This window comes from Rhyacophila brunnea, unplaced genomic scaffold (genome assembly GCF_057557595.1).
Source record: "Rhyacophila brunnea isolate RB1 unplaced genomic scaffold, BYU_Rbru_1.0 scaffold_16, whole genome shotgun sequence".
Classification (NCBI taxonomy): Eukaryota; Metazoa; Arthropoda; class Insecta; order Trichoptera; family Rhyacophilidae; genus Rhyacophila; species Rhyacophila brunnea.
In genome coordinates this window covers 26,588,419-26,660,507 of record NW_028232816.1, presented here as the reverse complement: position 1 = coordinate 26,660,507, position 72,089 = coordinate 26,588,419, and the positions used below count along the sequence as shown (strand labels likewise).

The window sequence follows — 72,089 nt, the reverse complement described above, 5'->3', positions numbered from 1 at the left end:
TGCGCGGATTGTGCAAATGACGCGAGCCGAACGAAATATAATTTGTCATAAAAAATCAACATGCGTCTTTTTATGTTATGTTTATTATTATATTCGTAATAATAATAGTATATTCATTGATATTTTTTCTTTTTCAAGTACATGCGGAACGTTTTTTAGTCATCTTTACACGATTTAAGAGTATATTCCTCCGACGCCATCACAAAACAAATTGACGTGCAAACAGGTCGACGACCGCTCTCCGAATGACAACGCGGCCGAAATTTCATTCCACATACAGTTGAAAATTATTTGCCGTTTCACTTATGTACGCTCTTAATACATATCACTCTCAGTGACTCTTTGACCTATATACTTATAATAGTTTCATTTCTTTTTCAGACGAATAGCACAAAATTCGATAGCAGCTGTTTCTTGTCTTCAATATTTTCAGAATAAAATTGGCCTCAGCTTCGAGACTTAAAGGATACAAGTCTGCATTAAGTTTGATTGATCGATGTTTTTCCTCTGCGCTGAGGACATCTTTAGCTCCGTTTCTGATTGGTTTTATGACTTTAGAGGACGTTTACGGGTTATGAAAGCATAGAAAATGACACCTACCAATACCCACTATGATAAATCATACAATATCATACAGGGATGCATAACATTTATGCACTTAGTATGTGCCGTTGATACTTTTTTTATATTTATTGCAAAAATATGTAACATTAAGAGGGGACATGCTCGGCGTAGGTCAAAATTGAGTTTTTATTGTATTTTCAAACCATGATCCTGGACACTCCTTAAACGTTGTAGATAATCTATTGATATAATTTTGAAGCCTTATTATCCATTATATTTATTTTAAACATTTGATGACTGCATAAAGTATTTTTGTTACATTAAATAGTATTCTTTTAAACCTCTCGCTCTAATGTTTTAGAATATAGTCATATTTCGGTACATGAATGTGCAGTGGTGTTAAGATTTTTTACATTTATTAATTTTTAAACGCATTTATAAAACCATTAGTATAATTTATGACGAGATAATTTTTGTAAAATATTCACGATAAAAAATTATATTGATAATCTCTGTGATCCCAAATTTGACAAGAATTAGGCATTTTATTATTCAAAAAATCGGCAAGATTAACACATTTGAATATAATTCTAAAGATACTAATTATAAGTTATGTCTTTGACCATTCAAGTTTGATAAACATCCTACGAATATTGATTGCTTTATAATAATTATTGACCTAAGAATAAGGAAGTGTTTTTTTGAAATACGCAATTTCTTTTGGCATTCCCCAGGGTTAAGCTACAACATACGGCCGTAGCCATAAATTGACAAACACATTCATGTACCGAAATATGACTATATTCTTAAACATTAGAGCGAGAGGTTTAAAAGAATACTATTTTATGTAACAAAAATACTTTATGCAGTCATCAAATGTTTAAAATAAATATAAAGGATAATAAGGCTTCAAAATTATATCAATAGATTATCTACAACGTTTCTGGACACTCCAGGATCATGGTTTGAAAATACAATAAAAACTCAATTTTGACCTACGCTGAGCATGTGGGCCGTTAAATGATGTTGTTTTAACATATGCATTTAAGTCTACGTGTGTATTGCATGCAATGTGCAGACGATATTCACTTTATGTTTTTTTAACGTTTCATTAATAACTCATTTAGTGCTAACACCGCGACTGGCGCGGTTTGGAGAAGTTGGCCATTCGATATAATTAACGTGTTATTAAACGTGTAATTAAAACTTCAGCAGTGATTGTGTTATTATTAGTCCAGTAGCCCATTCAAAATCCTCTTGACTGTGATATAGTCGTGCAAAATGGCATCTTTCTAAGCCAGTACAAATCGACTCCGCGCGATTTGCATCCGCGCGAAATCCGCCGTGTCTGAACCAAGCTTAAGACTCTTTTATTTATAATATTTTGATTGTCGAACAATTAAACAAAAAAAAACTTTTTCTATGATTTTACCGAGACTTTGACTGCGAATCGCTTAAAGAACTCTATAATTATTTTGCCAAGTTCTTCCGTCTTATCCACCGCCAGGGCACCTTTTAATTCGTTGACATTCTCAAAGATATCCACAATTCGCAACTGTACTCTGTGTCGTTCATAATATTTAAGCCATTGTACTCATATATTATATACAATGTCCTTCAAAACATCACATTCATCACTGAGCTGCGAATCGCTTCTGTCCATGAGGACATCAAATCTTTTACCCATTATGTGCCCTGTTTTTAGCCTACGTATCAACTTAAACTCATTTTTCTTCAAAGGAGACTCCACAAACCAGGGTACTAAACATGGGGATGGTAGAATAGATCTACTCAAAAAATACTTAATATTTACATTATTATTTTCTTATAAAAATCTTTTGATAGAATCAAATATTGATATAAATATTCATAAGATAGTTGTTGTTTTCGTGGTGTTTCGACACTTTATGATTTTTTGTGTCTCATTGAAGATAACATTGTTGACAAAAGCTGCAAACAAAATAAATATGGATGTATAGTTAAATTTAATGAATTATATAGGTGTAATTATTAGTTACATAAAAATTTACAATATATTATTATAATAATTGTGATTTACAAATTACAAAATGACGTAGAGTAGATTCCGCCGCAAATCGGATTATGGTATCGCGCAATAACAATTAAATATTTACGAGAATAATTAATAATAATATTATTGCTTCGGTACAACAATAAAGTTTGATATGGGTATGTCTAGACAGATATTCTGTAAACAAAAACATTTTAATAGTCGGCAATAATTAATGAATTATTGGAGAAAAAATCATACGGTGCAGGATCCCATAGACTTTTCGTATACATAATATGCGGAACGCATTCTGACAATTGGAATAGGTTCTAGGGGTCACAAAGATATATAATGTCGATGTTGCCAGGCGATATTAGTGGTCAATTTTTTTAATTTTTTTTTTTTAAATTCCTTATAACCCACCAAAAAGTGTTCTGAATTCTTTAATAAAACCAAGACCGAATCAGGGATTGATTGAAAATGTAATAATTTTACCATGCCATCGGCATGGTCGTATAACGGTCACAATGATATACATGTCAGAGCCGATTTCTTATAACTACATGATAATGTATGTATGTAATGTATGTACAGTTAGAATTACATTTGCATGGTTTAACTAAATAATTTGTTAGAGGTTCATTCGTCATTTGTCTTGGATACACATTATTTTCTCGTAACTCATAGCCAAGTTGTAGGAAATTAATAGACTCAAAAGTGGATCAGATGAGCTTTTCCATAAATAAACTTGTGCTGAAACCTAGAAAAAAAAGATAAGAGTATTATATTATTTGTTTGTGCTATGCGTGATATTTATAAGTTTTGGTAAATACGGAATATATTTGAACCGATGCTGATCAAATGACAGTCAGAGTGATAACAGAAATATTCGATGTCTTTTCGGTTCCTTACATAAAATGGGCTGGTGGTATACATTAATATGGATGTACAGACATATACTTCGTATCAGCTGGGTGGTCAAAGTTACAAATGTCTAGGTGATATCGACGACGAAAAGGGTCAAAGAAATAATAAAATTAGTAAAAAAACTTATTAGTTATAGTAGGCATAATAAAATCACATTAAATAAAAAATAAAGTTATAAACAATATATTAGAGAGAGATATAAAAATGATTTAAGGAGAAAAACACATAAATACTAATAATGAGAGAATAAAAAATAGAAAAATATTGAAACCAATGTTCGTTTTTGAATCCGTGCATTTGATTCTCGCGTCTGGTAAAAAAAATCTTTCGGAAGACAACTAAAACCTACACTGTAGGTAGAACAAAATAATATATAATTCACACATTGACAGATTCAAGAGATAGTAATAATACTTACTACCTTTCCTAGTTTTTATATACTTAATAAAAGAATCATATTATTTTTAAATGTACAGAAATAATGTTACATTTAGCTACATAACTTTTGTTAACAATCTACCTACGACTATTACTAGGGAATGAAAAATTCCCATCCGGCTTATAATGGATATTGCATCTCTCCGCAGGCGGTTTTTCTGTGCAGGCTAGTTTCCCGGGGAGGCTTTAGCGCCATATGGCCCACCCTGACCACAGTCCTCGAGAGCCTGGCCAGCAAAAACTACCCCCACATCCCGGGCAACTAATCAGATGCAAGCGGGAGGCCGACACATGCAATGGAAACTTTCCCGTATTGGCCTAAACTAAACTAAAAACAGTTGAGGAGAGAGAAGGTACTCACGTCTAATTAGTTTTAGTTGAAACGCTGCTAGGGTATGTCTGGAGAAATGGGCAGGTTGCATTGTGCTAAGGTGAATGAGTTGTAGAAAAGGTTTATTTTATGTAAGGGTTGCAGTTAATTAGGGGTAGTAGTGTCATTACTATGGGAAAATGAAACGTGTGTATTTGAAAACAGGGACACAGAGCTAAAAGACGCATAGTGAATTGTCCAATAGTAACCTACTAAGTATATATTTCTTGTATACTGCTTGTCTTCCAACTCGCAATTTCAAAATAAAATAAAACTGAATCAAGTAAATCTTTGTCCTTACGGACGTACTGATCCTTTCCATGCCACAAACTATTGCTATCATTATCCAGAAAGCGAGTACCCTTATAAAACAATAGTTTATAGGGACTTATTTGTGGGTTCGTTTAGAATTCTTATTACACCAGGCATTTCTATCGCGTTGATCTCAATATAGGCCCATACAAATCGAGTCATGAAAGTTTAGGTGAAGGTTTGCAAAATCCTATTTTTATTTCCATAATCAAGTTTGTAGAGGTTTCGTATAACTCTACAAACTGTCATGTTGTTGTCTGTGGTTATTGATAGACCACAGACAATCCAACGTATATCAAACAGTTGCATTTTGGCCTTTCAACAATGTTATCGATACGCACCGCTTGTCCGTGTATCCTTTTAAATTCAATCTATTTAAATCAACCAATATAAATATAACAGCCATTTACTTTGTACAGTGTTTATAATAAATTTATTCTACTATATGAAACCATGAAAATACCATCTCTGTGTGTTATTCATCATGTCCCGAGACACTCCATGAGACATAACATCGGGGACTAGCAAGTATTCTTCTTCATCCCCCCAAGTTACGTGAATGTAGTTTACAAATTAACCATGATAAAGCTCGCAAAGTGAGAGGAAGAATATAATGTGAATCGCCGTACTGTAAACTCAGGCGTAGTTCTTTTATATTTTTAGCCAATTATAATAGTTTAACGATAAATGCAATGAGTGCCTTATAGCTAAACCAAAACTCTCTCAACTCATTTTCACGATCAATGGGAAGTTGTGTATTTTTATTTCGATGGTGAGGGATAAAAGTGTTATTATTTAATTTGTAAATATTCAGTGTCCATAACCAAATATATTACTTTCGTTAAAATTGAAGGATTACATTTTTTACTTTACTAAGTTGACTTAACTGTATTTTATCACGTTTTTATTAGATCGTATTATTGTTTGTCCGGTACTAATTTTTTCTTGTGTGTTCAGTACATTTTTTTCTTGTTTGTTCAAATTCGTATTGGGCGATTGAAGATGTTTAACTAACTTCCCAACTAGCTAGACATTTGAAAGTTTTAGAATAAATCGGAACACGACGACAATGCATTATTTTAATACTTATAGCCATTTTAAGTAGAATTGAATTCATTTACAGTTAATTCTGTTTGGTATGGAAAGTTATTATTGATGGTTGCTAAGGGGGTCCTAACAACTAAATTATTAATATATACGTGCGTTACTATGGAAATCAATATGAAATGTCAAAATGACATTTCAGTATTCTATATTTATTCAGTATTTCTATCAAGTACAATAAAAAGTTTTTATTAATACATAGAATTGTCAAGTTTATATGATTCAACAGAAAATTTAAAAACGTGGTATATAAAAAGTTCTTTTTATCTTGTAATTATTTTATTTTAAATGTCATGTTATGAACGTCTTTAATTAATAATTTGTAATGTGCTCAATGTGTCTTTTTAAATAAATTAATTAATTAATTAATTATTCGTTTTTACATGTTACGTTTACATTTTCATACTGCGTATTAGGTACTCTATTATTTATGAAAATTGCATATTTTTTTACTTTGATTGTATATTTTAAATCATTGACTTATTTCACTTAATTATATTATAATCAATCACGGGGCACAGATCGATTTAAAACGAGGCAAGTTTTAGTATGCCTTTATCGTTCCTATCATTTCTGTATATAAACACTGCGTCTGTTTATTGATTAGATCTATGATCTTTATACTTCCTGAATAATTAAATGTGATAAAATTAATCAATTATTATGATTCATATTTATGTTATAATAATTAGACTATAATGCAAAGACAATTGAGAGTGGGGATTAAGAGGGTTTAAATGAAATACAATATTATCACATAAACAATTGGTTTCAGGAAAATTATCTAGACACCACTAACTTTGAATTAGATTTATTCAACATGCAGCAACAGTTTTCCTCGATTCTTCAAATACCAACTTTCAAATAGTAGTCATATATCTTGAATATATTTTAGCTCACATTGAATATACAAAATATATGTACGTATTGGCATTTGACCTAATATAATACTACGCAAAGTAATGTTAAAAGTTTTCGCTTTAAAAAATGAAATATATTCTATTTGGACGAAAATTTTTCTAATAATATTCGTATGAAAAACTTTAAAGTAAATTTATTTTAACCAGATAACTATTCTTAAAAAAATCCTAAATCCAAACCAGCATAATATTTTAGTAAAACTTTTTATGTTACGTCTGTTTTTTCAATAACCCAATTTTCTTTTGTTTCCCAAAAGTTTTCTGCTAGAAAATAAAGGCACCACACAGTATTTATGTATTTATAGTTGCCAAGAGATGCTTAGAATTTATATTATAGTGCTATTTAAAAAAGATGAACGATGATATTCATATTAACATAATAATATTATTGTACATAACAAAATGTACAACACAATATTAATTCTTTTATTGTTTTAACTACTGCCAATTCATTGGAAATGCATTGTATTATTAATTAAATAAAACACATTTTTAAATACTAATTCTATTTCTTAATAATATTCTGGACCGGTTTCGTGCGCTTTAGAGTTATACACATTGTAAACTAGTAAAGAATATACAATAATACAGACGTGTATAGGTACTAATCAATATTTTTAAGAAATAAAAGTGAAACCGCGTAACTCTTAAAACGACTCATTATAGTCAGGACTTAACACGAAATTATAAACAATGTACTTAGTGCTAGTTAATTCTCATACTTCGACTGGAATATGGTAAACTATTTGTAGAAAATGTTGATTGTTGCATATTGAATTAAATGATAATAATTTCAACAAAATATTCAATCAATATTCTTCATTTATTGCGTTGTATTGCATTCGAAGATAATAATTATCTAGAACTACCGTCGAAATTTCAAATTCAGTGCCACGGCCTGAATATATCCGGCCTTGCTAAAAACCATTCGTGTATCAACTGAAGTGTGTGTGAAACATACTATGTATTATAAATTCGTATTAATGAAAATAATTGCAATGACATATTACTATGTTCCTATAAACATACCACATAAGCGTGAAGTTCGATAGTTTTGACAGATAATATGACGTAGTTAGAATGACGTCTAGTAAGATAAAACGATTCAATAGGCTTCATGTAAGAGCAGTCGAAAGTAATATGTAGCCATATTAATAGCTAAATATTCCCTATGTAATTTCATGCATGGTACCTAGAAGAAATAATTACAATATGAGCAATTTAAAGGTTATGATGTTCCACTACATATTCATGTTGCTTTCAACAAATGTCCAGCATTTCCTCGAAACAAAAGATGCAATGGTGTTAGTTGTATTAGGCTGCAGACACACTGCATTGCAGTTGGTTGCATTAGTTTTAACAATTAGATTTGTTTTATCCAATTGGTGATTCTAATCAAATGTAATTGGAATCAAATAAGACCCTGTGTTGACGCACGCTGACTGCAATGCAATGTGTCTGCGCCATTAGTTTTGTGATTATACGAACGCTGAAGATGAAAAATGAATTCATTTTTGAATTGGGGCTTTATTTTTGGTTTTTAGAATAATATCAAAAGTTTTTATTTTAAAACTAGCTCACTTATTCTGAAACGAGACGAGCATATTATGAAAAAGCCAGGGACGGCCGAGCCACTGGTTTAACTTTGGGGTTCTTTTGAATATTTTACGACTTTTCCTTCCAAATAAGGGAAAGCCGTATCCAACAACTAATCGCGTTACAGGTTTGGGAACATTATTGTGGGCAAAATACATTAAGAGTTTGCGAGAAGAATGATTGCTATGGCTTTATAGATTTGACGGTGGGGGCCTAAAGGGTCAACATTATTGTGTTTGGACCCAAAATGACCGGGCAAATAAGTAAATTCTTAATTGGATCCAATCGAATTGATGTGCTCACCTGTGATACGGATTAATTCCGGATATTGATAAAATATGCTTATACGTAAATGGATTATTGGAATTATATCCGCTTCAACAGATACGTTCATCACTAATTTAAATAATAAGACTTTCCCACAACAGCACATAATATATTATATTATTATCGTTTTATGTGTATATTCTTATATATATCTCTATATATATATAAAAATCTCGTGTCACGATGTTTGTGGTCGAACTCCTCCGAAATGGCTCGACCGATTTTTATGATTTTTTTTTATGTATATTTGTTAGGTATGAGAATAGGTCAACAAGTATATTTCATACCGCTAGGTGATTAGGGCATCTCTATCCAGAAAATTTTTTCTGTTATTTTTTTGAAAATTTCTTTTTGTATTTTTTTTATTATTTTGCCTCAAAAAATACCTATAACCCCAAATTTTCACCCTCCTACCCCCACCCTCCCATTTTTAAATCGCAATTTTATTATTTTTGTACGATTTATTTAAAATTATTATTTTTATGTGCGTGTATTACAGTGTACAATGCCATCAAGACGCAAGGGGGGCTATTTGGGCCGTTGAACGAATAAAGCAACAAACATGCGAAATAGTAGAGCAGAAAGAACAGACGAACAAATCCAACAAGATAACAAAAACGTGCGTGTAAGCATGTTGCAATTGCGTGCATCCCAATCACAAGAGGCACGAGCTGAACGAAATCAACAACGACAATTGGAACGGAGCCAAGCGCGCCGGTTAGTAGTTAACACACGCAGATCAAATGACCGACAACGCCAACAAGTACATCGAACATTTACATCCGCTTCGTTCCTTCGTCTCGCATTCGAGTACGAGCCAGATATTGAATATTCCGCTCATCCGAAAGTGCTGATTGGTGCTATGGACAGAGAATGTCCCCATTGTCATGCGCTCAAATTCAAACATGAGTCAGCCGGGATGTGTTGCGCATCAGGAAAAGTGCAACTACCAGAAATTGAGATACCACCAGAACCATTGAACGGCTTTCTCATCGGCACGGTTCCAGATTCAAACCTGTTCCTGAAGTCCATTCGCACATTCAATTCATGCTTCCAAAAGACTTCGTTCGGAGCAACAGAAATAGTTCACAATACTGCGGCAAATGGTCAACAATTCCATTCTACGTTCAAAATCAAAGGCCAAGTATACCACAAAGTAGGCTCATTGCTGCCAATGCCAAACGAACCACATAAATTTTTACAAATCTACTTCATGGGCGGTGAGGACATCAATCATGTGGATGCACGTTGCGGCTACAGGGAATGGGACGATTTGGCACCGCGAACTGGCCTCCGGCGATAGGCCTCCAGTAATTGGCCGCCGGTACAATCGGACGCCGGTCCAATTGGACGCCGCACAGTTGAATTAAATGCGCAAAGGAATAGACGTACGTTACAATTTGTTGGAGTAAATAAGCAAGTCAGTTTAAAATGCTTCTATCTTCTCAGTAGTTGTACCTTATACATTTCGCGCTTGACACATTTTTAATATAGATTGAGAATAAATATTATGCCTTATGATGTTTATTAAAAGAAAATAATTCTTCCCTCGCTAAAACTTAAAGATGTGCATAATCAAATAATTTATTGCCTATACATGGGTACCTATTTATATTTACAACAAATATTAAAAATAATGTTAGATGTCAGAATGAAAATAGTAAAATCACAGGTAATTCATTCATTATGAACATCATTACTCATTTTGAATTGAGAAAATGAATGGTTGATGTTTTTTTGTTTTTATCGGCGGTCATCGTCTACAGCGATCTATTCCTCTTTCTGTCATATATCCCATCCCCACACACTTACGCAACCAAAATATTCACTAGAAATAATTTATATGGCAGAACAACGTTTGCCGGGCCAGCTAGTTATATTATATAATCTTATAATATTTTTATAACACACTAGCTTAAGTATCGGGCTCTGCGTTCAAACAACTTGGAGTCGCATGGAGGTCAAGGCTGTATTCTGTGAGGACCAAATGTCGTTTGTTTAACGCATGCGTGCTACCTGTGCTACTGTATGGCTGTGAGACATGGCATCTTACTAAGCTTCAAGAGTCTCGGCTTTTGAGCTTTGAGAATCGATGTTTCCGCCGAATCTTAGGGGTACATTGGTACGACCGCGTTACAAACACCCGAGTTCGTTAGCAGACACAACAGCCTTCGGTGATTGAAGTTATCACGAAGAGACGATTTTCGTGGCTGGGACACGTATTCCGGATGCCGCCAAAGAGTGCGGCACTTCGTACCCTTGTGGCACAGCCTCAAGGGTTTCGTCGCCGTGGCCGGCCCTCCTTCACTCTGCAGCAGTGCTACATAAGCGACCTACGTGCTGCAGGTCTGACATGGCGGGAGGTGCAGGAGTTGGCGATGGACCGAGGGAAGTGGCGCCAACTTGTGCTTGCGCTATACCCCAATGTTGAGACGTGACAAGGTGGAAGAAGAAGAAGAAGCTTAAGTATCTGGATTCACACGAGATCGATCTGTAGATCAATATACATTAATTTAGTAATCAAGAACATTTCCTTAACACTCTCGTTACTTCAATGCCACTTAGGTTACCTATTCCATTAAACTGCAAATATTTCAGTTAAAATGCACTTTGCCGTCTTCATATTTCGACTATTCCTAGAACCATCAATCCATCTAATCAAAATGTTATATTTTTCAAAATCGATAGCATTATCGAGTAAATAAAATAAATAATATAAATGACAGATATCCTTTAGATTTAATTTACCTGTCATAAACTATAAATGCACATTGTAAACAGAGTGCTGCATTCCATTAAAAACAAAAGGTATAGATCTAAAAGAGAGTACGCCAAAAAAGAGAGACAGAATCGATTATGGTGAAAAAGAGATATTAAAGTAAGCAGCGCAATCAAGATAGTATTAGTATTACTTGTAGGCTGTAAGAATGTATTGAAATACTAATATGATTATAATTAGGTATTTATGCATTTTTGATCATTTTATATAGATACAATAATGAGACCTTATTATACTTAATTTATTGATAGGCAGTTTTCTTTTAACTACTGTAATATTGTCGTAAGATGTACGGTAGGAAAGATGACATCATTGGAACAGACGGAATATATTAGCATCGTAAAGCAAAGGTTAAAAATGTCGAGAGAATATTTTGGATTTGGCACTGTGGATTTAACTCTGCGTTGTTTTCCAAAAAGATTTTTATACTTTATATTTATTTTTCCCTACAGAAGTTGTGGAAACAAAAATACTACATTTTTCAGGTGGAAAGCATGTGCGAAATGCATCTGACAATGTTATGGTTTAATTTTGATCCTTCAAGTGGGCTACGCTTTTAGCCCACTCCCCTAAAAAACACTGATAATCAGATTTTTCAATTAAAATAACTATTACGTCTTGGCATATTATTAAATGTCAAAATCAAAATAATTCTAGCAGCAGTAAAAATAAAACAAAAGAACACTATTCGAAATCACAATATATTAATAATTATTGTGTGTGTAGTAATTATTACAATTTTGAAAGAACAAATAAATCAACGACATCCAAACATTTACGTTACTACGAGAAATACCTACATTTTTTTAAATATTTACCATGGCACATTTAATACTTAACTAATAATTGGTTGAATCTAAATACAGTTAATAATCCTGCAAAGTTTTTACAAACAAATCTGGATTGCAATGTTATTTTTTCAGTTTCACTTTCAAAATAATATATTATAGTCATTGTCTAGATTAAGAAGGTTTTCTTCAGCGTATTTGGGTTGTGGAATTGAGGTGACGGTACAGAATTAGTGTGAATGAGCCTTTTGCCACATTAATTTGAAAACCCGCGAACGAATTAATTATCTTTGTTACGGCAGACAGCCAAAGCGCCGTCTCCACTGCAAGACTCCCATCCATTATTATGAGTTATTACGAAAAGCATTCAAGAAACAAACGTCACTGGGCTGTGATTTAATTAATTATGCAGGCAGAACGCGATGCGACAGGATTTCTACTTGTTTGTTATAAGAATTGTTACCTACTGAATTTATTTGAATGCGATAATTCATTTTGTGTTATAGAAAAAGCTACAAAGAAAAATTTTTTCTGGGTGTCCTATCAATACAATTATCCAATACACAAAGAGAAATTTTTCTTTTAAACATTTATCTCTTAATATTTGCAAGTTCATAATACAATCCATCTACATCAGAAAATAATAAAAATTATATTCCCACAAACGTTATCAACGTCGCTAAAAATTTGTCAGCATGGTATTCAGTGTTTACAAACCATCATTGACAAAAATACGCCAGTTAGAATAAGAAACATATTTTCTTATTACATATCTATCAGCAAGAAAATGCTAAAATGAATAAAAAAAATCACTATTTTGTCAGCACACTTTGTCCACTGCAGAGAACTGCAAGTTTATAAATAAAATTACATTCACACTAAAAAAATATAAATAAAGAATAATCAATGACATTAATATGGACGAAGCATCTGAAAAAAAATGACACTCACTTTTTTGTCGGGTCTGCCGAATGGTTCGTGTGAGGCCTCAGTGCCAGCGTTTTGCGCAACTCAAACGTATAACCGTGTGTGAAAATGTTCGTAGACAATGTGTTTTTTTGGTTATACATTTATACGGTTATACGTTTGAGTTGCGCAAAACGCTCAATGCTGCGCCGAACGCTGCCACTCAGGACGTACACTTAGGCTCGAACGGGTTCGTTCAAATGAACATTGACTCTAGAAACACTGTTCTAACACCATTACAATAAAGGTGATATTGCAATAAATTCCCGATGCATGATATCGCATAATGGAAATTACGTGACGTCTACCTATACATCTGCGAATGTTGCTATGCGCGAATTTACTTGCTAGCAACTATACTGAGTGCGTTTTAATAATTTCATTGAGAATAATACAATTTGTTGCTGAATAATGGCAACACCATTCAATTAAGGGTTGTCAACTAATAAATAAGTCAGACAACCACATATTGATGAGATAAAAAACTAACTTATTTATGAGAAATTGTAGACTAAAAGTGTCTAAACATATAAATATGATAAACGTCAACTTGAAAATGATGGTTGTTTTGCATAATGCAGAACATCGTGCGATTTAACTATTGGACACAACCAATAAGGTCAATGTATTTTATTATATTGTTATTTTTTCTACGTATATTACCTACATTGGTTTAGTTTGTGTTGTTACAACCACATAACAAATTAAAAAAATAGATATGCGAAAGCCAATTGCGATAGAGTTTTGGTTTATTACTTAATGAGGAAATACCAACCGCAATAAATATTACCAATTTCGAATATGCGTTTTGTTTGATAGTGCAGACGTAAATATTGATATTAACATATTATTGTTTGAATACCATGTTTGAATTTATCCCATATTTCTCTAAATTTGAGATTTGTATCTTCCTTTAGCTACACCTAAAAGGCAACCATCTAATTTTTGTGTTTTCTGGTTGCAACATTTGCAATAAAACGTAGTTGGGTAGTCAGCACATGCCTAATGTCTGCCAATCACACGGGTTTCGAAAATAGGGTGGGATAACCTCGTAAATGCTGTGGAGCTGGTTCGCGTGCAGAATTAGACGGAAGCAGTTCAAGACCAAGAAGAACGGTTAGATAACTGAGTGAAATCTAAGCTCGTTATTGGATAATTAAAATGACATTAATATATATAACCCATTTCAAATTTACACAATGTTTTTGAACTAATCAGTTGAGATTTAATATTATTAAAATTGAGTTTATTTCACGAACGTTCCTTACATACAAGATTGCTTCCTCGTTTTCAATATTTCATTACATTGAGTAAGTAAGTTAAAGCACGCGAGCTTTTTTGCTTTCTTTAAAGGGCAAGTGGGCACAAAAATCAATAAAAAAAAGTTTAGCGAGTAGATAATCGGTGATTTGAGCTTTTTTTGTAAATAAATGTACAATATATTTTTTATACAGAGAATAATTTGAAAACCTATTTGAGATTATTTCAGCATAATTATATTCTTGATGTTCCAGTACAATAATTGGTATTTCGTAAGGATTAAAGCTCATTCATTGTTTTACTCTATTTTTAGATGCGGGATGATATACAACGATGAGGGATTATCAAAAGTAATTAAATTTTGTATTTCAACATTTAGCCAAACCAAGTTTTCACAATTATTCATATTGTTTTTATTTTTTGATCTGATTAAAAAATAAAAAGTGCAAAAGTACTCATATTTTTCGCAAACTCTATTACTAATGAGGTTAATAAATAATGTAAATTGCCTAGGTATTTGTAGAACAAAAATATTTATAAAATAATAATCTTATTGATAACAATATATTGTAAAAAACACGAATACAATTAAAAGGTAAAATTCTGAGTTGAATTTCTGTGAAATTTCGAAGATTGACTGTGTATAATTAAATAAATATGTCCAGAAGAACGAAATTTTGCCAAAATCTTCTTCCGAAATCAACTTTCGAATCGATTTGGCTGAACATAGTTATTATCCTCCCATTGGCATCACCAATTCTGCACCCTGGGAGAAAAAACAACTGATGCTCCCGATTTCTAAGATAGTTATCAGGCACATACAGACTAATACTACCAAGAATGGCAGAGTTATTATAATATAATATTATTTAATATTCTAACATTTAAACTACAGTTTGTACGCACACCTAAGAGAAACCCAGTTGGATAAAGCCACGGATAGTATCCATAGAACCTCAATATATCGATAATAAATGATTGTATTTGTAATTTACTTACTTACATATTTTATTATGTCTTTCCTTTGTATTCCGATGGTTTTTATTATAGGTGTTTTATTATTTACACATGAGTTCGATTTCAATACTATACGGCTATCTATTTCCGATACAACATCTCACGTTAAACCGTGATAAGGCCAACTGCATACGTACCTACAGATTTCCGGACATGAAGTCTAAGTACCTCCAGTAAGTCTAAGTAAGAAAGAAGAAGAAGACCTGGCTTTACCTGTAAAAACAAATAAATGTTAAACTGTAAAAACACAGTTTAACTGTCTTCATAATAACGATATCCACCAGGTTCGAGGAGAGCACACCAAATGGTAATATTGACAAAACAATTCCCCCCCGCAGCGCTTTAAATAAATAAACAACAATCACCGACTGACTGACTGGTAGCGTTTGTAAATTCTAGAGCTTTTGGAAGGAAATCGACGCATTGAAATATTTATTGAACTGTCGAAAGGATATGTCCACGAATCGTGCGGTAGACGCTGTCTGGCAGAGTGATTCCTGCTCTATACAAAAGCTATACTTAATTAGAACTGCCTTATGCATTTGTAGATTTCTAATATAGACAGACGGGCACACAAAATGGTAGTTGTTGTTCTTCTTCAAGGAGGATTCGATCTCGATAAATTAATTGATTTACTAATGGATTTAAGTTTTATACTATTCCATTTGAGTCGTTTTTTGCGACCTGGGTTTCGTGTTTCGGCATCTTCAGGCACTGTGTACACACACCAAAAGGCAAATAAACAATGACAACCAAGGCCTGAACAAAAACGATGCATAAGTGCGAATGAGAAAGTATTCGGTACCCTTATAATCTCTGCGACACGCGCTAGAGTAAGATAAAAGGTTTACAGATCTGGGAGATGGTTTGCTACGATGTAGCCGGCAAATCTTAGCTTATTGCATAACTAATCGTCGATAACCGTGTTGCTAAAATTGCTATTTTTTGTGTTAAACATAAAGTCAGTGGTAAATATTTTTAGTTAATTAAGTAGAAAAGATGGTTCTGTGTGTTGTATTAAAATATGGTAGCCGTACTGATAAGCAAGAAGATGGTATTACTTTTCATAGGTAAGTTGATGCATGTTCGTGATAATTTATTTGTATATTATTATATATTTTAATATCAGTGACCTAGTGTTTCTTTAAAATAACCTTAATTATGAATATCTTTACCTAATGGTTGCATTTTGACCGCTTAAAAATACTATATAACGTAAAATAAATAGAAAATTATATTTTAATTCTGAGCGTCTAGTGCGAGCACTTTGGGCGAGCACTAGCAAGACGGTCTATGGTCTCGAACATTTGTAGACGAATGCGTTCGCTCGCCCACAAACCAAATGCACGGTACGCGGCTTCATTTAGCAATGCAACGGGTGGCGTCTAGATGTATCTATAGTCTATGCTGACAACGAATACAATTAACTCAAACTTATATAACAAATCAATACAATAAAGTAGATAAAACCTGCATTACCCACCTATCAAGTCAAGGATCACAATAAAAAAAATAACAAACAAATTATGAATAGGCTGTTGAAGTGTTTGTAAAAAACCCCTACCCTATCAATAATAATACCACTCGATAAGCATATAATAAATCGTCAAAACCTCATAATAGATCATTAATAATTATAAAAAATAAAAATACTACACTCAAGAGGTGTAAAATCGTCCATTCTGGGAACAATGGTTACGTATTGGGAAGTAGTGGAGTTAACTAATGAGATATATCCATGATATCAGTCTTTAAAAGTTTTAGTTAAACAATGTCGATATTATATTGTGGAAGTTAATATTACCTATATAAAATCATCGGAATAGTTATATAAAACGACTCTATCGTAGACAGTTTGTATGCATAATACCTGATCACGCGAGAGCTTTGAAGTTTTGATTTAAACCTGTCGAAAAGATCATGGCGGTAGCCGTTGTAGTGTAAATCGTGAATAGGAGCTTTTTTTTTAAACTTATTTTAATCATGTTTGTAGAATGTGTTCAAGCTTTTGTGATTCTGTTCTGTCTGTAGATTACTGAATTGTAGTAGTATTTTTCATTTTTATTGATATTCAATATTGATGTCATTGTGCAGGTTTATATAGGTATATATTATATCGTGTGTTACTACCAAAAGCTGGTAAGTCGATAATTTAGGTATTTAGAGTTAACAACGGATTTTGTGTATATATATAAATATCTATGAGAGAAAAAAAATCAATGTCATCCGATATAGAACATGTATATAAAGTACAAAGAAATTAACATTATGCCTGATTTTAGAGGACTTGTCAAACTTCAAAGTGCAATAATTACTCCATAACATGATTTCGACACTTTTTGACCAACTTTTGGCAGTAACCCCACGAATATACAACTGACATTCATAGACGAGTTTTACTTACTGTGTATTATAAGTTAAGCCGTGTATTTAATAAATTAGCTTAATAAAATATCATGAAAATTGGTTATTCGTAGTTAAGCAATGAATTCAATTCAATGATTTTTAATCAAGTTAAATTTATATTTATATTGATGTCGATAATATTATTTTTTGACACTATAATTTAAAAAATATGAATATTATTAGATTAGGAAATTTATGATTTTTTTTTTATTACTCATCACTAGTGATACCAATTTTATTTTACATTTTAAATCATGGTATGCAACCACCTAATATCAATTTTATTATCTATAATATAATATTCATACTGAGCATTTAATAATAATAACCATACATACTTATACTTCGCCGCAATCAAATACTATAAAAGCTATTTCAAAGAGCTTTCTGATAGCGTAAGTAAAAAGAAAAGTATAATATAATAATCTTTGCAGAACGAGCTTTTAAGGCGTAAAAATGCTTGTTGGTTAATATATAAATTTATCACGTTGGTGAGATATATGTAAACAGCGATAAATTAAGCACCAAGCTAATATCTACAGAGTTCCTTGTGGCTACAGGTTCAAGTCCCGTCGGGATTTTTTTCTAGTAGTTAGGTATATTTTAAAATTATGTATTAAATAAAAAACTTTCAAATAAAATCTAATTCGTAGACGGTTACAAAAATAATTATTATGTACCTACATAAATAATTTTATCAACAAGAACTTACCTGTCATCTTTTGTTTGATCTGTGTATTTATTATCAAAATACGAAAAATAGCAGTAGGTGAACGAGCTTACCTGAAAACAAAAGAAAATAAAAAGTTTTAAAACAAGATTTCTACAAAACTCAGTTGCTTAGTTATTTTTCTTTGTCAGATTTGGTTATATAAAAGACTTTTCCACGGCATGGGTCTATCCCTCTCAGCATTACGCGACACACTGGGTCTGTGTCACTGAATAACTAGTGATTTTTTTTTTAATTTGATCCGTTTATCAGGAATGAGCTCTTCTTCATCGTTTCGAACTTTTGACCTGACCAAATATTACTTGTTGTTTCAGATTATCATCCTCTTTATGGGCTGATTTTAGGTTCCCCATCTCCACCAATATATTATGTACAGCCGTGGATATGCAGGGACGCCTCTCACGTATAACGTGTCTGAAAGAATAGATTTTACATGTTCACTCTGCTATTCCGATATAGGGCTGCACATGACTGATGTAAATACCATGTGAGAAAAGAAAAGGGTTGGATTGGCTCAGTTAGTCTTGGTAACATTAAGCCAGGTCGCACATCACAACTCGCCTCGTATGCCTGACAGCCATAAATCAAAACTTCCGAGACCGGCCGGCCAGTGGTTGCATGACACAAACTCGCACATCTATCTAGCGACAGTCGCGCGTAGCCTTCGAAACGTATTGATATTTGAATGCGGTGATCTGCGAGCCGGTATAGGAATGACCAATTCGTATGTGTTTCTTTGTGACTTCGACCCTCCGACTCGGAACCCGAGAAGGATGCAACATGTCGATTGCAACAGTCAGATGTTTTTTTTCAGACGAAACAGTTGCATTCGATCAATCTGCGGAGCTCCATTTGGCAACATGTGATTTGTTGTTTCGTTAAATAACGATGACGTCATATCGACGTATTCGACACGTATTTAGGCGAGACGAGTTCTGATATGCGAAGTGTCCTCTGTATCCGCATATTGAATATGGCGATCTGAATTTGATGAAAACTCTACGGTGGAATCAACCCGATTAAGCGCTGATGGTGAAAATCTTTCAGATGCTGCTGATGAGTCTGCGTGGCCAATTGGGCTCGTGTATGCAGGGACCCTGGAAAACAACTCCACTCACTCAGAATTTATAAGCGGGTAATTCCAGATAACGTGTTTAACGTCTTAGTTACCATGTCTCCATATGAACAAAGAAAATGGACAAAGCAACCCGTGTAGTAAGAAATAAGATATCACGATAAATTAAATTTAAATACACTACCTATTACAGCCTTTAAAATTTAGAAAACCTAATTCAAAATAAAGCCTTTTACACAATATACCGCTCCGCATTGCAGACTTTATATGGGTGCATAGAATCAGATAGGCAGGTCATGTTGTAAGTTGAAAAAAATTGAGATTTCTCCACAGTTCAAATCGATCCACCACCCTTGCACGAGATGGGTGAAAAGTGTGTACAAGGATTCAACAAGGGCCACTGTACCATGCCGAAGAGAGATAACTCAGAGTGAAGATATCTTAAGAACAGTAGTGAAGTCAGCCATGGACCTGTATGGTATTAATCGCGACATAAGTAAGTGGATACAATTCAGATGCTCATCGCGTCAAAGCGCAGAATATCTGGGTGTGAGGAATATAACCGGATTAGAATCGACTGTGCGTGGTAAAATGACGAGTGCACTGTGGAATTTACTGTCAGAACTCCAAAGCGAGTAGTTTGCTACGAAGAATTTTATGCAAATAGTGTGAGATATGCAGTCCATAGCGTATGATTACCGATGATGGTTGTGGTTAGTAGTTCTGTCTGTGCACGGCGTAAGTAATAGAGCCAAGAAAAAAAATAACAGTCCAGTTCATAGAGAATCGATAATTCAACACCAAATTTAACACCAAAAAATTGGTGTTAGTTTAGAAATATTGAATAAACGAAATATTGAAATCAACATATAATTTTTTAACACGTGCTTAAGTTTATCCCATATTATTTTACATTTTAACAGACACGCTCAGAAGGTAATTCATTTTTCTTATTTTGATAGAGTTTACGCATTTCCCTGTTATTCTTTACGCTTTGTACAAATTTTAAAAGTGCACTATTTCTGAAATCTTTTAAAGAGATAGAAATATTTTTTTTAATAATACCGGAAACGGAACACACGACTTGAGCAAGAATGCGACAGGTGCGACACGCCTGACGTGCTCGGCAATATAAAAAAGCTAAACTGTCCCTTCTAAAAATAAAACCGCAATAAGTCAAAAAAACCACACGAAACTGCAGCTGTTGTGAATTAGGGGTATATTGGACAAACAATATTGTGCCGAGCCAGTATTTTCGAGGGTTACGATCGTAGAAAATATAGCACATAAAGTGGTAATGTGAATTACTATGGAAAATACACGAAAAACTTTGTATCGTGTAATCGGTCTTAATTAATAGTGATTGTCATGTAAAAATTGGTATATTAATGATTACAGAATATACATACATATTATCTAGTACCTCCCAGTCCTTTTATAGGGCATTACTAAATCAGTGGGGTTGGCCCTTTCAATATGAGGTTGAATAGTCATATCCTCAAAATTCAAATGTCAAATTTTGACGTCCTCAAATATAATGAAAACCATAAAACTATACTACGAGTATCTCGGACACCAATTATGAGAGGACAATAGTACAGTATTTTCCAATTCCTTATCAATGGAAGATCAACGGTAGACGTAGGAGTGGGGCTATCGACGGTAGTTTATCATATTTTCTATTAAGGTATTATGTATAATTATTGTTACAATAAATTGGCCGTCTAAGCTGTCAAAACCATCTCACACTAAAAGTTAACACAGCCAATGGGGCTGTTAAAACATAGTATATATTGTATTAGTGGCGGGAGGTGGAGGTAGGGTGTTAAGAATCGATATAAATAGTTCAGATAAAACTTTGTCAATCATACTTATTTATTTTCATTGAAGTAAGAATACAATTTGTAGATGGTGCTGGTTAGTTTTTAAAATTCAATTAAACCCCGCCCAAACCAAACCATAATAGTTTTGGTATACTGTGGACGATCTGACAAAAATAGTGCACACTTTCTCAGCCATACTTATCTGTTTGCGTTGAATTAAGAATACATATTACAGATCATGTTGGTTAGTTTTTTAAAATTAATTAAGCCCTGCCTACCCAAACCATAATCGATAAAAAATATTCTTCTAACTATAAAATATCTAGAATTATGTATGGTTCAATGGCATACTTTTGATATTTTATAAACGAATATTTTTTTAATATCCTCTACCATGGCCTGGATTAGGCAGGATTTAATTGATTAAAAAAAAAACTAGCAAACACTATCTAAACATTGTAGTCTTAGAGTTTAGGGTGCACTATTTATGTCGGATCTTAACAGCCTAACTCGACCTTTCGCCACTGACATGTATAGTATATAATAAACACTTTTTGACAGTTTAGACGGTTAATTTATTGTAACAATTAACCGCCTCAAATTATAAACATGATAAACTACCGTCGATAGCTGCCGATAATCGCCTTGTGTATTGGATATACCCATTGAGGACAACGCTACATTTCATGCTAAATTGATATTTATTTCTGATGCGATGAACTGTGGTATTGGGGAATCGCATGCGTAAAACTTACATATACATCAACCCTATCTGATCGCTTTATATCATGATTTATCGATCGTGTTAGGAGTAATTTTGATGAAATATTTTATCAAAAAATCTACAATAACGTAGAGAAGCCCTAGTGAGAAACGTAAATGAGTAAAAGTATGCTCTGTTTAAAAATGTAATACACTTTAGGATCTGCGTTATTCAGAGTGACGTATACGAGTATTAGTGCTCGAAAATACGCATCGGAAATAAATACAGCTAGCTGCTGCCTTCAGATAAAATATATCATTTCGAAAATCGAACGCAGCTCGCAACGTGACGTATGCGTGACGGCGGGAAAAACATGTCACGTGACGATGAGCCAGTCGCGAACCCCCACTCCTGCCTGCCTGAACCCCCCCCCCCCCCACACACCCTTACATGACTTTCATTTTAGTGATAATAAAGTGCGGATTCGCATTCTAGCACAGACGACAGGGTGACTGCGGATTAACAATGTAAAACTATTACACTAATGACATAGTCAATGTTCTCTCCATTTTTATATAAGATAAGACTGCTTAATTTGCAAACCAGCTAACTGCGCTTTTGACCAAACATGAGACTTTGATGGGATTTTGTAATAAAGGATTTTTTCTATGCTCACACAAAATTTCAAACTCCTAAATATAAATAAAAATGCGTTATCGTTCTTCACACACAACAGCCAACTGCAGGTGTCAAATTACCAATATCGTGAATGGAACAACGCCGCTTTCTTTATATTATATAAAAGGGAAAATAAAATAGTGTATTAATAATTATTCGTAGTGCAGCATATTTGTTAAAAAAAATCTATGTGCTTTTTTGGAATTGTTAAATTCTGCCCGATAGTTAAACATTATTAAATTGCTCTCCTTCCTGAACAATTGTGTGGAGTTAGCCGGTTTGGAGATTAAGCAGTCGATTATGTGATATTAAAAAAACAGAATGAAGTTGCTAAGTTCACGACAGCTTTCTACGGTCAGTCGTTTATACGTATAATTTTGCGTATAGCATTTAATACTGCAAAAAAGGGAACTCAGAAATAATGAGAACTGAAATACCTAACGGGTAAAGAGAAGCAGGCGACTGATCTCGAGTAAGGAAGAAAACGAGATACATTTAAACACGTGTCAAGAATACGTCATACGTCGAATACTGACAACTGTTCTCGGTTTATGCATTGACGCTCATTTAATATTGATGTATTACACACACTATTGCACGTATATAATGCGTGGTTCAATTTCGTAGCACACTCATGCATTCAAAACCCTGCTTCAAACTTTACTGTATTGGTATATAGCCTATTGGAATTCTATTTATTATCTGGTATGTGCGCCCGAATAACGTAAGAGTGTAAACATGGCGAATAATTGCGAGAAAATTAATTATGATGACATCTGAATAACATGTAGGTATTTACTGAAATTGACCGGGTTTCCATAAATCTGTCACATGCTCCTTTGCCTCGCACGTAAGTAAATAAACACTATTTTTGAAGTTATACTTCTTTAGGCGCGTTTGGGAAAACAGATCAGAGTGTATTTTTGGCGAGTGACGAAGTTGCGCGCGCCGATGCAACACAATTTTTATTATTATGATTATAATATCCATTTCGGTCTCGAGGGTACGAGATAGAGTCGTTCAATACAACCAAGTAAACAGCACATGTTGTAGACATAACCAATATTTATACACTGTTAATTTATATTCATAAAACTTTATTTATATTATAGTGTATATTTATGTTTCATTGTATAGATTGTGTATCAAGATTTGAGGCTAAATTATTTACTAAGTATTATTTATGAGTAAAATTATTTATCAAAAAATAAATAAAATTTGTGAATGTCGAGTTGGTAAATAATTCAAAAAATATATTAAAATTAGATGTTTTTAATTCATCATGGGGACTTCTGAATCGATTATAACCGCTGTATGGCAAAGATTTTTGGTCCAATAAGATAATTAAATTACAATTATCATGTGCTATATGAGACACAGATGAATCACGTACGTTTTCATCAACCTAATCCACTGTAATATTAATAGACTCACGTAACGGCTTTTTTGTTTTGTTACAAAGAAGTATAACTTCTAACGCGCATACATAAGTACACACACCGATTTTTTTGTTTGAACTGCCATTTTATTATTTCATAGTAAGTTTTATTAAACTTTATTTCCAATTATTTCTTTACTATTCTTTTCAATCACACAGTATTTCCGGTACTGATAGTAGCGAGTGGGAAAAGTTAGGTCGAAACGCAGGACGTGTCACGTGACAAGTGCGTGGATTCTGTTAATTTTTAATGTCATAGAAAAGTTTGCTCCAACGCAATACTAAACTTTCACGTAACGGTACTAAGAGAATTGGTACGTACGTACGAGTAGCAAAAGAAAAAATAACCCTCATCTATGTTTATTAATAATTCAAATACATTTTTTTACAAGAATAAACATTACAAAGTTAAAAATGAGAACATGAGAAATAAGGGTCCAAGACGATTCGGCGCCGGGACAACTGGGCGCCACATAGACTGAAATTCGAAAATAAATAAAAGTTCGTGAATTATAGGTACTTTTAAAATATATATTTAATATTGTTATTTAAATAAAAATTATTATATTATTAATACTTGGTTAAAATTTAAATATGCACACGTAAACAACGATTTAATTGTGCATAATATGTTTAAGTTCCAACGAGAAGAGAGTTCTTTTATTTTTATATAAAGCCTCAGTCATGATAATTTTTCATTCGACAGTGCCGCTCCCAATTGTCCTGGCGCCCAGTTTTCCCATTCCTAAGAAATAAGTATGACAATGAAAATAATACGTTACCAACTATATTAAAAAAAAACTACTGAATAATACAGTAATTATACGTATAATGAAGTACGCTGAAGATAAGTTTTTAAAAAGTTAACAAAAAAATAACGTCTACATAAGCTTACAATCATACAAGTGGAATATCTATATTAATATTCTAAGCTTGAATTAATTGTTGTATATTTTCAATCACACATTGATTCACGACATCGATAATTTCAGCAGTACGTTTACATTTTTTACGGGTTAAATTCTTAACATCACATCAGAAAAAAATGCTATTATGACGTTTTAAAAATCTATAATACCAATTAATTGATAACCCTAAACGTGCTATTTTGGAGCAATTAAAATAACGAAAACGTGTTACCGTGCTAACTATTTAGAATAGCCATGCAGGCTAATCTCCTCACATAAAGATAGTTCTAACTAAAAATTCTCACGATGCTAGCTGGTTGCTGGAACAGGAGCGCAGGAGTGATAACTCCAAGTTGGGTGATTATGCGCTCGTAAAACGTTCCGGGAAACCCAGATCTTACCATTTATATTTCATTTTCCACTCCCGCGTCTTTCTTCATCTTATTTTGACGTCGTAAATGGTCATGTGTGTGTATGTGTGTAGCTAGTTGATAGTGGTAGTATTTCTGTATTTAAAGGGCTAGAGAATAAGCTTCAAAATACTCGTGGTTATACAATATGAGGGTAGCTCTATTTGAATATTACCATAATTATAGCAACACCATAATAATTGTGTTCATATTGGATGCTGACAAAGCTATTATAACCCACTTATTTTAAAGAACCTTAGTTCTAGTGGAAAAAACGAAAGAGTTCTTTTCCAGTTCTTATAAAAACTTATATAAATACATACCCTGCACAGAACAGAACAATAAAACAGTAACGCAAAAGTCGTTAGTAAAGCTCTTAAGTTTTATATCATACTTATGGAAATCTGATAATAATGACAGCGTTATTATCAGATGTGTGAAACCAATCAATATTAAATTAATGTTATTGAATCTAATATTACTGTCTGCCTCCACGACCAATGCGTATTTTTGATCTCATGCTATATGACTATCTTTCCAGTAAGACAGCTCAAGGTAAAGTGTATTACGGCAAAATATAATACGTACAATTTACATGACCCTCAAAAATATCTCGGTTACCAAATATTTTTAAATTGTAAAAAGTTTTATGTACTTTTTAATAATGTATCATTAGAAAATAAATGTATATCTTTTGAAAACAAAAAGTAATTCGATAAATCACAACTTGGTTGAGCCAATAATGGTCGCCCTTATCTTAATATTTCTATTCTACCTCAAATCCATTTTATTGTCATCAGTCGACCGTGATTGATAAAGATGGTTACATCAAGACCACGATGGCGTCAAGACTTCGTTACAGTTTCACCGTCGTGAAACGTAATTCAATTCGAAATAATACCAGACGATTCAACTGTATTGCATAAAGACCACCACGCGTCATACATTCATTATCCACTAAGTGTCATCATTTATATAAAGAAAGTTCCTGTTGATGCATGTGAAAGTGTGAGTGCTATACATAATAATCAGCAATGTGTGTGTGCGTGCAGGACCCGGGAGTCAGAAGAGCATCCCAAGAGCCAGCAGTCCGGACCAGGTTTACATCAAAGGTCAGTGCGTGAACACACCCCTGCTTCTGCTGTCCCTCACCAACATTCAAACCCTCAACCCACCTTTATGCATTCTACACAAAAGCGCCATCAAAAAAGTATTTAAAAATTGGGCTCCTAATATATATAATAGCGTCTCAACCATGAAAACTCACCAATGTGCAAATGAGACTTCTGAGATAATTAAGTTTAAACATTTTTAGGAATTCGTTTTCTTATATTAGGATTATTATGAGCCTTACAATTTTGATTTATATAATAATATTACTTATATACGGTCTTGTTGTCTTTTATGTTATAATGTCTTTGGCACATCGAAAAATAACTTAGTTTATTTTTTTACACGAATGTGCCACAATGTCTTTGGCTAATTATTTGTATTCCGCATTTAGGTACGCAGTTTAGTAAAATGGAATGTCATTATTTCACCTATTTTAGGGCCACTCGCACTTCTGGTCTTTAGCATATTAAAATTTGTTTTTTTTGCACGTCCATGCAGTTAAGTCAAATTAGCTAAAAAGGAACATTCATGCTTTTGGCTTCATTGTGATTAGGGAATCCAATCCCGAGCCAAAATTCTGATCCCGGGATTTCGGGATTACAATTTGACAATCCCGGGATACCGGGACTGGTACCGGGATTGGCATTTTTTCCATTGTTAATATAAAATTTTTATAATTACAAATGACATTGATAAAATCGGTAAAAATAAATCTAGTATAATTTATATTATTTTAAGATATTTATTGTCAAAATTGTATACGTTAAATCTTGGAAATACATAAGTTTAATGGAGTTAATAATATTGTTATATAAATAATAATGTGAATTTAATAATATGAGATTGTTGTTTCTGATAGTAAAGACTTAAGGAATGGGTTAGCGAGATTTAAAATAGTAAAGCAAATCATGGTGTACTTATGGCCTTTCCGCTTCATTTATCTAATTTGTCAGCCAAATATGAAACTGCCGTAAAATGCATTGTTTTTTCAATCTTTCTCATTTTTATTAATTTATGTGAAAAAATAAAATGAATCGGCAACTTACACATGGGTATAAATCAAACTTTATTCAAACATAGTTTATTTCTAATGTAGTTAGTTGTTGTTTGTCTAATGTTGTTATTAAAAGTATTTTTTCTGTTATATTCTCGTTTTTATTTTATTTTCTTTTCCATAAAATTGATAAAAAAATCAATCCGGAAAGTTTCGGGATTATGTTTATCAATCCCGGGATTCATAGGTATCGAAAATAGCTCAGTATCCCGGGATTAGAATCCCTAATTGTGATGATATAATATTATACTGAGTGTATAAAAGAATATATTCAAATGATAAATTGATCTCAGAAGTTCAAATGACAGGAATGCACATGCATTACAGTAACTTATAAATAATTGCTTATTCCGTTTTCACGAAAAAGAAAATTATCGTTCATAAAACTTGTAATATCGATTATATAATTTGCCAAAACTTATTTCGCATGCGACAATCGGTATGTTTCATCAATGTCAGAATATTTTCCGTTAAGAAAATTAGGTATTGAAATTGGAAATTATTAATTATTATGAATAGGTGCTCGGCGGTAGTTCGACGAACGAAAATCAAAATAGCATGAATGTGAAGCATTCATTCCAAATTACTATGCTAACAAAAGACTGACAAACAATAGGGTGAAAATTTAATATAATATTTACAGCCAGTCAATGTTATTACCTAACCATTTGTGAGCTATCAAAGGACACTTAATATTCACATTAGTTTCTCTTCTAAATAATATTATAATATTTATCATCTCAGACTGTCTATTTACAGAATGGCACAGATTGAAGATAAAAATTTACTAACAATCAGGGCTCGAAATGGACCGGAGCTCACCGGAGCGCCGTTCCTGTTCGTGAAATCGGTAAAATTATCGCTCCGTCTCGTGGAAAAAATAATTTCACCGAATGAGCTAGATAAGCCATATAATAGAAAATCTAATACACTTATTTTTATAAAAAAACACATACAATTTGATAAATATGTGAATATCTTCAGAAAACTGTCGACCGCTCCGGTTCGTAAATTTGTCCGTTTCGAGCGCTGCCAACACTGAATGATTTGAATTTATTCAGTAAAAAAGTAACTACATAAAAATGTTGTCTATTAATGTGTTTCAATGTGTACACATTAGTGGTGAAGGCTGGAGGTAGGCTGTTAAGATCCAATATAAATAGTGCAAACTAAACTTTATCAGTTAAACGTATTTGTTTTCATTGAACTAAGAACTGTGTGTCGATAGTGCTTGTTAGTGTATAAAATTAAATTAAAACCCTACCTTATCCAAGATAGATAATGGTAAAAAAAAATTGGTCTTTCTATAAAATATCTAAAATTATGCCATTTAACCATAATATATAATTTTGGATATTTTGTAGATAGAAGAATATTTTTTTCTAAATATTATTATGGTTTGGTTTAGGCATAACTTAGTGAATTTAAAAAACTAACCAACACCATCTGTGTTTACCAACTGAAAAGGTGTGCACTATTTTTGTCGGATCGCCCTTATCATACCTAAGCTATTATGATTTGATTTACTAGGGGTTTAATTGAATTTAAAAAATTAACTAGCACCATCTGTAAAATGTATTCTTAATTCAATGAAAAAAAATAAGTATGACTGACAAAGTTAACTGTACACTATTAATTAATGTGGAATCTTAACAGCCTTCCCCCACCCCCTCGCACCTGGTACAGAGAGTACCTGAAACCTGAAGCCTTGGCGTGCTTTCTTTTTTTCTATAATAACCTATCCGTGTCTCTCCTGAGAACAGAATTTATTAGTGAGTTTATATTGATTTTCTCTAGTTTATTGTGGTCTAGTCTCTAAGCACTATTCAAAACATTAAAACATTTACCAAAAACTGTGTAAACCATAGACTATAGATACATCTAGACGCCACCAGTTACATTGCTAAATGAAGCCGCGTGCCGTGCATTTGGTTTGTGGGCGGGCGAACGCATTCGTCTACAAATGTTCGAGACCATAGACCAGTTCTTTAGTGCTCGCCCAAAGTGCTCGCACTAGACGCTCAGAATTAAGATATAATTTTCTATTTTTTTACGTTATATAGTATTTTTAAGCGGTCAAAATGCAACCATTAGGTAAAGATATCCATAGTTTTAGTTGTTTTAAAGAAACACTAGGTCACTGATATTAAAATATATAATAATATACAAATAAATTATCACGAACATGTATCAACTTACCTATGAAATGTAATACCATCTTCTTGCTTATCAGTACGACTACCATATTTTAATACAATACCTTTCTTATACATACAACATCTTTTCTACTTAATTAACTAAAAATATTTACCACTGACTTTATGTTTAACACAAAAAATAGCAATTTTAGCAACACGGTTATCGACGCTTAGTTATGCAATAGGCTAAGATTTGCCGGTTACATCGTAGCATACCATCTTCCAGATCTGTAAACCTTTTATCTTACTCTGTGTCGCAGAGATTATAAGGGTACCGAATACTTTCTCATTCGCACTTATGCATCGTTTTTGTTCAGGCCTTGGTGTAAACTGTTTAATTTGAATAATGTATCTTCTACTTAGCCATCCCCTAGTGGAGGTTGACAACACTATCGAAGCGTTCTTTTTCTTATTATCTCCTACCCGGAACAGTTCGATGAAGCTGCGTTTGTGTCAATCACAGAGGTTTTTAAATTATGAAATGCAGAGTCGTCTTCTTCTACGCTTCCGTTGATCTTTCGTTAGTAAGTTGAGGAATCATATACTTTAACCTCTCATAATGTGGCCAATGTATTATAGTTTTCTGGCTTTGATACCATGCATATCTTCACAGTTTTTTCCCCCAATTGATTGAGAAGGTCAACAGTTACCACCCGGTCAGTTCAAGGAATTTTGAGGATGCGCTCTATACAGCCACATCTCGAAAACTTCAACTGTGCGCGATATCTTTTATTTTAGCATCCATACCCTCCATACCACAAGAGAAGGATTGAAAGAAATACATGTATAACAATATAATGAATGATTCATTAAATGTATGCTGTGGTGCCACTTTTTACAACGTTTTTATTAGGTCGTATTCTAATTTGTCCGGTACAAATCTTGCAATCGATTTTTAATTAACTTTCCGACTAGCTAGATATTTGAAAGTTTTAGAATATATCGGAACACGATGCCAATGCATTTTTTTAATACTTTTAGCCATCTTTAAGTAGAATTGAATTCATTTTCAGTTAATTCTGTTTTGTATGAAAAGTTATTTCTATACCATTATTGGTTGCTAGGGGGCCTAGCAACTAAATTATTAAATACTATATACGTGCGTTACTATAGAAATCAATATGAAATTACATTTCATTATTCAGTATTTCTATCAAGTACAAATTTTTTTGATCGTTTAAGCTAGTCAAGTCAAGTTAATATGATTCAACAGAAAATTTAAAAACGTTGTACTTAAATAAAAAGTTCTTTTTATCTTGTAATTATTATTATTCATAATATCTGCTTTCAATTCAACAATAATAGTATTATTGTATTATATATAATGTATAATGCCTCCCTTATGTTTGAAAGAAAAATGGATCGATGTCGTAATTCATAAGAGGCATTACCCGGAAAGTGAAAGATGTTAACTCTAACCTTACTCCAAGCCTATAGCCATAGAGTAGACCAATAAATAGAAGTTTGATAGGCTATTCCCCAATACACAACATTTTAACGCAGGCTTTTGAATGTGCAAGTATCCTACGAAAATAAACCACATATTATAGACGTGCAATAGTGTGTGTTGCAACCTTCAAATATACCATTATTGAATGAGCGCCGAAGCATAAGCTGAGATCAGTTGTCAAAACGAAGAACAAGCAAATTCTTTACACGTGTTTAGGTTTATCTCATATTCTTCCACACACGATATCGGTTGCCTGTTAGGTAATTCAGTTCCAATTATTTCTGGGTTCCCTGCCCGTTGTATAAATCGATTGAAAACGTGGTGAATTTTACAATGTTATTGGTACGGTTGTACGATTTGTCTCATTAAAATAATAAAAATATTAAATACAATATGGCATTATCGATTTTTGGAATTGACTTAAATTATATGGCAAAGTATATAGTAGTATTTCTCCAAACAAACACTACATATTATTATTTTGTTATTTTTTTAGATAATCCGAATCCCACACAGTCTAAATATTTTTCTACAATTCTTTCATTGTAGGTATTATATTGTTAAAATGTAAAAAGTATTTTCATTTAATTAGTGTTAGTAACATAATATTATTTTCAAGCCTCATTTTGATATGTGTATTGTTCCATCTATTTATTATTCTTGAACATTTTCCCGTTGTAATATTATTTGTTTTTATATTAGTGGTCTTTTGTGTTTAGAAACCTCACAAACTAGGTTACGTAACCAAATTTGCGAAAGGTAATGGATTATATTGTTAATATAATAAAATGTATCTTTTACTCTGCGAAAGGGCGTAACGCGCAAATTTACCGACGGGGTAAACACTATCTTGCGGCCGTAATTCACATGGCACAAAAAAGAACCCGTTAATCATAACATTATTACGAATCGAAACGAAACAGTGGAGTATTTTGAGAGGACTATCACATTATCAGGCGCCCGGCCGCGCGCGTAATGAAAATCTGTTTCCTATTCAAACTGGCAGTAGAAATTTGTTTTCTAAGAAAATTAAAGTAATGGTAACCAGTACACCAGGATTTACATTAGACACGTGTGATTTTCTCAAAACATACAAAATTGAGATAACTCGACATTTCCCTTGAATAAAAACCACCCGGACAATAAATTGGAAAGAGATGACTGTATATTATACGGTCTCTAATTTAATATTCTATTAATATGAACATTGATTCAATTTTCATAAATGATTTTGGTAAAATTCATGAATTCAAGAATGAAAACCTAACCTAACAAATAATCCAGTACATCGGCTATTTTCAAAATATATTTGCTGCTGGCTTCCTGTAGAGGGTAAACTGACAAGAAGCTTGTTTTATTTTGACATGAATTTTATTGTTGTTTTTATTTAATAAACCGCATTTTTTTTTGTAGTACTTATTCCACTTTAAATCAATAGATTAGGACCGGTTTCGTCCGCCTCAGAGGGATATTTTCAACATACAAAAAAAATTGCGTTTTATTAAATTTAATAAAAACAACAATACAATGCAGTTCCACCATGAATACGGTGGAATACGGCCATATATTACCGATACAACATTTCACGGTGAAGTGTGATACGGCGGACTGCATACGTAAAAGTTTCTGGAAACGACTTACTTATTTCATTTTTATTTTTAATGGCTGATTTTGAATAATAATAATATTAAACTACTAATAATATTTTCCGCTAAAGATTTCTATATTTCTATTTTGGAAAATATGTCCATATTATGTAGATGTTTTTATATAGTTTTTAATTTGTATGCATATTATTAATTTTCTGTGTCAAATGATTTTTTATTTTATCAAATTCACTTAAAACATTTATTCATCGTGTATATATTTTTATACGAGGGGGGGGGGGGGTAATTGCAGGTTCGTCGAATATGCTGGAGCATCTGCTACCAAAGAGACATCAAAGGGATGCATACAAGGTTCGTCTTGCGGCCCTGTACTGTGGAACATAGTTCTCGACGATCTTCTCTCTATGCCGTTTCCTGAAGGTGTACACGCACAGGCCTTTGCTGATGATGTATTGCTGATTATGGAATCCAAAGAACTTGGTTCTCTAGAATCCATGACTAACAGCGTGCTGGAGAGCGTCGAGGCCTGGGGAAGGAAGGTCAAACTGTCTTTCTCCGCGGAGAAAACGAAGGCCTTATTCTTTACTAGGAGGCGCGTCTCTCCGCCTTCGCTGGTGATGAATGGGCAACCTCTATCTTTTTCTAGGGATCTTAAACTTTTAGGGGTTGTAATCGATGACAAACTAAATTGGTCAAAGCATGCGGACAGCATCTGCAAAAGAGCCGCGGTGACTTCGCTCAAACTAGCAAGAATGGCCAAACCCACATGGGGTGTATCTTCTGAAGCTCTTCGAATTCTCTACACTTGTGCTATTGAGCCTATGATCACGTATGCGGCCAGCATATGGCATGAAGCTGCCAAACGGAAAAACATAGCAAAAAAACTCAATACGGTTCAGCGAGCACTAGCGATACGAATATGCAGAGCTTACCGAACGGCTTCGCTTAATTCAACGCAAGCTCTAGCAGGACTTATGCCTCTAGATTTACGTTTAAAACAAATCGCTCTCATTTACAGAGCTAAAAAGGGCGAGGAGGGCCTCGCAGGTTTTCTGCCTGACGACAGGCTTTACGAAAAACCGGTGGACTATAGAAGGCTGCCACACCCGGCTAGACTATTTTCTGAAGTGGTTTCTTATCCTGCAACGTTGGAAAGCAACGAATGCAATAACATGCCGATTTTCACGGATGGGAGCAAAATTGATGGCGGTACCGGTGCAGGGTTTGTGGCATACATTAATGGCGGTGAGATAGCGGCTCGTAAGTACCGCCTTGCCAGCTATTGTACGGTAATGCAGGCCGAACTCTATGCCATCCGATGCGCTCTGGAGTGGGCAGGCTCAGATCCAATTCAGCGAAAGCTCACCGAAAACCATAGTATTTGTATTTATTCGGACTCCAAAAGCTCAATCCAAGCAATTGGAAATCCGTTGTCTACTAATCCGATTGTCTTTTCTATTCACAGCGAGTCCGCTCTACTGAGACGGCGCCACCCCGAGGTGCACTTCAAGTGGATAAGGGGACACACCGGGATAGAAGGAAATGAAAGAGCTGACAAATTGGCTCGGCATGGTGCCTCTGAACCCAAGACCGCGGTAGCTTATGACAAATTTCCTCTGAGCTACGCGAAAATTACAATTTCAGACATGGTGAAAAACGAATGGAACTCACGATACATAAACTCATCGACAGGGGAGTTGACCCGAAAGTTTTTACCTTCAATTTTAGCAGCACGAGACGTCAGGGTGCATAAGGGACTGTGTTTTGAGATGACTCAGATTCTTACAGGTCACGGAGTCATGCGAGCATACCTGCACCGGTTTAAAATAACATCTGATGGAAAGTGTCCATGCGACGACGGAAGCGACCAGGACGTCTTACATTTACTCCTAGATTGTCAAATCTTTAGCAAGGAGCGGCACAACCTGAACTTTTTATTACAGATGGCAGATGCGGACATTCGAGACCTTCCGGGGACCATGGCAAACGAGGCCGGAAGAGATGCCCTTTTTAATTTCTGTATTAATGTAATAAAAAGAATAAAAATAATAAATGGTGACATGTAAAGATGATTCATGCCTTTCAGATCCAGTGACTGCAATCATATAAGATAGGATAAGTATATACTTAGAACATTAGTCCAATGCGACATTTCTTTTACCACGGGAAAAAACTCGACTACAAATCGCAGTCCTCAGTTCCCAATGAATACGACAAAATATTCATCAGAATCACCTCCGCCTTGCGCTACTAAGAATTTTCCAGGGTTTTTGCAAGGCGGTATCATAGGCCCTGGCCGAATTCAAATCAGCAATACCCGATGCGGGTAGAAGAACAGTTTTCAATAAGGCATATTCTCTCAGCCGGCACAATTTTCATTTGACTAGCATCAAGTAGAGTAGTTTGCGTGCCAAAGTCCTTAAGAAACCTCGATAGTAAATGCGAGGTATCCATAAAGGCATCTAGAAAAAAAAAAAAAAAAAAAAAGAACCCAACATTGGATATTTACATAACATCACTATAATTATGGAGATATGTTTCGATACAATATATTAATTAATTTGGCACATTACACCTACATGATTAGAACAGAAGTCCCTACAAACTGTCCACACAAATAAAATATAAATAATAAAAAAGTATATCAGCTGAAAAAATGTGTTCTACTATTCTCATCTGAGTTGTTCTCGCTGTGCGGGACATTAGTCTGAATAACGATATCGATTGGAATTCATTACCGATCTAAATTATAGAAAAATACATTCGCCTAACTATACTCGAAACCAGAGCAAAATTCCTTAGTTTCGATATACGATATAGATGGGCATTGCGCCACCCGGTTCTCGCTAGTAAATCTAAATTGCGAACCCGGCTTCTTTTGTCACACATCTCATACAAAGGCGTCATTTTTTTGTGTCCGCGCGGCATATTTTGTACCCTTTTCCGGCACGGTCAACCATTCTGACCGTGCAACTTTTTATACCAGTCCATTATTGCTTGGCCAGGGTGGAAAGATGGCCGCGTCAGTGGGGTGCAAACAATAAACATTTTTTTAACTGAATACGGAAAATCGATTCCAGTTTTTACTGTAGTAAGTACTTACATACAGAGGATTGGAGTGTAGAGGTTTTATATTTTAACTCTACAAATTTCAAGTTGTTGTCTATGGTCATTGATCGACCATAGACAATAATAATGAAATGAGTCAACAATTCAGTTGCAAATCCGGCCTCCAACAGTACAGTCAATCATGCGAGCAACTCCGCATGAAGTTTCGAAATCAAATTGAAAATCATAATGTAACCTTCAGTAACAAAGTATAAAAACAATGTGACAGTCTTATTTTAGTGCCGTGTAAATCTTAAATGTTTTTATGACAATATAAAACAATCCATATCAATTCTGTGTGTCATTTCAATTGCGCCCCCGAACATTATATTATCACACACACGAAGCAACCTTCAACATGCAAATAATATATGTTGGATCCTACAACCTACAACACCAGATCCAACGTCTAGAGGAGCAGACTCTTTTTTGAGTTCCTCCACTCCAGCTCCGCTCCAGGTAAAACGTTTTAATATGTACTATATGTATACAAATGTTAGAAAATTAAAAAATAAGCTATTTTGAAATAAGGCTGGTTATTCGTGCTTTCCATTATTAATTCAATTTAACAAATTTTCCAACAGAAAATTGTCTTTCATTATCTGCCTCTTCTGTCAAAAAAGTGAGGTTATTTATCACTCGGCAGTACTAAATTATAGAATAAAATAAGAAAAAACATCCTGAGCAGTAGAGTACTACACATTTTCGGGGCTCGGACTCCGCTCCTGCTCCGGCTAAAACCCCGTTGCTCCACTGCTATGTGCTCCTGCTCCGAGCTACTTACATCTTATAATTTAAGGATAAATTTTCAGAAATGTTGAAAATTCGCCCCATTGACACATTCATTTTTTTATTTGATACAAATTGTCAATTATGGTCTACTTACACTTACATATTTACACACTCTACGATGCATAACAATGATTTAGCACCAATTAGACCGCCTCAACGCTTGTGAATATTGGTTTATAGCATACTATGTTTCTTGTGTTAAAAATTGAAACTATATTTATTTATTTATATTGGTCACACCAAACAGACTTCATTCAGATGTTCTCATTTCAAATGTCGCCACAAACTATTATAGATTTTAGACAAGTACCTGATTATCGTGGGGTTACTGCCAAAAGTTAGTATATTGATAATTTAGGTATTTAAAGTTAATAACGGATTATGTGTCTATATATGAATATGTAGGTATGCCAGAAAAAAAAAAGGTCATCCGATGTATAGAACATGCACATAAAACATAAAGAAATTAGCATAATGCCTGATTTTAGAGATCATGTCAAACTTTCAATTTTTAATTACTCCATAACAAGATTTCGAGACTTTTGGCACATTTTTTTATAATTATAATATCTGTTAAAATAATGAATATATTAAAGTGGCTATCATTATCTTTATCATTACTGACTTGACTGTATTTTATATATCTAATTTAATAATTTTATGACCGTTTGGAGGACCCTTTTTAATTTTTCTGACGAATCGGTTTTATCATTTGCGTCAAAGAAAATGACCGCTGATAAGCAAACCTATATTGACATGCTTTTTATTTATTTTTTTCAGATTATAATAATATATTGTCTCTGTTTTGGTAGAACACACTAACTGGAGAATACTAGTTTTGAGTAATTTGACTTTGAAGTTGTTAAAATGTTTGAAATGGTCTATCATGTGAGTTTATTAAGTAATCGTAAAAAGGATGATTTTAAAATAAAGAATGTTTATTTATTAAGGAGGTTTCCAGACGGTAAAGTTTGAAATAATGAACATTTTGGTATAACTAACTCAATATGTCATTTTTTCGAATTAGTGTCTTCTGCCAGAACAGTGACGATATACTGTATAATATTACCAGTGTGTATATTATAAATCCAATGACAATAACATTTAAAAAGCGTTAAAATACTTACTTTAAATTGATTATGTTCATTAAAATAATATGGTATGCAGGCACGCCACTGTATCTCTTGGTATAAATTTCATAATATATCAAAAGCGAAGAGGATATGGCATTCATATAATATCAACATTGAAAAAAAACGCAAAAAGCATAGCGTGAACGACATAGTGTTTCCTTGCCGATTCGTCGATCGCAATATTAAAAATAAACAATAATAAAGTTCTGATCAAATTGAGGTGCATGTCGCCTACTATCACGTGACGTCACAATAAGCTGCCGCTCCGGGAAAAAGTGTGTAACGTCGTTTTTTTGGTGTTTTAATTTTAAAATGTTATCAGACTGATGCTCCCTTATCCATATTGATATGCATCCCTTGACACATTTTGAACTTTTAAACGAACATTGTCTGTTAGCAAAATCTGCCGAAATCACCAGAGCAACAATGAGGTCACCTCACGTTGAACTGTACTGCATCGATACTTGCATGACTCAATGAAAGTTTTTTCATTAATCTACATGACAACCGTGAGCTTATAATCGCGGGTACTGGTGAAATCAATGTGATCAAGAAATGAGAGACTTGGTTCGAGTGGAATGACGGTTGACTATGTCGAGTGAAGGACTCGTGACAATAGTAGTGCGTCTCGTGATGGACTCGATGGACTCGATGCTGAGTGGTATGATTGCTACACAGCTAACATAAAAAGGATCTATTATTACTTGTCATCACTGTTATCTTCAACAATAATTAGGTATTATTTTTACTAGATACCTACGTTGATAATTGGAATTTATGTTTTGATTTTATTTTTTTATCAAGTGAAGGATTAAAAACAGCCAGTGAATTCGGCGTCCAAATCCTTACACTCGGCACTGGTTATATTAAATTTATATAATTATTATAGAATCAGAAGTTGACTTTCACAAGGATTACACCTCACAACACAATTGAATCTTCCATTGAAATTGAAAAACAAAGTATCTAACAATATGAAGAGTGCCAGCAAGATGAAACTTCAAAATACAACGATAGAGGAAAATGGAGCCACCAAGATATTGATTTTCAATAGGCATATTTAATATCAAGTAAATAATGCTGCATTTATTCCAAGAGTTCTACGACATATTTTAATTTAAAAATGGTTTTTCTCACTTATTATTCACGACATATAAAAAATAGTTTACTGCACGTGTTTGCACTGGAAGTCTGACTAGATACCGATATTTACATTCGAATTTATAGTTTATAATATAATTATAAAAGTAAGTATATTAGTCATAGTGTTACTACATAGGATAGGTCTTTAGTTAATTTACATAAAGCATTCGAATCCATGGCATGCACCCACTGAGGTATTGCCTTATTAGTATAAGGTAGTTGATAACCAATAATATCTTATATCGGGCTTGCCCAAACTGAAGATGGGCAATTAACGATATTCATTTTGTTAGAACGTCTCCATAAGCGATCGAAATAATCAAACCTTAATTGTTTATGTAATGTTTTAATTCTTGTCAATATTGTATGGTGGGCGTAGAAAAGGAGCTATGTAATGTGATAAAGAGATAGTAGTTCAAATTCGAAGCTTTAATTCAATATAAAGAGTACTCACCATAAGAGCGAAACACGTACCTATCGTGAAACAATTTGTATATATTATTATTTTGAAGAACTATGTGATTTTTTTTAAATACTACGACAAAGTAATTAATTTGTTGAAGACTTACAAGGCATTATTTCGAAAAACAAAGACTTGAAAATGCAACTTTACAAAACTGAGTTTCTGGGGTTTTTTGAAATTAATGTACCTACTTATATAATATTATTAACTTTAATTTATCACAACATGCCAACTTAACTTTCAGCTACCAACGATTTTTTACTACTTTTCATGAATCCAGATATAATAAATTCTGTATGTAGCTTGCAATTGGTCACTATCGACCTTTTAATAAAGACTTTTCCGTTAGTTTCATTTTTAAAGCTTAGGTATACTTAAACTAATTACAAGATAAAAAGAACTTTTTATATAAGTACAACGTTTTAAAATTTTCTGTTGAATCAAATAAACTTGACTTGGCTAGCTTAAAAAATCTGTACTTGATAGAAGAGATTGAATACACTGAAATGTCATTTTGACATATCATATTGATTTCCATAGTAACGCACGTGTATATATTAATAATTTAGTTTGCTAGGACCCCAGACCCCTAACAACCAATAATAGTGGATTAGATTACGGATTTTTTCCGAAATAACTTTTAATACAAAACAGAATTAACTGAAAATGAATTCAATTCTACTTAAAGATGGCTAAAAGCAATGACATTTAATATGTCATTGGCTAAAAGTATTAAAAAACATTGGCGTCATGTTCTGATATATTCTAAAAGTTTCAAATGTCTAACTAGTCGGGAAGGGTAGTAGTACTGGATAAACAACCACTGGACAAATAAGAATACGACCTAATAAAAACGTTGTAATAAATCATACGTAAGTATAATAATATTATGTTGGTATTACATAATTAATTATATATATGAAAATACGAACAGCATAATACCTAATATAATTATTATAAATTAAATGCTATCTAAATTCTGACCCTTTTTTCTTATATATACGCATACATAAATAACCACCCACCAACGTAGGTAGTATAATACGTTAAAGTGCCCACCACCACCCGTCATATATGCACAACCGTGGATATGCACGGCCGCTTTCTATGACGCTTTAAAAAAAGGTAGTATAATAGTAGGTATACATTCGAATAAACAATAGTGAACAATTCAAATAACAGTGAGCGGACAATACATTTCGAATATCACGATAATGACCGCAGAAATGCATTAACCAGAATGGAGGCACATCCAGGGTCAAGTTGCCCCATTGTGAGAGAAGACCTTATTCCGAAAGGAGTGCGCGAAATGGCTGCCATATCCGGATGAACAGGGTTACCAACTATCAGCATAAATAAATATAAATAATTTTAAAAGCTGAATCAAAAGATTTATTTCAATAGATTACTGTTATCGTAACGTACTTATTACTTCTGATATATCGCAAATATCGCTTTGAACATGGTCTGCTACTATAAGCTGCGACCATGGCAGATTTTTACGCATCGAAATTAAATCATTATTTTCATTCCAAGATGGAATAATATATTAATGTACTTTCGTATTTTGTATCGTAACAGTATTTTAGAACTGCTCAACAGATCTGATCCAATGTCATATTAAGCAACTTCTACATGTAGCAATCATACCACTCAGCATTACCTGGGTAACACGACATGTCATCTTTTGTTGTCAAAACACAATGACATTAATATGGACGAATCATCTGGAAAAAAAATGACACTCACTTTATTGTCGGGTCTGCCGAATGGCATAATCTGTTCTAACGCCATTACAATAAAGGTGATATTGCTATAAATTCCTGATGCTTTTTGTTGGGTCTGCCGAATGGTTCGGTTCGAACGGGTTCGCTCAAATGAACATTGACATTAGAAACACTGCTCTAACGCCATTACAATAAAGGTCATATTGCTATAAATTCCCGATGCGTGATATCGCATACTGGAAATGGCGTGACGCCTACCTATACATGCGAATTTACTTGCTAGCTACTGTATTGAGTGCGTCGTCTATTAATAATGTCATTGTCAAAACAAAACAATGGAGCGAAAATAATCTCAGCATTTCGACAATCATAACTAGATCAATAGGATATATTATGATTTGTAATTGCGACAATGTCTCTTATAATATATTATATGGACTGCATCTGTATAAATAAGATAGACAATCCATAAATCCTCACTCACTCATCAGGTCCGTCACTCGAGATAGTCAAAAAACATTCCACTAGAATCCAGTCTCTCAGTTCATTAATATAATCAATATTCTGATCACATCGATCTCACCATTACACCCGTACCCGCGATATAACCCCAAACCGTCATCTTTATTATTGTATTTAGGTATTTATTTTTGTAACTATAAAAATAAACTCTCCCCTCACAACATCCAAGCAACAACGACTTCTCTCTCCTCCATCTTAACCCCCCAAATAAACATTAACGGTCAACCAAAAATATTGTAAGCGACTACAGATAAAGCGCAAAAGTTATATTTAAAAAAAAACAAACAAAAAAACTCAAGAATTACCGATGAACACGATACATTATATCCAACTATTCTATTGAATTCTTTCACAATCATTTTTACCATTTCATTACAACGTTTTTACAACGTTTATCGCTAGTATTATTATTTTTCCGGTGGTTCTTTGTCCGGTACAAATCTTGCAATCGATGTTTAACTAACTTCCCGACTAGCTAGACATTTGTAACTTTTATAATAATCAGAACACAATGCTAATGTATTTTTTTAAATACTTTTAGCCATCTTTAAGTACAATTAAATTGATTTTCAGTTAATTATGTTTTGTATGAAAAGTTATTTCGATACCATTATTGGTTGCTAAGCGGACGGTCCTAGCAACTAAATTATTAATATATACGTGCGTTAGTATGTAAATCAAAATGACATTTCAGTATTATTTCTATCAAGTACAAAATTTTTTGATCGTTTACGCTAGCAAGTCAAGTTTATATGATTCAACAGAAAATTTTAAAACGTTGTATATAAAAAGTTCTTTTTATCTTGTAATTATTTAGATTTAAAAACAGTAGAAGTCCCGATGGTTTTTGAATTATCTTTACTTCTGTCAAAACGTAGAGATTAGTTCCTACAACCATGTGGCCAGATATTCTGTCTAGTGACCAATCTAAAGTATTTTATTTTTTTTACAGAGATTGGCTTTTAGCTATTTTCTCAATCAATGATTAAAAAATACATTGTTAATTTGACAGAGTCGCGCGATTCGAATTCTCAGTCCACTGACCAGAGCCAGGCATACCAAGCTCTACTCCAAGACATGTGCTAATAAATAATAATTTACTTCTCAATATGAAATCATATAGGTATAAGCAGTATATAAGTATAGCAGTATACTTGTCTAGTATTTGTCTAGTATATTTAAAAAACATTTATTATTTATTTTATTAAAAAAAATGATTAATCCAAGATCAGAACTTCAAGCCTGACTAAGCCTGAACAACTAATTCTTGTTGTCTCGGGGTTTCCCTCGAAAAACTTGTTTGAAAATCGAATCGTTAATTCAACAGCTCAATGGGAAATGGCAATAATTTACTTCCAAGACCTAATTTTAAAATATATTATATTAATTGACTAGAAACCCGAAATCTTTCTCCAAGGCCCCATAAGGTTTTAGCAAAAAGAAAAGGCAGGAAAAAAATATATAAGTAATTAAAGTAAAAAAACTATTCAATATTTTTTTACCTTTAGTGGCAACCCTACATTCAGGTCAAATAATATGATTCCCATTCCGATTCGCCCTCCCGAAGACAGGAAAAGGGCGCGATCGTAAATTTGAAAACAGAACGATGCGTTCCAAATTCAAACCCTTGCGAATTATTTCGTACAGGGGGGTGAATAGAGGACCAAATTATAAATTAAACACCAGCTTTGCGAAATCAGTGATGGGTGACCTACGTCATTGGCCAATTTCTAGTATTTTATCAGTCTTCAGGTATACTGTGTATCCTTTTTGTTATGATATGTTTAAAATATGATGTATACCTACACACTAAGCGGACCAACGGTCACCCATTTTATTTAGACGAAATAATTGTTACTAAACAACTAATTATTAGCAATTCCCGAAATAATTTAAGATTTTTTTTGCGTAAGGTACTTTTCTATGTAAGGTTTTTACCTAGGTTCTCACCACCACCCGGCATGTATGTATAGCCGTGGATATGCACGGCCGCCTTCTATTACGCTATAAACGTGTCTGAAAGAAGTGATTTTAAGTGCTCATTCCTTCTCGAGATGGAGCCGCACGGGACTGATGCTGCAATCATAGGTACGCCGCAGTGCTTAAAGAAGGAAGTGAAGAAAGAAAAACAATTGGACTATCTCTGCCATCCGCTGATGTTAAGCGCCCTGTGTATTCACATAATGAATGTCACGAGTTGAAATGGATGAGTCTACAGAGGAGTCGGGATTATCCCGCTACCCATATTATGATGCTGCAAATTTCTATGTAAAGTAATATACCTACATGAACATTATATTACACCTAATATAAAGAAGTCAGCCGCAAGATTTGACCTCGCAACCTGCGACTCATGCCGAGTATTCTGCTACTACTCCACTGTTCGTAAAATGTGATATATGTATGTCACAGATACGTTTTGATGCCATTTGCACACTTATATTAAATATGACCTGTGCTATTCAATTATTCTAAGTAATGCAAAATAGAATCGTAATAATATATTTAAGTATTATTTTATATAAGTACTTATCAATATTTTACAAAATCAAAATAATGTAGTATTTTTTTTAATTTAATATGAATATTGGAAAATAATATTCGTTTATATCTATAGCTTAATAATAGGTATGTCATATTGACTTAAAATTATATTGTATCTGACAGCTTCAAAAATAGGTTGTGGTTTTCGTTTTTGGCCGTTGGGCATTAAAAAATATATAGCAATGCGGCGGAGGTCGCTATATCGCACTGGAGAAAAACGAGAAATAGGAAATAGAAGCTTCGCAAATCCCATAAGGGGACGTTTTTGTCATTATTTTTTGAACTGACAAAATGAGAACGACCGTGGTTCGAAAGGTCGCTATATTTTGTTTCTTAGATTCCCATAGATGAAAACTTTATTATAATAATGATGTGAATCTATAACGTATACACTTAACAACGCATTATTATTGTTACTATAATAGTAAATATACACCTAGACAGTTTTCGCCAAGGATTTCTAAGAATATATAAGAAGAATATCCTCTAAATATATTGCCTTTGCACTAATAGAGTATTATATTATTATGATAATCATAATCACTTAGAAGCTGTGCTCGAAATGGACAATTTTGCGAACCGGAGCGCTTGGTAATTTTCCGAAAATATTAACAAATCTATAATATAATAATTTTATGTATTATGTAAAAATAAATGTATTCGATATTTCGTTATATAAAACTCAGACTAACAAATAGAATTACAGTCTTGAGGCATACAAAATCAGGGTATAAGTTATGTTGTCGGCGCCGCAAATGAAAATTCAGACTTACGTCACTTCGTTATTATTTTTAATATGATTTTGATAATTTTCGAATAAACTTCAAGAGCTGGAATGTAATATCAAGCCTATCAGGCACCATTAGCGAGCAGCGCAAGATTAGTAAATGTGCTCCCTAAAGACATAGACATTTTCAGTGATGTACTTTGCATTTTGTTTTTGAAACTTTATTTTTCTGTGTAAAATTGTATGTTTTTTGTATTCAAAATTTTATTTTTCTGTATTAAATTGTAATTAAGTATGTTTTGATTTAATTTGTTTTTCTGTTATTATTATTATTATTATATTCTAAATTGTAATATTATTGTTATAATGTAAATATCATGTTGTGGTACGTCTTAAATTTAGATTTGTTATGTCCACAATGTTTTGTATTTGTAAATAAATACATATGTTATTTATTTTATTTTGACGGAGCGATAAGTAATATCAGGAGTTTCACGAACAAGATCTGCGCTCCGGTGCGTTCCCGTCCATTTCGAGCGCTGCTTAGAAGCAAAATTGGCGTGATTTTGATGTGGTAAAACTTTGTTATAATATTATTATCAATTTTAGCGCTCAGTAGATAATTTTGACAATAGGATTGTAATCTAAAACAAAGAATTTTAGAAAATAAACGTAACTTCGTCTTTCTGTTATTGTACTATAAAATGAAATAGAAAATAATCTGCACCTAGTAAGTAGGTAGTTGATCGAATAACAGATTTTGATTCTGGTTACCAACAATGATTGTGTAAAGGAGAGTGGAGTAAACTGGGGAGTCTGAAAACTGGAGAAGTATCAATGTACAGCATTTAATGCGAAGCATTTGTGTAGGTAAAAGGTAAAATACTGTCATGAAGAAAGAAAAAAGTAATTTACTGTATATAAAAATAAATAATACTAAGTAGGAGAAATTCTGGAAAAACCAATCGCATGGGTAAGGCGGATACCTCTTATAAGTTATTCCTGCTAAGTTATCATAGACAAAGTCATATGGGACAATTTTATCGATATATTCCTCGCACGTTGTTGTTATGTGTCAAGCATTTGATGTTTTAACGAAAAAATAGGACGCCCGACAGGACTTGAACCTGTAACCACTGAATTCTAATATAGGTAATTAATAATTTAAACGGGCCTCCTATCTAATTTCACAAAATTACATAAAATCAAATTGCGTTAATTTTGGCACTGATATATGTTTATAAATTAGTACCTATACAATAAATGGGTTTGAATTTATAATAAATACGTGACAGAATTATGAAACTTCAAGGAAAAATAAATGTCTAAATGTCGAACCTGTGACACTATATAGCCGTAGTACGTGTCTTAAAAATGTCAACAAAACAATAAAGTCTCTCTAGCCATGCTCCATTTCGGAATTCCAGCAGTTCCGACCTAATAATTTACGAAATAATGAACAATTCCGCCATTCCGCAGTGCATTGGGACGGGCGCCATTTTGTTAACCGACTCAAGATGCATTCAAATATGGAACGATGCCAGTTTCGGTAGACATTTTGGCTGGCTTGCTACTTTGCGAATATTGCATTTAGTGTTGCCATATAAATTTCGTTATTTTGCATTTCTGAATTATATTCTGTTACCCGAACTTTACTCAAATTACTCAAATAATGCATGTATATCTTGCAAAATACTTTGCTTATTTCCAAATTATTGTATTGTTTCATCAACGGTCATAATATTTATTTTAAAACCTGTGAGAAACTGTATCTTAAATTATTATATGCGCCAATATGGAAGAAAATCAACTACAATCTACATATCGTCCTCTTACTATTAAGACCTCGTAAATCCGATATTATGGAAAAATGAAGCTTGGTCGACAAAATTCAAACAAAAAAACATGTTAAATCATATCAAAACCTCGGTTCTCTAGACTAGTATGCTGTCAATATATCGACAAATTTTAAAGTCTCGTGGTTTCAAACATGGAATTAAAACCTCGTATCTCACAATCAGTGTTAGCAGATTCATCGATTAGAGAGGTGTTTAAAATATTGGGTACAGTTTGGTTATGAGGAATACAGCGGAAAACACATTTTGAAAATACCAGATGTATTGGATTATTTGTTAGTTTGTGTTAGTTTAGGTTAGGTTAGGTTTGGTTAGGTTAACGTAACAAATAATCCAGTATATCGGCTATTTTCAAAACGTGTTTGCTGCTGTATTCCTCATAACCGAACTGTACCAAATATTGTTTTTATTACGTTTTTTCCGTCCCCTCAACATTCTTCTCAAATAGACTTACGAGATTTTAATAGTAAGATGACGATAATATACTAATGGTATCAGCTCTTCCACTATGCAATGGGATAGTAAAAATCAGCACGTCATATAGATCAGCTGATTGTATCGGGGTGCCTAAATCTAACGCCACTCTAGGAAAATGCCTCTCCTACTATTCGATATCAAACTCCAGTCCACACTAAGAAGACTTTCCAAGAGAGAGAGCATAGTTTGTGCATAAACATGGTTTAAATCCAAGAGAAGCTTCGTCGTAACAATCTTACTTTTACCACCTCATCAGGATAGACTGTCCGCATGAGAAGCAATACTAGATTCCTAGGGTGTCGAATAATTGGTAAAGCCAGCAGAATGTATCCCGCCTGGAGCCGGTCTGAAGTATCAGCAACGATAGCCCTCAATAGACTGAGAACTATGGTACATCGATCACAATACGGTAAAATACTGGTTCATTGATGACATCCCTACCTTGCAAATGCGGTGAAATACAAAGTATGGAACACATATTTCGTACAAAACCTGAGATCCTACAGGCAGAGGTTTATGTTGTTGCTTTGCTAACTTCTGGAGCGATACCCTGTAGCATGGGCCCCACATCGGGCCCCCAGGCTAGGATCTTTGGAGGGGCCTCCCTACCTATCGCTAATGATAAAGGCAGTGTGAAGCTCTACAGTAGCGTTTTCCAAATGGTGTACGCGGTAAAATTAATAATGTGTATGTATAGTGTTTTATTATATATTATTTTAATACATCCATTTGAATTAGTATGGAGATTGCGAGTATTGATACACAATTAAAAATTGTATCGTACAACCACATAACTTTAAATAATATTAAATATTATTGAAGGAAAATAGCGCCGCAGGCGACTTTTTTTACTATGAAATACTTAAAGCAAATTTATGATGTGTGTTTATCTCACTTATCTGGTTGATTCGCCTCACCGGGCCCCTCCTTAGCCCGGGCCCCCAGGCTGAAGCCCTGTCAGCCCCCCCCCCTTGTGGAGGCCATGCCCTGTAGCCATTGAAGAGTTAACACGATGAAGAAAAGTTATAGCTTGTATTGGAAATTAAACAATATCTTCGACGCTATCATTCTTAAAATGGTAAGACTTTGAAATAATTCCAACTGAAATATTGCTCACAGATTGCTCAATCAAAGGCACTAGTTTCGACCAGTACCTACTATCAATTCCCTCCATTTTGAATTTGAATAGCAAACTGTCACTTTAATTTTTGTATGGTTTTTCGTCTGGATTTTAGGATTTGGAGGTTAACAAATAACACACCGGAATTGTTTTGGAAACGGCAAGGTATATTTAAGTTAATATTATAATAGTTACATTTTTAATAATTTAAGTTTACGGAGGACGAAATTGGCGTGTTTGCGATTTAGCTGTTTGTAGCGTTCTGCCCGCCATCTTGTGTTTTCGCTTTTCAACGAGAGCCGTTGTCGAAAGACGGCGACGTTGCAATATTTCAACGGTCATAATCTACTGCATTACCGGCTCAGCTCTGTTATTATTATTTATTTTCGTAATCAGCGCTTTACTATTTGTTGGGTTTGATACCGATTCGGGCCTCTCCAGATACACAGAGACATCCCCAAATGGGGTCCATACGGGGGTGCCACACTACCTACTTGCTGTTTCTTACAATATCTGTACCTATGTACCTATTATATTAAATAATAATACTATTATATCATTACCTACTGTTTAAAAAAATATGCTTATCCGCAAACGTTTTTATTATTATAATGAGGAGTTTTCTCTCCATGAAGGAAATAGTAGGTAGGTATTATTATGTTGGTGTATGGAGGTTTATCTTATTTAAAAGGTTAACAATTTAAGGTTTAATTGAAAATATTAAACACATTAGTTGTAAAATAATCTGCTAATACAGAGCATCGCATTCCATTATGAACAAAAGTGATATATCAAAAAGTATATGCGACAAAGAGAGATAGGTATACACAATTGTGAGAAAGAGATATGGAGAAGAGATAAGGCGTGAGATCAAGATAGTATAACTTGTATGCTGTAAGAATATATTATAGAAATACTCGTATGATTATAATCCAGTTTTGATGTCTTTTTGATAATTTTATGGATAAAACAAATATGATGAAACCTTATTAGACATTTTCAATACATATTGTAATATTGTTAAATCTCGTACGGTAACCCAAGGTGACATTACCGGAATGTACAGAATTTATCCGCATCGTAAAAGTAAGGTAACAAACAACAATGCATTTTAGCCTATATTTTCACAGTCGGTACCGGCTGAAAGATAATACATCTACATAATAATTACAAGATAAAAAGATTTTTTTATATACAACGTTTTTAAATTTTCTGTTGAATCATATAAACTTGACTTGACTAGCTTAAACGATCAAAAAATTTGTACTTGATAGAAATACTGAATAATAATATAGAATACTGAAATGTCATTTTGACATTGCATATTGATTTCCATAGTAACAGACGTATATTGTTGGTTTTTTATTTTTTTTACTTATTCCACTTTTATATAATAGATTAGGACCGGTTTCGTCCGCCTCAGAGAGACATTTTCAACGTATATATTAATAATTTAGTTGCTAGGACCCCAGACCCCTAGCAACCAATAATGGTGTCGAAATAACTTTTCATACAAAACAGAATTAACTGAAAATGAATTCAATTCTACTTAGAGATGGCTAAAAGTAATAAAAAAATGCATTGGCATCGTGTTCTGATATATTCTAAAAGTTTTAAATGTCTAGCTAGTCGGGAAGTTAGTTAAAAATCGATTGCAAGATGATTTGTACCGGACAAAGAACCACTGGACAAATAAGAATATGAGCTAAGAAAAACATTGTAAAAATACACTCTAACTATAAGAAATGGACTCTGCAAAGCTAAGCTTCTAGAAAGAAATGATATATGATGATAGTCAAAATATCGAAAAAGGTTACAAAGTTAATAAAGTAATACATCTTAAATTTACATAATATTTGAGTATATATCGGTAAGCAGTATTATTATAATATTCTACTATAACTTACAACCTACATAGATAGTATATTATGTGGGTAGATAAATGGAAAGTGTTTTGTGAGTGAAATATCTGATTTGAAAGATACCAAAGCTTTCAGGGAAACTTTTAAAACTTCAAAAATAATTTAAGAAACTTCAACGTGCCAATAAAGTTTTCTTTCATCCACACAGCTAAAAATGATAAGTGAGGAAAACATCATTCCCCAATAAACAAACTGGCAACACTTAACTATGAAAGTTCCAAATTCGAAAACATTCCTCGAATAGAGAGACGACCACAACACGGAGAGGGGCTACATAATATTTTTTTGGTCCTAATAAAAACGCTTGTTTATATTTATAATTCATAAATTAACACTTCAACTAAATCTAGATCTTGATCGCATTTAGAAAACGTCTCTACTTTTCTCTACCTACAGCAAGATTCCTCCACTTTATATGAAGTGTTAGTCATCTAACCCTTATTATTTTATCTTCTAGTTAGTATATTGAAGAGAAACCGCTAGGGTGCTTGAATGTCTTTTATTCTTGAGCCTACCCACAAAGAGGGGGCTGACAGGGCTCTAGCTTGGTTCCCGGCGTGGCGGGTCGACTAGGTAAGTGAGAAAAATACACCAAAAATAGTAATAGTAATAGTAACGAATAGTAAAAAAAAATAGCCTGCGCCACTATTTTCCATGGCTATGCGATGCAATTTGATGTGATATGCTGATTAATGTAATTAAAATGATCATTTATGGGTAGAATTTTATTTTATAATTATTTTAAGCGTGTTTCCTGACTTGACCTGAAAAATCGCTATTTACCCAAAATGACGAAGGGTTGCGTGTTACTATGCTACTACAAAAGGAGGTCGCGATCATTGAATGCTTCATAATATGATGTCACCTTAACTCTGGGGTTCCGCGGAAACCATTTGAGGAACACTACTGTCGAAAATCACACTGCCTTCACCTTAGATATAGGTAAGGGGACCAGCCATATATCCTAGCCTGGAGGCCTGCTTCAGGATTACCATTACGGCATTCACTAACTTTCGCTATCTCAGCGTGACAACGCGACATGATGGTAATGTGTTCGGGGTCCAATAGTGATCTCAAACGACTCACCCTACTTTCACGTCTGAGATAACGTGGCGGTATAAATAGTTAGTTTGTGGTTGTATCTGGTAAGATAAATAGTGGCATTCTTTAATAATGTACAATTCTTTATTTCAACCACATTATCCGTATTTCGATGGTTGCGGATTCAAGTCCCATTTGATATACATACATATTTTTCCCAAATTAATTAATTTTCATGATTTCATATAAGAACCGTTTCTAAAATATTCAAAGTAACAAAAAAAATCTTATATGAAGAAATATTTGTTGCATCGAAATGTACTATAGGTACATATTATTCAAAATAAACTTTCCAGTTGGAGCGGTAACTCTAAAACTTGTGCTCGGCTTTTGAATTCAAGTAAATTTATATTGAGATACAAGTTTGAGTGTATGCAGGTTAGATTAAAGCATCGCCGCAAGTGCAGTTTGAGAACCTTTCTGCGGTTTTAAAAGTTATAGAGCTGAGGTAAAAGTTAAAGTAATGTAATGAAATGGGAACAAATCGAAAACTAAATTGATTTTACTAACAGAATAAAGGCTTTAGTAATTTTTGAAATGAAGCTTTTCTACACGCGGACATTTGGCCGGTACCTAGATAGAATCTGGCAAATGTGTGACGAAAAACCGTCATAGCCAATTCGAAGTTCGAAGTTCGAAAAAGAAAAACACCTAAGGCTTCAGACACACGGCATTGCAGTAGACGTGCGTCGACGCAGGTCTTATTTGATTTCAAATGCATCCGATTAGAATCACCAGTTGGATTTGTTTTATCTAATTGGTGATTCTAATCGGATGTATTTGGAATCAAATAAGACCTGCGTCGACGCACGTCAACTGCAACGCCGTGTGTCTGCAGCCTACGGTCGCCCACTATAAGTCTTAAACTAGCTACATTTCGGTCGACAAATGAACCGTAAAGATCGTGACAAGAAGACGTTTAGTACACACATCTACTTGGCAATGTGAATAAAGTTAGATTTCGAGTTAGCCGGCTAACCGTGTAAAACACTCAATTCTCATTAAGCAAAAATTAAGAAATATCTTCGAATATTCATATCGGGTTGTAGAGTGAATTTAAAAAAATATATTCGGAGAATTAATGGGATGCTGTTATGATTTAGTAACATTAGCGATCATTATGGATAACGTTTAGTACGACTGGGTCCACAAAAATTACTCAGTTAAAAGTGAAATGGTTAGAAAAGAATAATATTATAGAGTGTATACGTCGGAGATACGGGATGCTGGTTTGACCTGGAATGATGCAAGACTAGCGAGCGACAGGGATTCTTGGACTAACGGGCTGATAAAGCCGAAGAATATATGGCATATCCTTCCATGACTCTCAATAAACATATTTTACAATATGTATAAGAGACGATTGTCGAGAATAATATGGATATCATCGCTGTATACACATTGCAGTCATATAAACACAGGGCTCGAAATAGACCGGAATGCACCGGAGCGCCGTTCCGGTTCATAAAATCCATAAAATTATCGCTCCGTCTCGTGGAAATATTAATTTGACCGTCTGAGCTAGATATTTCATATAATAAAAAAATAACACACTTATTTTTATAATTCACATTTACAATTAATGTACCTAGTAGATATTTTCGTAAAATTATCGAGCGCTCCGGTTCGTAAAATTTTTCATTTCAAGCGCTGTATTCATCCAAGTGAACACCAGTCAATAGGAAATGTAAACAGTAGGTAATTAATGTGCGCTGTTTGGTAAAATATTTTTATTAAACTTCTTCATTTCTGAAAAGTTTTGTTTATTTAGCCATTTCAATATAATATCATTGACAATAATAATTATTCAGGAATCGTACTACCATTTAAATCCTTAATTTTACCACTTATTATGGCGATCCTTGGCAGTTCAAAACCTATCACGCTATTAAAATACCCCATAAACATCATTATAATACTTGTAATTAAATCTAAAGCCTGTATTTAACTTGCTTCTAATAATAATTTATAAAACACGAAGTGGATAATATCACTTTAAACTAGGCCAATGATGAGAAATGACATCCTTCAGCGAGTCACGCGCCAAATTTTTTATTCATTAATTTATTTCTGCGGCCACTTTCTTGCCATTATGCGGGATAATAATCACAAATGATTTAACCTCAAATGTGACAGCTAACGGGCAGCAGACCAGTCGCCATGTTGGCATTTTTGTTTTCCCGCGCTGCCGAGCGGCCATCGGAAATTATCAGTAGCGTCTAAATTAAAAATATAATAAAAATACCAGATTTATCATTTGCTTTTTCAAATAAGTTTTATTAAATTTATACAATGTAGTATGTATTTATATAATGGGTTGATTTTGTCATTTTTTATTTTAATATTTAAACCAGGATTCTTTGGGAATAAGATAGAAAGAAAGTCGTTATATTTAAAATGTGCTGATGACGGAGAATACTCAACACCCACAATGCTGACAAAATGTTCTCTATATTGGATTATGCTTGGCATCAACGAACATGTATCACTTGCATGACGCCAAATATTCTTCAATTCTTCGGTCACATTGCTAGTCAAATAAGAGAAGTTCAGAGAGGATGGTGATCCCGTAGCACCGAAGGAAAGAAGTCGCGTGAGATTAGTTGACATGGAAGAAAATTATCAATGTATTGTCAAATCCTATAATTTCATACATCCTTATTAATGAACCAAAAAATAATTAAAACGAGATATTTAATTATTTATTAGAAAATAGTTTTTATGATATAACAGTTATTGGCTAGTGCGCCATAATACACAATAAGATAAAATACAACATTATACACAGTACGAAATTGTAAATAGTCATAAAATGAATAAAAATACTTAATTACCAATATAAAACACGAAATAAAAATAGCAAATAAGTTTTATTTTAAATGTAGTTGGCTTGAAGAACTTTAATGTTATCTTTTCATTCATCAGGACCTCATGATTGAGGATCATAAACCAGATGATTAGTTCAACCAACAACCATTCCAATGGTTTGGTTCAATCTCGTTTGGCATATTTCAAGAGCACGCAATGCCTGTGTCGTGAATTATTGTATTCTAGATTAAATCCATCCATCTGAAAATGGAATTTCGTCTTCTCCGACCTTCGAAGTTGGAATTGACCAAATACCATAAGATTTCCTAAATGGCCTTCCTCGCTGTAAGGTATTTGGCGAAAAAATGAGTCTGTCTCAAATCTTGTGTTCACTAATGATAAAATCGTTTGTTCGTTCAACCATTATTAATTTAAAATGCCGCCTATTCGACGCTTGCATTCTGACGGTGCTACTTTACGGCAGCCAATCATGGCACCGTACGAAGGCTCAGAGCAACCGTATACTGGGCTTTAAAAACAGATGTTTGCAACGGATACTGGGTGTGCGGTGGGGTGTGACTTGAGGAGCAACGAGGAGATAAAAGAACGCACCATGCAGCTTCTCATCACGCTGAAAGTGAAGAGGCGACGTTGGACCTGGCTCGGCCACGTGCTGCGGATGCCATAAGAGAACCTCAACCTGGTTTGCCTGTTCTTCAAACCGTCAGGATTCCGGCGTCCTGGAAGGCCGCTAAATACAATCTATATAGTGTATACGGCGGAGCTACGGGATGCTGATTTGACCCGGAATAAAGGAAGAAGACTGGCGAGCGACAAGGATTCTTGAAGGCGTCGCGTGGTGTCCATATGGTCCAATTAAGTGGCAGATATGGCCGAAGAAGAGGAAGAATTGTAACATAATATAATCTTAATCATTATCTTGCTTTTAACGTCCAAATAAATCTCAGATGCATACGTACAAATTAGAAAGCCATATAAAGAGACATTAAAGTACCACTTTGTGACCGAGCTTTATCAAGGTCTCGATTTAATGTTTAAACTAAGTACCTGATATCGCCTTATAGCAAAAAGGGATCTGTAGGTCTTCAGTGGTGGATAATGAAAGTGCATAATTACATCGAGAACCCTATGTATGGAATTATTTTGTTACACCACTGCCAGTAACCAAACAGTTTGACGTTTAATTAGCTAAGTGGCTGCCCTGTTATTATCAAACCTGACGTCGGCGAGAACGAGACGGAGATTGCAAACTCTCAATGCTATCTTGCGGTCAAGAGTGAGAGGCCACGAGAGAAAAGTTTCCAGCCTGGAGGTCGCGGGCAGCGCTGTCGCCAGCACAAGGAACTAACAAAGCAATATATCTTATTAAATTTTCAAAATTGGAACACAATCTTAATCTGTTATTCGTCAATAGTCAAGTTAAATGGATCATTATGTGTTTGAACATGTACCTAACCGAATTTTTTTTTATTTTTTTTTAAACGGTACATGTTCAAACACGCGCGTCAATATCATTTTACTCCCTACTTCAATTATAGTTTGTCAATTTATGGCTACGGCCGTATGTTATAGCTTAACCACTGGGGAATGACAAAAGAAATGGCGTATTTCAAAAAAACACTACCTTATTCTTAGGTCAATAATTATTATAAAGCAATCATTATTCATAAGATGTTTATCACACTTGAATGGTCAAAGACATAGCTTATAATAAATATCTTTAGAATCATCTTCGAATGTGTTAATCTTGCCGATTTTTTGAATAATAAAATGCCTAATTCTTGTCAAATTTGGGATCACAGAGATTTTCAATCTAATTTTTTATCGTGAATATTTTACAAAAAATATCTCGTAATAAATTATATTAATGGTTTCATAAATGCGTTTAAAAATTAATAAACGTAAAAAATCTTAACACCACTGCACAGTTATGTACCGAAATATGACTATATTCTAAAACATTAGAGCAAGAGGTTTAAAAGAATACTATTTTATGTAACAAAAATACTTTATGCAGTCGTCAAATGTTTAAAATAACTATAAAGGATAATAAGGCTTCAAAATTATATAAATAGATTATCTACAACGTTTAAGGAGTGTCCAGGATCATGGTTTGAAAATACAATAAAAACTCATTTTTTACCTACGACGAGCACGTGGGCCGTTAACGGCACACATGCTCGGCGTAGGTCAAAATGGAGCTTTTATGGTATTTTCAGAGCATAACCCTAGACATTCCTTAAACGTTGTAGATAATGTATTTATATACTTAATTTTGAAGCCTTATTATCCTTTATATTTATTTTAAACATTTGATGAGTGCATAAAGTATTTTTATTACATAAAATAGTATTGTTTTAAACCTCTCGCTCCAAAGTTTTAGAATATCGTCATATTTCAGTACGTCCATGTGAAGTGGTGTTAAGATTTTTTAGATTTATTAATTTTGAAACGCATTTACAAAACCATTAGTAAAATTAATATTAACATTATATAGTGACATATTTACGATAAAAAATATATTTTATAATCTTTTTGATCCCAAATTTGACAAGTATTAGGCATTATAAATAATATTGTTCCATAAAATATCTAATATTATATTGTGATTTAAGGCATACTTTGACAAATTTTAGAGATAGACTAATATTTTTTATCTATTACTTATCTATAATGTCTTTGTTTATGCATTATTAAATTGAATTTTAAAAGCCACCCAACACTATCAGCAATTTGTATCATTTATTAGTTCATAAAAACAATAAGTATGATTGACAAAGTTTAGTATGCACTATTTATGTCGGATCTCAACATCCTACCTACACCTAAAGTATAAATATGTTTAGATATAAAATTTTATTATATTATATATTTCAATGGTTCCATGAATAAACAGAACATAAAGGAACAGAACGGTGACAAAACAGATCACCGATAAATAAAACTATGACATTTCAGGAAAAATATAACATTTAATATTGAAATTGTTGTATTTCTATATTATGTTGTATAGATTTTTAACAACACAGATTTTCAATATACCGTAAAAATCAAATTATATGATTTCTGCATTTCTAATCCCTGGAAAGCCTCAATTGAACGGGACTCAACTTGGTGTTGCCGGCAAGCTACATATAAATGCTTGGGTGACTAGATACAACAAAATAATGAGTTTATGGAGTTAGTTGTGCATGATTATCAAAACCAAGCAGATAAATTGAGGTTTTTACGCCGAACGGTCATAAACTTTAGTGTTAAGGGCGGACGTGTTCAGCGTGGGTCAAAATGGAGCTTTTTTTCTATTTTCAAAGCATGATCCTGTACATACCTTAAACGTTGCAGATAATCTAATTATTTAATTTTGAAGCCTTACTATCCATTATATTTATTTTAAACATTTGATGACTGCATAAAGTATTTTTATTACATAAAATAGTTTTCTTTTAAACCTCTCGCTCTAATGTTTTAGAATATAGTCATATTTCAGTACATAAATGTGCAGTGGTGTTAAGAATTTTTACATTTATTAATTTTTAAACGCATTTATAAAACCATCAGTATAATTTATGTCGACATTATTTTAGTGAAATACTTACGTTAAAAAATTATATTGATAATCTCTGTGATCCCAAATTTGACAAGAATTGGGCATTTTATTATTCAAAAAATGGGCAAGATTAACACATTTGAAGATAATTCTAAAGATACTTACTATAAGCTATGTCCTTGACCATTTAAATGATTGCTTTATAATAACTATTGACCTAAGAATAAGGTAGTGTTTTTTTGAAATACGCCATTTCTTTTGGCATTTCCCAGTGGTTAAGCTACAACATACGGCCGTAGCCATAAATTGACAAACTATAATTGAAGTAGGGAGTAAAATTATGTTAACGCCATGTTTAAACATGTATCTAACCGATTTTTTTAACGGCACATGTTACCATGTCAATAGACTTATTCCGAAAGTGACCTGTATATATAGGTACGCTCTTAGAAGTAGATGGTTGTAAAATTAATCATATTATATTAAATGAAAATTACTGTAAAAATAAATACAATACTGACAGAATTATGAAAGTAATTTTCAAACTGTTAAAAAAAATATTTTTTAATAAAAGAAATCGCCCACCGAGTAATTACTTCATAATTTTCTTCACATCTATCTAGCTCCTTTTCAAAGGCCAGAATAATTATTTTAATTAAAATTATACGTTATACGGGGTACAAAAAATCTGTCACCCCGAAAGGCGGCGGAGGCACAAAAAAGCGGTCATTAAATTTGTAGTTATTAATGCTTTACATAGATTTTAGTTACCGGGCTCGTCATCAGAGCACCACACTCCCACGAAAACATTTACGTAAAAAGATACTTAATCACAATCAACATTGCCCCCCTTTCGGGACCCTCCTAGTAACTTGGAAAAGTTACGCCCCTGAGAGGCAAAAAAATACAAGACGGCGTAATGAAAAATGACACCACAAAACTGTTAAATATATTACTTACTTACTTTATTATAAAATATATCTATTTTTTATTTCATAAAAAATATTGTTTAAAAAGTATTGTTTCTTCGCCCAAGTGTTTTCTAAACGTGAGAATAATAATTATAAGTTTGTGCAATTTTAATCAATTCTGAAATTATCCATAGCTGATCGTGTGTCAGTGGCGAAGACTTAGCAATTATTCAAAGTCTACATTCTAATCTAAATAATATTAAATTTTAATTTCCTATTTTCCAGTTCGTCTGTAGGTCTACTTTATAGATTGATTGTCGACTTGGTCAACCAGATGGCACGTAGCAATTTTACGAATATGTACGTAACGAGTTATAAAACAGACACAATGTAACAGAAACTTCAACTATATTGGTACATTTCACGCATACAACACATACAAATAATGATTATACGCGTATTTTAAAAAGACAGTTGCAGTTTTTCACAGATTAGTTTGAGCTGTTTCGAGACCCCTTTTCAAATATTCTAACAAATCGATTGCACCATCAGCGTCAAAGAGAATAAAGAAAATGAAATCGCAAAAAATAAAGGTGCAGTCATCTCAGGATATCTCCAAAACATTGTTTGGAAAAAAAACAAAAACACTAGAATAGGTTTTATAAAACGTGTCTGACCAATATTCTGACATATAATATAGGATAGAGGCCAAAGTCAAAACAAAATGTCACGTATACTTGAAACATTCTAGTGTCACCATGGCTACGATAAAAACAATAAGCAGATTTTTGGTTACTACGTTGCCTGTCAAGATTGGCTAATTAACACATATGGAACATACTAGAAATGAAGTCACATGAATACAAGAATTGAAAAAAAAATTAACAAACTGCGAATGAAAATTTGAGGATGATAAATAAAAATATCTGGGACGTACGCGAAGAAGACTGAGTGAAACTAGGATGCCAATAACTAAGACACACTGTCAATGTGGAGAAAAACAAAAATATCGCTGTATCAAGAGGGCCGGACAAATCTTGCGATGTATTTCAGGATGCACAACTGCGCTTTTGAGAAGGTCAAAAAGGTTTTATTCAACATCTTTAGATCGTACATTTCGTGTCAATCTACCGACCCAAGGTCTATCCACACACGGACTCAATCGATCACGCTGACTTGAAATCAATCAAGGCCAACTTTGAGGCATTATAAAAGCGTTCTGTGTCTTATGGAGGATGGAATAATTCAGATTCCTCTTGAGATTTATCACTTTCAACCCGTGATTCCTCTACTTCAGCTGAGTTTCAGTGTATGAGAGGACACTATTATCAGGCAAGTCGAGAGTCTTTTTTATTATTATTATCCAAATAATCCTTTCATTGTAATACTGTAACAGTTCATGGTTGTTACCTCAAGGTAAGGAAGTGTGACATTAAAATCTTTTTATTCAGATATGTTTATATCGTCATGGAATGATGGGATGGCATAACTCAAATCACTGACCGTCATCTGTCCGACAAGCGTCCTGGAAGATGGAAAAATAACATGTATGTGAAAAAACAAGTAGAATATAATATTTCCATGTTACTATAAATAGTCTTAATATACCGTTTACAGTACAAGGGTTAAATTAACCTAAACTAATTTTCAACCGTCACGTAAAAAACGTTTGATATGCAAATAAAAGCATGTCAACAAACATAAATGTACTTAATATCATCCGGTGCATGGGTAAGAATAACAGGTCATTAATTTGACATGGTATGTATCAAACATACAATACTGAGGGTGTTCTCGATTCGCCATGTTGTTTTTATGACGTGGGGTCAGAAAAATAATAAGTAATTATCATTTTATCCCGGAGACAAATTAGTAATGCCGGTAGACACGCGAGACTTCCCCGCAGAGAATAAACAGTTCCCCGAGAAAGCCAGGGAATAAATTGGGCATACGGTTGGTAACACTGCAATTACAAAGGGCGGTATTACGATGTAATGAAAATTTGGTACTTACATTTTACACTAATTGTTTTACAGAAGATATCTGCTGTTGTGGTCTGTGAAAAGTGTACTATAATATCGATGGGAAAGTGCACTAACTTGTGCTATGTCCAGTTTTGATTTTTGATTTTAAAAAATTGATTTTAAAATAATCAAATCGGTTGAAAATCGAAGGGGGATGAATAAAAAAAATGCATTTAAATTTGAAAATAACTTATAAAATTATTATGCAGTCGAGTGTGTAAAACTATATATCGGTCTTTGTGTACTAATCCCATCGATATTATGTAAGTAGATGACATATTAGTTACTTGCTTAAGTAATTGGAAAAAAACACTTAATATATTTGACAATGTGATTCTAATTTATTGATTTTTTTAAAGTAATCTTAAAGTATTAAAACATGATAAATATCTTATCTTTATTAGCCTAAAGATTCCTGATTACAAAATTCTCTTGAATAAGAGTTTTAATTAAATTTTCATCGAGTGCCCACATTTTATGTATATTATCTATGCCTACATTGAAGTTAATGGCCTTACCAAATCACACCTGGCCTTAATTGGGCGTATCACGGACCTTACATTTGATGTGAGGCATTCGTATTTTTATGACTTGAAATATCAAAGACACAGTTACCAAGACTTAAGTCGCCATGTATTAAATTTTACTTTGACTGAATTTAACATGACTTTAACTTTTTTAAATTAAAAGAGCCCATGGGAGAAGGGAGCGCATATAGGCAAAATAAAAAAAATGTCGTAAATGATAAGCTAATACAAAACTGCCAAACAATCTAAGTGAAGAGATCTTAACGTTGATAATAATATGATATTAAATTCAACATAATTGGTCATTGTGACAGTCAGGTCGGATAGTCCGATGGGACCAACAGCTGGTTAAACAAATTTGAACCGCCCTTTATGTTACACATTTTAGGATATTTCCATTGGATGTGGTTTGCACCCTGTAAGTAATCAATGACACCCACGTTTATTCAAATTAACATCCACGATGATCGAAAGGTTCACGTTTCGGCTTATAATATCGTGGGTCCCAGGTATAAATCCTGCGTCTGGCAAATATGTATATTGTTTCTCAATTTATGTTTGGAGTCAGAGTATGGACTTAATAGGTTGAGCAAGTGGCGAACATTCATTTCTCATAAAAACAAAAATCTGTTAATACAAACCTCCTTATAAAAATCGGACATAGAATATATCTTTACTTACGTAATTTTTGGTCAAATTGTAACCCAATTATTAATAGGTATGAAGTTATTTTATACTTTTAAGGTATCATGTAAGAATCAACTGTCTTTTTCCACGACGGAGAAAAATGGAAATTACAAAATGTGCAAGTGATCAAGATATACCCTCTGAGTAGTGGAAAGTTCTTTGCCATATAATTCGATTTACACGCGTAGCACAGTTACCTTTTTAATAAAAGAATAATATATTCATTAAAGCGTCACGTTAGCGGCGAGTATTTCTTCTTAGGATCGGACGGAGTAGATGAAGACAGCAGGGAGAGGCGTTAGAACAACCATCAGTCGCTGGATAAATCTCATCATTCAGTGCTAACAGAGGTATTGAGGATATATCTAATCAAGTTTAATTAGGTACCGTGTAAGAATATTATTGAATATTAGTTGTTTAAGTAATACATTTTAAAGACTGATATCATAGATATATCTCATTAGTTAACTCCATTAAATTCCCAATACATTGTTCCCACAATGGATGATTTTCTTTTCTTGAGTGTAGTGTTAAATTGATCTATTATTAGGTTTTGATGATTTATACGCTTCACAAACACTTCAACTATTCATAATTTCTTTGTTATATTTTTTACTATGATCCTTGACTTAATAGGTAGATGATAAAGTTTTTACTTACTTTATTGTATTAATTTGTCATATAAGTTAGAGTTAACTATATTTGTTGTCGGTGTCTATTTGCCTTTTGGTGAGTGCACATAGTGCCTGAAGATGCCAAAAAGCGAAACTCGGGTTGGAAAAAAAGTCTCAAATGGAATAGTACAAAACTTAAATCCATTAGATTTTAATCAAGGTCCGTGACAATGCCAGATAAACCGTGAGATAGGAAGGTAAGGCTTTTATCCATAAATGAATCGAGAGAAGTTAAAATAATGTTGGTGGTAATTGTTTTTCATTCATAATTAATTAAAGTACCTTCGATATTTCACCCAGTGATGCCAACCGTCCTATAATTATAGTACAATACTGTACAATACTATAATTTTAATTCCGCGAAAAATGTAAAATACTATAATTTTACGCCAAATATACCAAAATACTATAATTTTAAAGGATTCAAGACGAAAAATGTTCCTGTACTATATATTTTTTAGAAATACTATAATTTTTACGCCTTTGTACTATAATCAGCATAGAAAAAGATGGCAACACTAATTTCACCATTAATAGCGCATGTATACATGCATGGAATTACTGTCAGCAATTGTGCTTATTTTAAACTGTCATGATAATAACTATTTACACGTAAAAGTGCTGACTGTCTCATCAATCTCATTCGTCAAGAGTAAGCGAGACGCGAGGTTGTCATTTTATACTACTATCTGACAGGTTGTATTGAAAATTAGAGCTCAAAATGAGTAGTTCGTTTTTTACTGGCATGTTCTCTATCGTTCTACTGCGCAGGCGCAGAACGAAAATAATCTTACTTGCGCGCAATAAATCATCACAATTTGGAATCTTCCAATCTTGTTTGATTTATGCACGCAATCTTGCCAACTGCAGGATAATACATATTTCCCCATACATTTTCTTACTGTACACAGTACAACCATGCACGTGTAAACGGGGTATAAATCTCGGTAAAGGGGTATACATCATAAAAATAATGATGATAGTATCTTGTTGCGTTCAGATAGATATGTTCAAAGCTTTTGCGCAAAATACGATAAGTACACAAAAGGGGCAAAGAATACGGGGAAATCCCCGCGAAGGAAGGAAACCGGTCAGTAAAAGCGGACAATCTGTACGTAGTGGCGGCAGTAACGACGCTCGGGGAACCCTCTGAGGGATTTTAATCCTGCGGCCAAAGGGTGCGGTCTGGAGCTGCCTTCATACCCGATACTTCAAAGGCAAGACGAAAGTGTGGCAGCGCGTGATGCGGGAATTCTCAAATAATATAATATAATGTAAAGCCAGTACGAATTATAACGCGCATAGATAAATAAAATTATGTTTGTTTACAATAAAATTAACAATATAAATGGTCTTAAACTTAAACTAACCATATTCTACCTGAATTAAGGCGATACTTCAGTGAAACGGCAAATACTATAGGCGCGACAAAATTTTTGGACTCGCTGGCAGTCTGAGAGCAAACGTCGAGGTGTCAATACGTCAATTTGTTTCGTGATGGCGACGGGAGTATTGATTCTTAAATCGTCTAGAGATGACTAAAAACGTTATCCATTTACTTTAAAAAGAAAATATGTCAATGAATATATTATTATTGTTACTAATAGAACAATAAACAGAACATTAAATGGACGCATGTTGGATTTATATGACAAATTATATTTCGGTCAGCATGCGTCATTTGCTTGTCTTGTCAGTTACATCTTCATTGTCATATTGTGTGTTTCATCAATGGCGTCTTAACTTAATTCAATAATATCCAAATTTTTAATTACGTTTTTCTATTCAACGAATAATAATTGCCAATATTTAAGAATGTAACATTATAATTATTGAAAATACATCATTTTAAAAACACGTCTGAGAAAATATATTATAACCAATAGAAAAAATATTTTTGAAAAAGTAAGACACCCTGCAGGAATCGGATCTGCATCTTTCGGGTATCGCACCCACGCACATATACCACGATGCTAAAGGAGTCATACTTAATTGTGTCAATTTTTAACTAACGGCTTTTAATACTTGAGCAACTATTGGCGATCTGCTTTTGTATTTTAAATCAAAGTAGATATTACTTTAGCATAGTGGTATAAGTGCGTGGGCGCGATACCGAGAGATGCAGGTTTGATTCCTTTTTGGATTTTAATTGGTGTCTTACTTTTTTAAAAAGGTTTTTCTAATTCTAATTCTAAATAAATTCAATTTCCAAATTTATTGAAATGCTACAAAAAAAGAAATAATTGTAACTAAAATGTGAACTATAACGTATTCTGATTAAGACCGCAATAGAGACATATACTTAGAAGCGAAAGTCCCTGAGATACACGCCTATCTTTAAGAGTTCAATATCGGCAACATAGATTGAACTGCCTACAGTATCCAAACATATCAATTCGTCATAAAGCAGGTAGTAAATCTACGGAAAAAGGCTGTGACAGTGATACAGTTAAGACCCTTAACTAATTCGGATTAAATGAGCAACTCCGGATGGTGTTTATTGCCAAGTTAATCCAGATGGGTCTGCATGAAGAGAGATGAACCAGGATAAAGTAAGGATACAGGTGTGGAAGTAATTAATCGTGGTAAGTTATGCACAGGGGTAAAGGTAAAAATTGTGGATCGGAAACGTCTGGTGGTTAGTCCACCGACCGGCCGTTGTATCAAGCTACTTGTCAAACTGGTTTCAATAGTTTGCCTCGTATAATTGTATCAGTAACATAACCTGTGCGCCTATTTTGTTATTTTTCTGTAAAAAATTGTATGCATGTTTTTTATATATATTTTTTCTTCTTTATTGTAAGGGTAATATTTTTATAATGTAAATTGTTTTGAACGTCCTAAATTAAGATTTTGTTATGTCTACGATCTTTTGTTTTTTTAAATAAATAAATATAGTAGGTACAAAGCGAGACTCAAAACTAGAGATGGGAAAACTGGTCGGTTTTGAAGACTAAGTATACTTACTACCAGTATAAAAAAATAATAAGTATAGAAACTTGTTCCAAAATACTTACTAGTATTTGGAATACTATAATATATAGAGCGTTTGGCGTGCGTATGCGACGAAAGTTTCATACTCAACTGAAACTAAAACCAACTCCATATTAGTATATGAAATACTTATCGGCTCAGGGAACTCAGACTGTGTATTGGCTTCAATAGAATTGCTAAAAATACGCTGAGCTCCGCTTGTCGAAAAGTCCCATTTATTATAAAATTTTAAACACATTTTAAATTTATGAGTTGTTTTTCTGTTAGGTTTCAATATTCTTTAAACATGTTTTGAGCGGTCATATAACAAACCTAAGCCTGTGCGTCATCTCACCACTGTGCTGCGACATAAAATGTATGACCTATTATTCATACATTCGAACACAAGAGACTAATGAATTAAAATATACCTATATCCAAATGCTATCTCGTTCGCGCGCATTTAATGTCAATAGTGTTTAATGTCTATCAACTGGCGAGTGCACAGAACAGCGACTCGCGATGATATCATCACAAGTTTTTTGGAATAAGTTTATTGGGCCACACATACTGAGTATAGATAGTTTCATCCGAAACTTGAGTACACAATTTGGTGACAGTATTTCCAACTCACCTCTACTCAAAACCGCATGCATTTGATTCCTCGAGTACTTTACTAATGATGAGCCATCCGTACTACACCTAACCACGACAAAATTAACTATAATAATGATATAATATTACCTAATACAACTGAGTTTAACTGAGTGAAATTGAATTCATTTTATAGAATAATGCAACTTTTAAAAGCACTGGTGAAATGTATTTAACAAATGAAAAATCCGGCTGGAGGTCTCTCGTTATCTTTATGATTCTGTTTTTGAAGCGGTCCGTTTGAGTACCGAAAAGCAAAAATAAGCCTCGAATTTATCCGTTGCAATATTTTTAATACTTCATACTTGCCACGTAATGTAATATCTAAGTACGCTGGAATGGAGATTAAAATGCCTATTTGAGAGTACCTAGTCTTATATAGTACTTACATTAAAAATATGTAGGTACGTCATGATAATTTACAATTTATTATAGAAAACATTCTTAAAATTGATTATTTTGTTTAATTTTGATCTTATATCCATTTTAACCAATGACATTATTAAAGGACAACGCACTCAATACATTAGCTGGCAAGTAAATTCGCACATGTATAGGTAGACGTCACACAATTTCCATTATGCGATATCACGCATTGGGAATTTATAGCAATATCACCTTTATTGTAATGGCGTTAGAACAGTGTTTCTAGTGTCAATGTTCATTTGAGCTAACCCGTTCGAACTGGACCATTCGGCAGACCCGACAAAGAGCATCGGGAATTTATAGCAATATCACCTTTATTGTGATGGCGTTAGAACAGATTATGCCATTCGGCAGACCCGACAAAAAAGTGAGTGTCATTTTTTGTTCCAGATGCTTCGTCCATATTCATTAATCATTGATTTTAACTAATTCAAAAAAACGGATTTGCCACGTTTCTCGCCTCCCGCTTTGTGAGAACTACAGCGCGTAGATCGCTGTCATAGCACCGCTGCATGGAAAGAGAGGGGCGACCCTGGCGACGAAACCCTTGATACTGTGCAACAAGAGTGCGATGTCCCAGTCACGTGGAGCGCTTCTTTGTAACTATTTCAATCACCGAAGACTGCCGTGTCTGCATTAGTAACAATGCGAAATGGTTGTAAGGGCTTTGACACACAGCACTGCACTTACAGTGCGTCACCGCATGTCTTACTTGATTTCAAATATATCTTATTTGAATCTAAAAATTAAAAGATAAAAAGAACTTTTTAAATACAACTTAAACGAACAAAAAAAATTTGTACTTGATAGAAATAATACTGAAATGTCATTTTTACATGTCATATTGATTTCCATAGTAAAGCACGTATATATTAATAATTTAGTTGCTAGGACCCCAGACCCCTAGCAAGCAATAATGGTGTCGAAATAACTTTTCATACAAAACAGAATTAACTGAAAATGAATTCAATTCTACTTAAAGATGGCTAAAAGTATTTAAAAAATGCATTAGCATTGTGTACTGATATATTCCAAAAGTTTCAAATGTCTAGCTAGTCGGTAGGTTAGTTAAAAATCGATTGCAAGATTTGTACTGGATAAACAACCACCGGTCAAATAAGAATACGAGCTACGAAAAACGTTGTAAAATTGTTTTTTATCTAACTGAAGATTCTAATCGGCGGTGCCATGTGTATGAACCCTAAGTTGTTATAGCGATACAGGAGTACAGGTAGCATGCACGCATTGAATAAACGATTTTATCGATAAATAACCTGTTAAGTTTTATCTAAATAAAAAGTATGTTTGTAGAAATGTATTTAAATATAATAAATCAAAAACGACATTATCATTCTACGCATTTATTCGGTTATTAAATAATTGTTTTATTTAAAAATATAAATAATATTTATATAATAGCGTCGTTAAAAAAATTACGTTCCTGATAAATTGAGATAACGAGCGGTCAAGCCGAAAAACAATATAAAAAAATCAACATGGCCGAAATTAGACAGCGCGAAAAATATAATCCAGAAGAAAAACACGCCGGCTGAGGAGATAGAACAAAATGAATATTTCAAAATGAAAGAAAAAATATATATGAAAATTTACATGTAGCCTGGCACTGCTGGAAATTACCTTATCGCCGCCGACGTGAAAAATCCCCCGCCGATGTATGTATATTTAACGAGAAAAAAGTGCAAAAGTAAACATTGAAATAAACAAAAAAAAAATGAAAAGAAAAAAAAACTCTAGGTGCAGGTGGAGTGTTTTTACTTCGTTATTAGCTGAAAATTATACTCGCCGCTCACGTGAGGCTTCTATGAATATATTATTTTATTAAAAAGGTAACTGTACAACAAGTGTACACCGTATTATATTGCAAAGAACTTTCCACTACTCAGGGCGTATATCTAGATAACTTGCACATTTTGTTATTTCCCTTTTCCCTGTCGTGAAAAAGACAGTTGATTGTTACATGATATCTTAAAATTACATACTTATAAAATAATTTCATATCTATAAATAATTGAGTTATAATTTAACCAAAATCACATAAGTATAGATAGCTTTCACATTATTTAATAAATATCGAACATATATATAATATTATAACACTGTCCGATCCTAATAAGATCATAATATGGGCTCTCCACAGAGCGGAGGTTTCTACAAATAGATTTTTGTTTTACGATAAACGAATGTTAACCACTTGCTCAATAGTCAATACTCTGACTCAAACATAAATTTAATAACAATATGTGCGTGTTCTTTCACTTTTGCTATTCATTTAATAAACGGACCTCAACCAACCACCCTTGTATCCTCGTATCGGTTGCATTCACATTTAAATACTTACTGAAAATTGTCGAGTTTTCTAACACCGGTACACAAAACGATAATATTATATTCGCCATCACCGAGAAAAAATCATTAAAAAATACATTAAGACGAAATAACATTAAATTTTTATTTTACGACAAAATGATGCAAAATTTTAAGTGCTCGAGACTATTTTTAATGTGGTTTTCTAATAGTCGTATATTCCTTGGGACACGACTAGTTAATGATCTCTGACGCAAGGAGTCTCGGGGGCCAGGGGGCTTAATGCATGTTGCTGGCGGGGGCGCAAATCATTGCACCAACTTGCAGCTAAGTCGACCTGGTTTCTTTTCCATTAGTTGTGAGACTTATAAATACCTACCGAGCTAACATTGTTAAAACATAGTACGTAGCAGCGTTGCATAATTATGTTATAATCAGCGTTCAGCGGGTAATTTACTTAGGAAAATTGTGGAAATTTGATTATATTTAAACTGCACCTAATACAATTATTTAAGTTGATACTCGTACACCATTGTAACATGATAAATAATGATAATTACCTTAGTATAATAAATATAAAGAAAACAGACGTCTTTCATCTGTATTATCTTTCGAAACTCAAATTTAGAGGAAATTTAAGTGACTTGATACAATATTTTTCATAAAAACAACTATAATAAAAAAAAAAACGGTGTGTGTACTTATGTACGCGCATTAGAAGTTATACTTCTATGGCGTAACAAAACCAAAACAAAACTTGTGATAACCTAGATTCTTCGACTAGCTCTCATTAATTATCTTGTTCAATTACATATATAAGAAAAAGGACCGCTTATTGGAACGCCGTTGGTTTATTTATATACACTTTAACTTTAAAAATGTCACTCTGGCGTTTAATCGTTTGTTTACGTAAGGAATTGCAAATGACAATATACAAGAAGTATAACTTCAAAAATATGATTCTTTCGTAACATAAATGGATATTATTATGTTTGTTTTATAAGAAAAGAAAAAAAAATGCTTTACAGTTTTCCAAACAGTTTTCGTCAAAATTAAATCACCTGTAACTAACAAATATTACCACCTGTCAACATTCCCATACGTCTTTTCTGTCTTTCTCTCTCTCATACATTTACATGTATATTCTGTCTTACTGTCTCTGTTGTTCCAGGCTCAATTATTTTTCTGTGAGCTGCTGCATCAGCCTGACAGAATCTTTGTAGAGTCATCTGACTTTTGGCAAACATGACATCGTTGAATTTGTTCACCTGTCAAGCAACGACGCTTAGCTGATGGTTCTTCCTCGTCTATAACGTTTCTATTTTTTGATTGATTGTTTGTGTTGCCTAAGGTTACATTAGTTTACAGCACCCTTACCTATTAAAATAATTATTAATTCTTACCCTTAAATCTCTTAGATAACACACTGATTTATCGATAACCTAATCACTTTATATGTTTCATCTGTCAAACTATCTAAAAAGTATCACGTTTTCTTTCACGGTCCGATTATGATAAACGATTCCTCTTGATTTTTTAAATTTATAATTTTCGTATAATTATAAATATCGAGTCATAAGAGTTATATTTCCAAATCTTTTATGTGGTAAAGGAAAATTAACAAAAAAAATAGTCAGTACCTAGGTTAAGAAAATTTCGTATAAGTAGAATGTAGGTATATATTAAAAAAAAAAAAAACTACTCAACACTTGGATCTAATTTACAGCTAAATTTTTTCTGCCCGATTGTGGTATAAACATAGTTGACATCTGACGTAACCTTTTCCACACTGTCGTAAAAAAATCCATGTGTTACCATGATGTATATTCATTCTACAATTTAGAAATTTGGCATTTTAAGGTATTTTTACAGCTATTTGACCGCTTGAAAAGTGTGTTTTTATATACCGTTTAGTCATCATTTTACATTTTATTCTGTGTATATCAACATAATATTAATTATAACAATGTATAATAGTCGGGCATCGGAAGTATTCATTAATCCAACACTATGCATTAATTTATACCAAAATCGAAATTTTCGAAAGTTTGACTGTAATTAGGTACAATAGTAAAATTACAAAAGCATGACTATAATCTTTATGCTAACAATATTTGATAAATATTTTTCCAGCACGAAAATGATAAAAAAACAGTAATAAGTATAAATTTAGTACACAAGTAAAAATTAAGTAAGTTTATTTAAATAATTTAAACGAACGTATATTTTTAACAGGTTTACAGTAAATAAAATAAAATATTAATATTTTATAATAATAGAATCATAAATCCTGATTTTTTAGATTTAATTCAGGTAGGTATATATTAATTTGTGACTTGTCTTATACTTATATTATATTCTATGAACTTTTTGTAAGAAATACACATTTCACATCACCATAGTATTAAAAAAGTGGAGGTTATTATAATAGATTTTTGGTTTCCGAGAAATATATGTGAGCAACTTGCTCAACGTAATAAGGTCCAAGAAAATAATAGGCAATTAAAAATGTTTCCAACATAATTGAAAACAAACCATTCTGACTCGAAACATTTTGCCACTATCTTGCAATATTTTGTCCACCAATCATAATGGCGACTTTTTAAGATTATCCGCAATAAATAAGTCTTAGAAGAAAATCGTAAAACAGTTTAATGTCTTTCTCACTTTATGTCTTTTTTATCTGGAATTCTGTCTTAATTGTTTTCTTTTTTTTACCATGCCATTAACACATCTGTCGTTTGTTCACCCTAGGATATAATTCCAAAAAAAGGTAATGAAGTTTTATACTAGCTATAATAGCAATCTTGAGATAATAACTTTTATGATGATGTATTTCGCTGCTTAAAAACAATGTCCTGTATCGAAACATTTTTTATTGACAGCAATATTACGTTAAGTATCA

General features: G+C 33.3%; 1 protein-coding gene across 1 annotated transcript; it reads left to right on the top strand.

Annotated features, from left to right (window-relative positions):
* Window positions 1–33,724: 33,724 nt before the first annotated feature.
* LOC147074564 (uncharacterized) lies at window positions 33,725–42,946 on the top strand. The gene is made up of 2 exons (XM_085943978.1): window positions 33,725–34,349; window positions 42,873–42,946. The coding sequence occupies exons 1-2, from the start codon at window positions 33,725–33,727 to the stop codon at window positions 42,944–42,946; spliced, it is 699 nt and encodes a 232-aa protein (XP_085800104.1).
* The last annotated feature ends 29,143 nt before the right edge of the window (window positions 42,947–72,089 follow it).

Excerpts from the sequence above, each read along its gene's own strand:
- LOC147074564 (XM_085943978.1), top strand. The coding sequence starts at position 33,725 with ATGGCCAAACCCACATGGGGTGTATCTTCTGAAGCTCTTCGAATTCTC. Across the intron at positions 34,350-42,872 it reads AAAGCTCACCGAAAACCATA|AGTCGCGCGATTCGAATTCT; the intron begins GTATTTGTATTT and ends TTAATTTGACAG.